The sequence below is a fragment of the Pinus tabuliformis genome, chromosome 8, assembly GCF_031772625.1.
Source record: "Pinus tabuliformis cultivar Carrire ecotype Pingquan chromosome 8, CPIR1, whole genome shotgun sequence".
Classification (NCBI taxonomy): Eukaryota; Viridiplantae; Streptophyta; class Pinopsida; order Pinales; family Pinaceae; genus Pinus; species Pinus tabuliformis.
This window is the reverse complement of record NC_142294.1, coordinates 1,477,294,314-1,477,366,402: the sequence shown is the minus strand read 5'-3', so window position 1 is coordinate 1,477,366,402 and position 72,089 is coordinate 1,477,294,314.

Genomic DNA, 72,089 nt, shown 5'->3' with positions numbered 1-72,089 from the left:
CACCTCATCCATTACCATCATCCCTGCACTCACCATTAAAAAAAAAGAGATTAGTTTCTGCCAGTTATGAAAAAAAAGGAAAAATAGAGGAGAGTAAGAGCATTTCCTGAATGTCCCTTGCTCCACACACACTCCTACTCCCTCTATCCATTCATTACACCATGCTCACAGTGCCATCCAGCAACATGATTAAGAAATTCTAAGGGAGAAGCAGCTATAGGACATCCTGTAGGAAATCCTGTAGAAGCCTATCCCACAGAATGTCAATCATCAGCTACAAGTCTTCACTGGGATGATACAAGAGCTCCACAGCAACAGAAGCATCAGATATTCAGTAACAGACACCTGCAAAAGCCAAGAAATGATCAACAGATAGCAAGAGGAGAAAGAAGAATGACCATGTAGTAAATAAACAATACAACACCTCTGATCTTCAACAACTACAGCATGGCATCAAGACCATAGGTAAGTATCCTGCTCACTCATTCATATGCATCATTTGATCAAAAGTTGTAAGGGTTATGAGATAGTTCATTTATGAGTGAAAAGGTGGCCAGTTAACTTGGCCACCTTCATTCAGTCATCACATGCAAAACTGGGTGTCCTCTCACACATGGTTGCAGTCAACTCAAAGACAGAGGAGGAGTAGGACAAGAGGTGGTTAACTACGGATCTATGAGGTGGGAGCTGATTACGAGGAGAGGAAATGATGAGGTGGTAGTGGGGACCAATGGTCCAAAAATGGCAATGTACCTCTGCTGCCAGCACACCACCTCACCCCGAAACACCATAAAGGGAAATAAAACATCGTTTGCATGCATTCATGCATTCCACCTCCTCGAAACTCCCTCACTCAAGTTGCTCTCATAACTCTAGCCACCCACCAGAAGCAAGGATCCATCATTCTGCAAGAGAATTTCTATAGGAGCATGCACAGGAATTCCTACGGGAACAATATATAGGATACAGTCTATAGGAGCAGTCTACAAGATACACAGAGGCAGTCTACAAGATAGGAAGAGAAGAGTTCAAGAGGGAATATCACGGGAATTGTCCACTGTCACTATTCTAAGGAGGTAGGATCTAAAAATCCATCCCCATTTACAAGCAAATGAACTAGAAATGCTCTAAAATCTAGTGGAGTTAGCAACTGTAGGAGGTGAATTACATACACAGTAAACTCTGTTTTCCTCCTGAATTTACATTTTTTTGTGTCAAACCTCTCATTTTCTCCTCAAGCCTCACAAGCAAGATGACAGGAGGGTTTAATAGGAGAGAACCCACAAACACTGTGAGGATGCAACAACACCCGCAGGTGCTTGAAATCTTTACAAGACACAACTGGATGGGGTTTTTTGGAAAATTCACAAGGTATGATGATGAGGTGGCTCAAGAATTTTCTCATTCCCTCACTCCACACAGCAGAATCCATGCCACTATTATAATTAAAGGGCTCACTATATATCTCACCCCATAACTCATCAGTAGGGTCACAACACTTCCCCTAGGAATTCCATGGAGAAAAGAAGACAAAGTAGACAGTCAGGTGGCAAAAAGGAAATTCTTTTTAGAAGGTGAAGAACCCACAAAGGATAAAAATGGAGTAAGGAGGGACAGTCTGCCATACCCATGGAGTGAGTTAGGCTACCAACTCATCAAATATATCTCATGTGAGGGTAGATACAGTGTTGTTTATGGCTACCACTTTAGGATCCTTGAAGAATTAAGATTTGGGGTAGAGACACCAGTTCACCAAAGACTCAGCATACCCTATTTCTTGATGCAATCACTCATAGACTTTCCAGTAGATGATGACATCAAAACCCTCACTTATGATGTTAGTCCTTCTATTAGTGAGGAGGAGGAAAAACAGGAAGAGGAAGATACAGAGTTAGATAAGGATGAGATGGATGAAGAAGAAGAAGCTAATACAGACGAACATGATGAAGCAGAAGAAGAAGAGGGAGAAGAGAAGGAGGATGATCCTAAAATAGAGGAGGAAACTAATGAAGAAACTGATGGAGATAAGGAAGAACAGCAAGAGGAATAAGATAAGAAAAACAGAGAAGAAGAAGGCATTGAAATAGAAGGGGAAGAACACAAGGATGAGTCACCTAAAGTGTCTCCAGAGGCCCCTGAGAGGGAGGCAGCAGCTGCCCTCACTGCTCTTAGCACCCCAGTCAAGCAAAAATGGAAAAGGAGGAGGCAAACCCCTCTATATTTCAGAACAAGAAAGAGCACAAGAATCAAACAAGGGAAGCCACAAATATCAACAAAAATCCCTATTGAGATTGAAGATTCCCCTACACCAAGAGACAAAATGCCTTCCCCTAAGTCACCAATCACCTATGTAAGGAGGCCTAGTATCAGATCAACTTCCTTAAAGGGTAAGGCCATCCTACAGGATCCATAGAAAAACCTACAGGAAGCAAAAATAGTCCTACAAGATACTCTGCAAAAACTACAGGAAGCACAGAAATTGGAAAGCAAGGTAGGGGAGCAGCAAGAAACAAAAGAGGAAGACCCTGAAACAAAGGAACCAAGTCCTCAACCTAACCTAGACTCATATTACCAATTTATTGAAGGAGGCAGGGTGATACCTCAAAAATTTTCCATCCCATTGTTTTTCGAACTTGAAAAGGAGAGGGCCAGAACCCACCAATGGATGCAAATCGCCAAGTCAAAAGAGTTGGAAGACATTGGGTACATGGAAGAGAAGCTTAAAGAAATGGGCAAAGAGCTAAGTGGCTTAAGGGACAGAGAAGCAATAATGAGAGATCAACTTGAGAGGGAAAATGCATGGCTGAGGGGACAGCTGTGGGAAAGGGAGAACCAACTAGCATGTATGTCCAGCCTCTCCTTGGAGGCCATCCAGTGTAGGATGCCAGCTAAATCCTATGCTCTTTACCTCAAAGAACAATGGTTGCAGTTTCAGATTAAAACAATAGCACAAATGGGAATCGTGCCATTTCAGGACTACAAGCAGTTTCTTGATCTTTGTGATCAAAGTATACTAGAGGATAGGGCCAAAATGGCTGAGTTCTACTTGAACAACATGGCCCTCATGGACATGAATGTTTAGGATCCTAATGCCAAGCTAGGAGACCTACAATTAATGGCTTTGGCATTGTGGATGAACAATGAGGAGTCAAGGGCTGAAGAGATGAAAAGAATATTGGCCAGAGAGCAAAATGAACCTTTTTCATCAGATCTGAACAATCAAATCCCATGGCCCTAATCAGCACCCACAATTTGATTTCAAATGATCCTCAGTTGGCACTTAGATATCTTGCTACCCAAGAGCAAGAAATTTCACATTTTGAGGATATGTCTAGGCTGCTAGGAGATGATAGTATACATGTCTTCCTAAGGAGATGGAACACATTGCCACACAACTTGAAGATCAGAGAATACCACTCCCCTCAAAGGTTGATAGAGGCACTCAACATGACACCTATGTATAACCAATCAATGCAAAGGTTGGAGGTCAATTAGATAGGCTTAAAACTTAGTCCACCACTATTCGTAGGGATGCTAGAAGGGAGAAAAGAAGAAGAGGAAAAGAGGCAGTAGAAAGAAGTAGAAAAGAAAGCAGACTTCTATGAACAAGAAGAAGAGACCACAACAGAGGCATGGGATGTTAGAGAGGCTACCAGAGTCATGAAGGACGTGGACATTGACTAAGTTACTCAGAGGATGAGCAACACTTTCAATAGGCAGTGATGATGATCCTCATCGTTGGGTAATTATATGGGCCTTAATTCACCTCCTAACTTAGTCAAACCAACTATTCTCACAACTTATTGCATACTTTTGATTATATTTTGTTTATGGGATGAGTTAGAGTTGGATATTTTGCTTTGTGGTCTAATGTGAATTTAATGCAAGATTAAAGGATAAAAGCAAGGAATTTTGGCAAAGACCTTGGTCAAAATTCGAATGGGACAAGGGAGAGGAATTATAGGAGGTAAATCCTCCTCATTTACTACCTCTCCATTCGAATATTCCTCCATCAGCTCGGAGTGCAAACAACCAAATCATGAGGACTAGAAGGCAGCCGAGCAAGTGAAAGACAAAGCACCAGTTTATCTCAAGTTTGGGAGCCGAGCCTCCCTAATTTTAAGGAAGTCGTTGGAGACTTCAGATGTATAAGTAGAGAGGCCTAGGACCTCAATAAGATTCAGATTTTTTATTGTAAAACTCTACTCTATTTTCGAGCTACAAGACTTATGATAGTTTTGATGTAACCCATGGTTTTGATAATAAAAATGAGTTTTGTTTTGAGCCAATACTGAGCTCACTCAGAGGGCTGAGGCTCTTGGGTTAGGGCCCAACCCTAGTAGCCAAGGCTCCTCTTTATTTTACATGTATGCCAGCATAGATTCATGGTTTAATTATTCATTTGCTTAAGTAGCTACATTTCCATTACAACAATGTAGAGTAGATTGGTTGTATTTTAGTTTGCTTCCATTTGTGCCTTCTTTCAATTAGCAGGTTAGCAAGGAGAAAAATATCACCATAAGGTTTTCAGCAAGTGTTTCAGCTTCAGCTCCTCCCTCTGGGACCATGACTTGAGGAAGAGACCCTTCATCAACCCCAAAAACACAGATTTCTAGTTCTTGCATGAGCTTTAGAGTTTGTTATCTTGATTCTATACTTGGTTCATTGCATTGTCATCTTTTTCCATCACTCTCTTGCAATAATATCTCACTCATGTTCTCATTCCCTTCAGCACTTTCTTCATGCATAATATGGGCAATTGATTCATGCTTTTCTAGTTTATGAGAATATATCTTGCTGTATAATTCTTGGAAGACACCCACATTTTAAGAATTGCAGGTACTTCAGAAGGAGGTCTAGACTTCATCACCGGCATCCATCTTCCACCTCATCCACCTCAAGCATCTCTTGTTCCACCATCACTCTCACTAGTTTTTTTGTCTTTTTTTATTAAAATTCCCCTAGACAGGTTGAGTGAATCTAGCCATCTATTCTCTTGGATATTGACTCATGAGTGTTCCTAGACCTTCTAACACCCTATCCCACTCATCACACACCCTTTCCAAGCTTCCCAACATCTCCAACACCTCACAATTATATCTCGGCTGTATCCTGTAGGTTTCCTGTGATTCCTACAGGATCATCCTGTAGGTTTCTAGTACATCCTATAGGTTTTCCTGAAACGGTATGTTTTGAGGCCGAATTGATGGGGAACCTCTAGGAAGTCACAAAAAGCCTCCTAGGACCCTTCCACACCATCCAACCACTCCCTAAGCCTTCTATCCATCCTCAACCACCTTCCATCCACCTGTCACATCCACAAGAACAATTAAATTGCATGCTTGATTTTACCAAAGAAAACCAAAAAAGTGAAAACAAATTTAGTTTAGTTCTCTTACTCACACATTAGTATGGTTTTACGTTCTTTACTTCTGTAACTTAGATAGCAACTTACTTCTGTAATTTAGATAGCAACATTAGATTAGTGTTGATTTAGAAATTCTGCTTAGCATAGCTGTTTAAATGGTTAATTAGGATATGGTGTGATTTAGCATTACATGTTGTTGTTTTCCTCATTACTGCAATATAGTAGCTCTCTTAAAATAAATTTGCTCTTCTTCCGTCAAAGAATCAAGCTTCTTTTGACTCTATAGAAGTTTAGCTTGGAACCCATGGGGTCTCTCACCGGATGAACAGTGACAACAGGCAGGACCTTTACTTTTACTTGTGCATATAGCACTGTCACCTCCAAGTTTGTACGAACGCTAGGTTGATAAGAAAAGCTGGTAGCCCAGGAGTTGCAACATCCTTGCTGCAATACTGGCACTCATCAATTGGTTAGGTCACTAGGCTTTGGCCCAATTACAATTCTATTTTAAAATGGATATGTATCAGTTGGGAAAATCCTAAATGTACTAGTACTTTATACTATGGAAATATTTAATTTTTCTTTTGTTTTGAAAGTCAAGGGGACAAGGACGTGATCTACAAATTTGGACCTTATTTCATTCGTTCTAATGGAATGTTTCTCACTCATTCATATACCCATCTAGATTGAATTGCCATATTTTCCCCTTTTTTTAACTACATTGATGTTATTTTCATAGTCATCAATGACTAATTGGGAAATTACATTTCTATTTCTAAGGGCAAGGACAATAACTTCTATGCCAAAATATGTGTTGAGATAGATTTTGGAAAATGACTCTCTGAGACGATGGTCCCCTATTCAAGTTATGGACTTCCTCCTTCCAATAATAGATATGAAACTTTTAAAACCTTAAAGGCAATAGTCACAATTGGAAAATATCATCCAAATCTAAATCAAATGCCTTAAAATATCAATTATCCCATTAAAAAAGACACTAGTTCTAAAAATATTGACAAAACCCCTCCTTTAAATAAAAAGGAGGAAGAGGTAAGTTCGAGGAAGAGAAAACAACCAATCCCTCTTTTTCTTCTTCTTCATATATATAAGTTTTAAAAAGTAATCAACAATATTTCACTCCTTTAACAAGTAGAAATATTAAAGTAAGAAATCTCTAAAATTTGATGTCCATCATGGTTGCAGTGGAAAGTCAATTTTGATTCAGTATTTTAAATGTGTTATTTTTGTACCATTTTGTGCAATCAATCTGTAAAAATCTATCCATATTCTCTAAAACCTCTAGAGATAATTTGGAATCTCCTTCAGCTTTTGAAAACCTTATTTTGGATCTCCTATTACTTGTTTGGCTATAAAGAAAATAGATAGTTTTGTCCATCTTCTTAGAATCATGAAAAAACGAATATTCTCACTATTCATCTTAGATCTATATGAATATTAAATTTTTATAATTACTACAAAATAAATCGAAAAGGCTCGCATATCTTCAATATTCCAGTTATAAAAATGGAAAGGGATAAATTAAAAGGCTCAAATCTATCTAAATATTCCATTTTTATAAAATATCACAAAATAAATTGAAAGGCTCACATCTATTGAATATCTTCAATATTCCAGTTATAAAAATGGAAAGGGATAAATTAAAAGGCTCAAATCTATCTAAATATTCCATTTTTATAAATATCACAAAATAAATTGAAAGGCTCACATCTATTCAATATTCAATTTGTAGGTTCAAATATTTAAAGATAAAATGATAAAATACATTAATCTGGAGAAGAAAAAGATAAATTAAAAGGTTGAAATCTACATGAGTATTCGATAATCAATAAAGGAAAAATTAAGGTGGTTAAATATTCAATTTCTAAGTTCAAATATTAAAAGATAAATTAGAAGGCTCAAATCACTCTATTCTCTTATGATAAATGAGTTAAAAATTGGCTCATATATTCCATGAATAAACGCTAAATTAAGGTGTTCAAATATCAATTTAATTAGAAGGCTCAAATCACTCCATTCTCATTAAAGGCTCATATATATTCCATAAAATAAGTTATAAAAAATAATTGAGTATCGAGTATGTCTTACAACTAAGTTAAAAATAAAATAAAAAATGATTTAAAAAAATAATTAAAGGTTTATTATATATTCTATAATGAATAAATAAGTTTAAAAAATTAATTGAATCTTGAGTTTGTTTTAAAATTATTTTTATTTAGTTAAGAGTATTTTTTTCGAGAGATTAATGATTTTAATATATTTTTTATTTAGTTAAGAGTTCATATTTTTCAGTGTTTTCCAGATAGCCCAAGACCTAAAGGCATTTAGCAAGTGTGGAATTGTGCCTCACACTTGGTAGTGACAACCTGCCCCTCACTCGGTAGTGACATGGTTTTCCTTGAATAACATTGTTGACTTAGCCTATACTTGTGGACAGACGCTAGTGATAACTTTCCCATTTTTAGTTTAACCACTTCTCAACTCAGTGTATTCATATTTATTAAAAGGCTCAAACATGATAAATAAATAAGTAAAAAAAAATTAATTAAAATAAATAAATATAATATTTTTTATTAAAAAAATTATCAAAATATACATAAATAAATAAAAATATGATTTTATGAAAAAAATTATAAATACTTCTTCTTTTTTGTAAGCTTAGGTAGGTCCTCCTTTTCTATTTATATAAAAACAAGCTAAATCCACATATTGTCCATAGGTGGCATCAACTTGCCTAGTGGGAAACCAAGTCTGTTGGCCACCTATGCATATTATACGCCATCCAAAATTGGTAAGTTAGCAGTGTTTCTACCCAAGCTATATATACATAATTATTTATAAACCAGTTTTTAATCACAGTTCCCATAAACATAAATATATAAAGAAAACCAGGGGCTAAAAAAGCAGTAACCTGAGATCATGAGCTCAGTTTATTCCTTGGGCTCGTCCTGATTTGGCTCAACGATTGTTGGATCTTCGGTTGAACCATCATTCGTTGGTGTCATTTCCACGATACAGGGGATGTGTCTCTGTATACGGTCAAGTCTCATATCATGTTTACAAAGCTACAACTATATGGTTTGCAGGTCTCTTTTGTAATCAAGCATATCTCTGGTTATCAATGCCATCCCCATGGAAACTTGCTCCACTGCTTTTCCAACCAGCCTCTTTATGAGCCAGTACAAATGTAAAGTCTGTTTATATTGAGACATCCAGCCTCTAGTACTGCCAGGATCAAGAATGAGGTCTCTCCACTCTTCCATCTCTTCCTCCGAGTCTTATTCCTTAACCCTATCTTCCATCTCCTTAATAATTTTTCTGATCCCTGCATCCGTGTCTTTCATGGTCTCATCCATGGGATGTCTTCCCGACCTTTTGCCTAAGGTACCACTGTCCTAAGAGCGTGAACCATTATTTGTCCTAGCTCTTCATCCACGACCTCTGGCTACCCGTGCCATGTCTTCACTCCCTTCTATCTGTTCACAATGTGCACAATACTTAGTCAGGATAAAACCATCGTTACCCACCCAAATTCCCATTGTTTTTGAGGGTTCCTTTCTGCCTACACTATCTCTCGTATGCCTGCACTCCTCTGCTCCCAAGTACCCCAATGAACTTGGGATAGTCCACCCATTCTCCCTACTCCCTCTTCCCTTTTTTACTTTCGGGTCTCTGGGTACTGTCCCTCCACCAATACCCCATTCCCCTTCCTTAGTTTCTGACAAACTAACCCTCTCTCAAAGCTGCCCCAAGATAGTGAACCCATGGGTCTACCTACTAAAATTCTCTCTCTTTCTACCTTGATGGCTGACACCACTCCCTCTCTTTTCAGTGTTCCCCCCCTGGGAGGCCATCTCCTTCTTTCTTTGGATCTTTCCCAATTTCCCCTCCCAAACACTCTCCCTTCTACTTCTCGGACTTCCCTCCCCTTCCCAGGCTCCCTTTCTAGAGAAATTTTCTAGACTATCGGACCTCCCAGCCTCCCTAGAACTCTCTATTTTAACCTTTGTATCCTTGGTTCTGAACTCAGCAGGCCCCTCCCTATTATTCTTTATACCCCTTCTCCTTTCCTGCCTCAAAGCCAAGCTACTAGGCCCTTCTCTCTCCCGATTCCTAGGTTGTTTATACAGCAGAACCTCAGCACAAGGTCATTCCTTCCCTTTGTTATAGCTCCAAATCTCACTCTTGATATTTGTGATGCTGCATTTATGGCCTAGGGCAACCCCTCCTTCCAAACTTGGTCCAAATACTTAAAAAACAGTGTGTTACTCCCTGTATGCGACATTTCCCTGAGCTAAATGCATGTGTACGCGGGTCTGTGTATACCCAACCCGCGTATATGTCTTAAAACACTTAAAAAAATTAAATCTCCTTAATTTCGGATGGAGACCATGGGTTTTACTTGTTGATTATCTATTAGTGTCCGTGGCCCAACTGTCCCCAGTGGATTTGCCAATTCTGTTGATGGATTAAATCCCCTAGGGTTTTAGGTCAACACCCTAGCAGAGCGGGGGTCATCTATAGTGAAAAAACAAGCATTCCACATAGCCATGATACTTAAATAAGCAAACTACACGAAGAGAGGTGCACCTGGAGGTCCTTTGTTCGAGTAGATCCAGCTAAGGTCCAAACCCTCTTAGAGTTCCTCTCGATCCTTGAACCTGCAAAACAGCGAATTCAAAGAAACATAGCAATATATGGAAAAAGCATCATATAAAAATTAACTTCATAACTTATGCAAAGATGGTTAATTATACATTGAAACAATTATTCATATGTAAACCATAACAATAACATCATATGCATAAAGAAGATTGATTTCGGGAACAAGACAAATGTTTCTTTATTACATATAACTAAAACAAAGCAAGGAATGATATCACCTAAATCTTCCTCTTGATGGCTCCAAGCGGAACCATCCTCTGAGTCTGTCCAATCCCAAGTCTTCAAAAGGCTCCTTCCATGACTCACACAAGGATATTTCAACTAGCGAAATGACATCATAACTCAAGGAAACAAGGATTTCCTGTAGTGGGGGAAGTGTTGGAAGCACAAGGATCTTCAGACTTGATCAGGGATAATCTCAAAGTAATTCTCTCTATTCTCTCCTCCTTTAGGCCTTCCCATTGAGGCCTTTTTATACTTCTCCCAAAGTAGTTTTTAGTTGGGAATTCATTGGAAACAATTGGACCATGGGCACTAATAGGTAATCAACAGGTAAAACCCGTGATCTCCACCGAAATTAAGGAGATTTAATTTTTTTAAGTATTTTAAGACATATATGCGGGTTGGGTATACACTGACCCGCATACACACGCGTTTAGCTCAGGGCAATGTCACGTACAGGGAGTAAAACATTGTTTTTTAAGTATTTGGACCAAGTCTGGAAGGAGGGGTTGCCCTAGGCCATAAATGCAGCATCACAAATATCAAGAGTGAGATTTGGAGCTATAACAGATGCCCCCTAATATATGAGGTCAAAAGGGGTACATGATGGCCGAAATGTATTAAGTACATGGAAAGGAAACCTGTCAAAAACTAAGAAGGACTTCACCAGATTTCAGCCTACCAAGCCACAAAAGAATATCAAAAGGAAACATTGTCTGAGGCGGGCATACCCGTGCTCAGAGAAAGTAAGGCATGTCCGCATATCAAGTACAAGCGGATCCACTAAGTATACAAGTATAGAAAACTGGAAATACATAATAGATCATCTGATCATGATCGAACAAGTACATGTCTAAATATCACATATAAGAATGTCAATGATGCTGAAGGATGAAGCTGATCACTGATATCAAAGACTGATCCCAATAGTACCAAATGAACATGATGGAATAAGATGGTACTACACTGCAAACTCAGGTGCCAGCATATAGAATGTCGCCATGAATGACTGCAACATATAAGGTGGAATGGTATCAACTAGCAGCAACAGGAGCAACTGTCAAGTGAACCAATGAATGCTGATGCAACTCGAGGTCTTCACCAACCACCGTGGTACATTTCTACACAATGGGAATGAATGAGCTAAAGTCGACCATGTGAGAAATCGTTTGATTACCGGTCATTGATGTATACCATTAACAAACGCGAGACTACTCACTGATAATGATAATGAGAGTCAAGGTACCCCAGTACAATCTAACAAGTGTGAATAAATGATCTGAAGTCGAACACCTGGAAGAATCTATCAATCAGGAGACAATGATGGTTTCTCATTGTCGATAGCGAAGGATCTGCCACTAATCACTGCAAACCCCAAGGTACTGCTAAATGGACTCTAGACATTTTCCCAAGAGCAATAAGTCGTAGTCAATGGGGAAAGATCTGCTAGAAAGAAGGCATTAAGGCATCCTTCATCAATCTAGCATGAATGCAACCCGCAGGCCAATAATGTGGAAAGAATCAGACGAAAAATATGTAGTAACCCAACTAAAGCACATTTCTAGCGTACATAAGATGTGGCTAGCACATGACATAAACCCTCTAAACCAACCAATAATGAAAGTTGATCCAAAGGCGAGGTATCCACCAATAGGGTCAAATGGAAACCAAGGTACTGCACGAACCCCAATGTGTGATAATGAAAGCTGATGTCGAACACAAGGTAAAACCATTCAGTCAAAGATCCATGATACTGATAGACGTTGAGCACAAGGTGACCTATCAATAATGAAAATAGGGCTAGGGTGTGGCTCTAGGCTTGTCCTCAGAGCAAGATGTCGTCTTCGATAAGGACAAGACCCTCCAACAAGAAGTCAATGGAAACTTTCTCAAACCGATACGAGTAAAGGACCAATATAATTGATGTGATGATAGACAAGACATTGACAACTAGGGATGGCCGACTGAAAACTGAGTTAAGAGATGCCGCAGAGAGGCCGACTCAGGCTAACTTCCCTTGAACAAAAGCACGACTCAAATGATGACTTTGTGGCAGCATATGATAACTTTGCATAAGCTCGTCACGTAGGAAGCATGAACAAACTCTCCATATGATTGGAAGAGATAACCAATCGGAGGAGCACTGACTCAATAACAAGGTTAAGGCATACCTAAGCCTAACTAGATCCCACCCAAACAGAGGAGACACTTTGTTTGAGTGCTTTGTTCAAGGGCAACACAACTCTAACTGCCAATAATAAATGGAAATATTGTCCCGTTCCCACCTTTTTTTTTTGGAATATATAATTTTCTTTTGTCTTTTTCATTAAGCTTGAAAAAGAATTAAAAAATGCTATAATATAGTGGAAAGAACGAGTGTCAGTGAAGCAGATGATCTAGTTCCTGGGATTGGAACAATCCTATGCTTAATGCAGGGAGGTGAAAATTGGTCAAAGACACTCAAAGGTGTTCCTTCCATGGGTCATAGTGTGTCGAGTTGCAGAAATCAAGAGGATGCAAGTTTGATTTTGCAGACGTCATGGTCAAAATTTGGCTTAAACACGAATCCAATGAAGCCGGATAAAGGCCAAAAGGTGCAAATAGTCAATATGCAATGCAGTAGCACAACTCAACATGAAGGAGCCTCTAGGGTCTAAGGCCAGAACGAAGTGAAAAAGCAAAGAGGAATGAGTCTTCAGTGCATAAGTCATGGCAGAACTAAAGAGGACTCCCAAGCCTACTCAAATGAAGCAACATGGGCAACAAATGTCAGTGAGGTGCTAACTATGATGCCCATGAAAAGGATGGCTCTACCATCGTGTCAAAGTTTAAAAATTGGCGAGTGAAGTTGGCTTACTAACGATGACACAATGGGATCGACCCTATGGCAAGTATATCGGTAGATGGAGGCTAGTTATGCAAAATGCAACAGAAGAATGGCTTCCCTAACCTATATGCCAATAAGTAAACGATACCTGCCATGACGGGTCAGCAGTCATGGAACCGACTTGAAATCTTCGAAGAAACGTCCAAAAAGTCCTAAAAAAACAACCTATCCTCGACAATTCAAGCTCCCAAGTTAAAAGATACATGAGAGAGAAAAAATCAAATTTTGAAAAAATTTTGACATTTTCAAAGTCTATAAAAGGATTTTTTGACTCACCATTGTTACCATTTGAGTTGAGAGCACAAGGAGTGGAGAAAAAGAAACAAGCTTGCCTTTTGCCGAATCCGACCGTTCAAATCTTCCCAAAATCATCAGGTAACCCCCAAATTTGTCTTGCATCAATTTGTGATTGTTTTTAAGAATTTTAATTAAGGTTTCACCATTGAATTTATGTCAAAAAAATTTGTCGCGGCATATACGCGGGTTGGCTATATGGAACCTACGTATATGTAGGCCCTAGACGTGAATGTGTATAAAACAGACCCGCGTATACGCCATTTTAATTTCAAAACAAAAAACTAATGGTCCAAACTTGTTTTTTTCTCAGGATGACAATCACCTGGAGGGAAAGGGAGCATGCCACTATTGATGATGAGGTTATGAATGATCAACAGGCCTTGAATGCCCTGAAAGGATATGGTTTGCTAAAAAAATTCAAAATGCCAAATATGAAGGAAAATACTCGCTTGCTCGAAATGCTCATTCACTATTGGAGTATCGAGGACGATTCATTCATGATTGATCAAATGCCACTAAGGATAGAGATTGAGGATATCTATTTTATCACGGGCCTTTCCTGGAGGGGAGAGGTAGTACATTCTACGGGCCGATCACGAGGTAGTATCTCTATCGAGGACTATGTGCATATATATTGCCCAGGCCATTCAGAAAAGACTTGAAGCCAAATTCCAATCAAGCATGTAGAGAGTTTGTCATTGAGGATCATCCTGTTCACTATAGCCAGAGTGAATGGATCAACATCCTTACACCAGGCTTCACGACTTGCCATGAGTTTGGTTGTAGACTATCTCACCACAGTATTTGATTGGTGTACTCCTCTTCTCACCAACTTGAAAAGCCAGCTATCATCTATCAAAAGGGCCAAACCAAAAACTTTGGGTATGGGACTATTCTATGCTCCTTCTTTTTCGAGAAGGTCCTAATGCTACACCCTAGAGTACTTTTTCCCATCATAAGCCCATGAGATCCACGGATGGGCAGGTGGGCCGATTTGATGAAATGTCTAGGAGGTGGGGACGTATCGCGGACAGCTTTTGAAAATGATTTCTTCTCTTGGTGGGAGTAGCAAATCATCACAGTGGATGATTACCCCTATGCCGGCTTGGACTTCTGGGGAATTCATGATCTGGCGTTACCACCAGGCACGGCATGGGGAGATATAGGTAACAAATATTTTTTGATTTTATGATTTTTTAAATATGAAAATGAACTTAAAAATATTTTTGATGGGATTCAAATGACTAATGTAATGATCATATTCCAGATATTGGGCCAGTATGACCAGATGGTTTCCCACGGCATGGACGTCATAGCCGAGGTGCCGAAGAGGCAGCTGCCAAAACAGAGCAGCTCCTATACACAGTTCAGCGGAAATTGGTGAGATTAACTCACCGAGTACCGATGGCAGCGGTAGAGGATTTCCCTATAGACATGCAGTGTCGCGTGGTTGGAATGCCATGAGATTGGGTTTGGACTCTTAGGCATGTAGCTAACGCTATAGTGACATGCTTAGCCGCTCATCCTCAGCCAAGTCACGGATAGTCTGGACATGATTATGGGCATTTGAGTCCCAATTTTTGTATATTATTTTGGACACACTTATGTACATTTTGGATGTTTTATGATATATATATATACAGTTTCGACTTTTTTATGCTTGAATTTATTTTTATGATGATGAATAAATGATGTGCCAATCTAAAGCTTGATTAGCAATAGAATCTGCTAACCAATTATGAGATCTTGGAATGTGCAAATAAGTAATATAAGTAAATGATCTTTGCAACAACCTCACTCTTAAATATTGGCAATATAAACATGGATCCCTAACCCAATAAATGTTATTTAATTGAGACACTATCAACTGTGAATCAAGATACACTACTAACGAATCAATTCCATAAGAAATAGCTTCAGATAGCAGATTAATAACGGCAGTATACTCAGCCATATTATTTGATGCAGGACCAATGCATACTCCCCTTGACACCATCAACTGACCAGTTGGATAGTAGATCACCCAAGCTGTGGAAGTGAGGTTCCGAGTGTGCCGACTAGCACCATTGGCAAATCCAAAATAGACCAGATCATCCATCAACACCTACCACAACAGATCAAAAAGTGTCGATATCATGAAAACTCCTAATAAGATATGTACAAAAATACAAAATATACAAAGAAGCCATTGCTCGACCGAAACCTAGGCAAAGTACTTCTTGAGGTAGAGCTCGTCAGGGGGCTTTGCCAGCCTGCTCCTAGAGATTTTTATAGGTACAATCATTGAGCCAATCAATATATTACCTTCGGCAGAAAAGTGTGTTGGAGCTAAAGGAACCGTACAAACATCGCTAGCAGGCAGATTGGAGGACCTAGACTCGACTTCATGCAAAGGAGGACGAAAATATGAACGATGATGTAAATCTTCTAATGGTCTATCTACAGGTTTCTTACCCCTCCCAATATACTGCAATTTGTTGTTCGAATTACAAAGCAGAGACAGTAGACATACCCGATATTACACTTCCTGTATGTTGGCTGTTTATCTAGCTTCCCCGACACGCTCCTTCTTCTTTTCTCTTTCACTCTAACCATCCTTCCTTCCTTACCCCCTCTTTCATACTCCCTCACATCAACCTAATGTCCCATCCTTCCTTCATCGCCGTCCTCACCACCTCTTCTCTTCGCGACATTCCTCACACCACTTCACTTGTCTGCTCTGCAGTACCTCTCCACATTCGGCCTTACCATCATGCGAGCTGCAGTAAGCAATCCTCGCACCTCCCATCTTCTGACATCGCCATTATGACTTCTTACCCACTCTGTCACCCCGATCGGGGGAAAATTTATAAATACTTTAATATAAATAAGTAAAATTAATTTTCTTTATTAAAAATAATAAATAACATTTATATTTTTTATTTAAATTTGTTTTCCAACCCCCGATGGGGTTGAGCCCCGAGAACAATCAAAAGATGGGGGAATAACTCCCAGCCCAGCAGCACCATAAATGCAAGTGGAAGGCGGTAGAGAGGCCTTGGGAATCGACCCACGAAAGCCTTCAGATAGAATTTTTGGCATAAAGGTTGGAATTCTGAGAGTGAAGGAAACACTTATAAGTTAAGGGATGAATTGTGTGTGTTATCACTCAAGTTGTTCCCAAAAGTTGTAAGAAAGGGAATACGGTCTAGGTAACCACAGACCAATCTTTTAAACACAGATTCTAGCCTATCTACATCCAAATAGGGCTCTCTCTTTATAATTTAGCTCTGTTTTAAGGTATATTAGGATAGTTATGAAATACAAGGGCTTGTTTGATTTTTGGATGGTGATATTCAATAGAACGGGGGCGTAAATCTGAGAAGTTCAGTCCATTGGGCTAATGGAGTCTATGAGGATGAACTACTGGATATGGTTTCTTTAACAGAGGGTGGTACTATAGAGCAAGCTAATCAATCATGGAACAATTTATAAGCTGGAATCAAAGGGGATGGAGCCAATGGGTGAAGGGCAATCAAGAATCCTTCATCATGTTGACAGAGGGAAAATGGTTGAGTACTGCTAAGGAGCAGTTAAGAATTCCTTAGCAAACATTCAAGATGTAAGAACCAGGGGAAACAGGAGCAGTTAAGAATTCTTGTTTATACTAATTCTGAAGAAAACATTAATAATAACAGATATTGAACTCAGAGTGAAAACAAACAAATTCTGAGTTTTTCTTTATCTCTATTATTCAAATCATGAAACATATATGATATAGTAAACACAGAAATTGAAAACACAGAAAGAGATACTTATTGATCCATAAAATGATTCAAGAATTCTGTAACAAGTCCTCTGCCATCAATTCCACATCCAGAGAGTTCAGCAACAATGGATTCCAGCAGCTTTTGTATTCAGAAGGTTTTCAGAGTTACAGCGCAGTCTGAGAAATGTATCACCAACCCCAAATACTTCGCTTGGAGAGGTATTTATACAAAAGTGTTTACAAAATATCTCAAAGAGATAATATCTAGTAATAACTCATTCTACCTACTCTACAAGAGAAGTAAATGATCTTGAAAATAGGGAGAAATAAATGAAGAAGTAAATGATGTTGTGTTGGCTGCTCAATTGGTGAGATGTGTTGACTGTAAGCTTAGTGAGTCGGCTAGTGGCTGTTTCCACTGATATTCCGCGTTGCTGCCTCAACTTTCTCGGGTGTATTTAATTTTGATTTGATATACTGTTGCCCCGCATGACTCTTATCCATTCCTATCCTCCACTTTATGGTATCTGTTGTATCCTGGGTAAAACAAAAGTCGAAACATGCCTATAAGATTTCCAACATGCTTTGCCACCACTGTTCTTCTGGTAAATTATTTCTTTATAGCTTTCTCAAAGTCTCATCAGCATCTGTGTACCTGAAGAAGTTAGGTTGGACTGTAAAAAGATGTTTCACTTCATGCTAAATATAAAATATATTTTCCAAGTTGTTGTAGAGAGTTTGGCCAGATGGAAGGGCCTTCTCTGCTAAAGTACTTGATGACGCATTTACTTAATCAGCAGCATGTTTTTTCAACTTGTGTGTGTACTTAGTTTGTCTCAACAGGTGCTCATTGCTTCCCACCAAACTTGGCAAGCCCCTTTCATGCAAAACTGCAAATCTTTCTATAAAAGATTCTATCTCCACTTGCATATCCTGGCACCTCCTTTCCAAATTCTGCATCAGGGTTCTCTTGGTCAGAACTCTTTTGATTGTTAGGATGGTGCTTGTCCTGTCTCTGATGTCCAGTGCTGCTAGTTCTTCACTGGTCTTAGTGTTCAAAAAATGGATTAGCCTGTTGGCATGTTCGGGCATATGTCCCAATAGAGTTCTGGCCTTTAGAATTTCCACCTGGGCTAATGCTATCAAGTAAATCTGGTCATAAATAGTTAGAATAGATCTCCACACATTACTAATGGATTTACTGATGTTAGCCCACAAAATGCCTTTGATTTCTCCCAGAAGCTTATCTAAAGAGAGGTCCTTTTCCAATGCTTTTACCTTGTTCTCTAATGCTTTCACCTCTCTTGTCTTTTTTGCCACAGTCATTTTTGATTTGTCATAACTCACTTCTAATTTTTCCAATTTCTGTTTGGCTTCCTGATACTTGGAGTTTTAATTCCTCCATGGCTTTTATTAACTCCTCTATAGTCATGGTAGTGTTGCTGCCTACTGCTGTTGTTGTTGTTGAAGTACCTGTTGCTGATGCTGGGACAGTGGGAGGCACTGTTGTTATAACTGTGGGAGGGGAAGTTGTGGCTGTTGGAGCTATTTGAGATGGCTGGGAGGTTGACTCTCCCTGCTTCTCTCTTATTGCTTTCTCCAATGCCTGCTCTGTCTCACTTAGTCTCTCATTCATTTTCATAAGCAGGTCCATCATGTCCTCCTCTTCTTTTTTTTGTACAACCTCTGTAGTTTGTGGATGCATAGTAGTAGGCAGCTTCAATTGTTTCCTAAGGGCAGCAATGTCCTCTTCCTTCTTTTTCATCCATGCTTTTATTCCTTTGGCATCCTTGGGATCATGTCCTAGCTCGATGATAATATCTTCCAAGGACTTTATTCTGTTGTCTTTGGCTAAAGAAGATGCTTTCTCCAAATCTAGTTGGGCAGATGTGTTGTTCAATGAGTTCTGCAATTTATAAGCTAACATTGCTTTGTCTGCCAATGTGGAGTAAACCATCTCTCCAGTTTGCTTATGCAGCTCAAATTGGTCCATAGGATGAATGTCTTTGGCAAGGACCTCCAGATTTGTTCTAATGTAGTCAGCTGCTGACTGTGGCTGCTGCACTTTAGGCTTAAAGTGGCTCAAGATCATTTTTCCTTCTTTAATGTCATATGCAGACATTAACCTTTGCTAGTTGGCGGGGGTCATCTTGAGAAGCTGATTATAAAGTTGCAGCCTCAGTGGATCATTCCGTTGTTTTATCGTTGTGAATATCTTTTTGATCTCATAGGCTTGCTTGCTTTGTGGCCTTGTGGAGGAAACTTCCACACTATGTTGCCTTTCTAGGTCTTGCCTATGAGAGTTGGTGGATGTTTCTATTACCAATGAGATGTGTGGGCTGGTTGCCCTCTCGCCTCTTAGGCTTTCTATGGTCTCCTCAGTAATTTCCTCTTCAGATAGAGGATTTATTCTTTTCCTTTTTGCCCCTGGTTGCTCTGCTGGTCCACTTATGGGTATAGCCTCTTCTCTGTCCCTTTTCTTGCCCATTTCCTCATTTAGAGGAGTTTGCAGTGCAGGAATCTCTGTTGCTTTGGTCTGTACTAGAGGGGTCTGCCTCTGCTGATCAGTCATTTCTTACTGCTCTGTATCTAGCACTTCTTTTCCCTTTGATGTCCCTGCAGCTGGTGTAGTGCTTTCTTGGGCAGGTTGCTGTGAAGTTCCAGCAGATGATGTACCCACTCCAGTTTGCTGAGGCAGTTTAAAAAATACCTATCCAAAAGAGTCTAGGTCAAGAGTCTTTTCTATATTTTTCATAGCTTGTTCCACTTTCTCTTGCTCAGTAAGCTCTTCTATCAATGTGCCCTCTACCCACTCATCTTGATTAGAAAATTGCTCTATTCCAGGGATCCTACAATGTTTATAGGCTGATAGCCTGTTTTTTATTTTTCTTTCACTGATAAAGCCATTTGGGTCATAGGGTACCCACCAAAAGCTCTTCTTTAATTTGAGTTGTTCCCTCAATATTTTATTAGCATCTTGCCATGCTTCCATTTTCTTAATGATAAAGGGGCCTAATTGGTTCCTTATCTTCAACTGAACTCTTTCTTCACATTGCAAAAATGAGTTAAATCTGCACTACTAAGTTGCCTGAAATATTCCAAAGCAAACAGTCTCATGGCCACATACTTGGGCAACTTATAAGGGCAAAGCTCACAGCCATATATCCTGATCTCAGTGTGATTCTAGTAGAAATACCAGTCACATATTCTGTAGTTCTTGGAGAGCTGTAAAATCTTCTGCATATCACCAGAGAGTCTAGGAGGAGGAGCTCTCATCAACAGAGAGGAAACCGGATGTATGAACAAGTCAATGAATTCACAGTAGGTATAAGGGGAGTCATGGACATTGTGGAAGACTGAGGTCCAAAAGATTAACAAACCTCCGCTCTCCTTTAGAATCCAATTTTATGATGGGAAACTAAAAATTGTCTATTTGGAAATACAGGAACAGATGATATGTATAAGAGGTATACTTGAAGACTCCTTCTCTATCTAAACTCAAGAATTGGTCATGGATCTTGTTGGCAATGAAAGTAGCATAGTCATATTTGACAGCAGGGGGCTATCCTGGAGTAAATATGGGCAACAAAACTAGGGTGGTCTCATCAACATATTCACTTGTCTTGAATCCCAGGACATAGGATATCATATCAATGATGAATCTTCCAGCTTTATTGAACTAGACATGTAGAAAGGGAGGTGGGAATTTGGGTTGACAATCCGGTCTCATAAATGTTTGAACAATGCGGGTTATCTCTGAGTTTGGCATTTTAGGGCCCTGCTCAAGCAAGAATCCCATAGAAAGAGGAGCCAGAGGCTGAATGGGTTTGAAGTGTAACATCTCATTTATGGACTTAGGAGTTATATAAAAGAGAACAGTTCCAGATGGGGTCTTGACTGCTTTTTGGGTAGGTTCATAATTGGCACAGCATAGGTGGATTATATCAAGGAAAATATTGACTGAGGGGAGGTAGTATATGGGCAGGTTGGATTCCCATATTCCATAGAGGTCAGAGTTACTTAAGTGACTGTTCCTGATTTCACAGAATGCATGGAGGAGGTTTTGGTCACCAGTTAAATCTTGGATTTGAAAATCTCTATCAGCCAGGGGTAATCACTCCAGGTCTTTATGAGGTGCATTGAGAGGCGCAACATTAAGGGCCACGAGAGCTTCCATTATTCAATTCTCTGTGTTTTTAACTGTAAGTTGAATTTCTGTGGGAAAAAGGGCTACAGAACAGTTATGGGTGCCTTGGTATAGCAATTATGGACTGTTTTTGGCTTGAATTTGGCTATTACAGATATAATTTGCAGAGGAAAAACCAAAAACATGGATTTGGAAGGTGGACCAGGGACAATACCTATGTTCTTGCAGCTAACGAGCGTAATTTACAGGTTGGATGATGAATTGTAGAGAGGGATGCCGGATTATGTTGGCCGAGTGGCCGACTGGAGCTTCTATAGTTTTCTGGACATAGTTTGCATTCACAGTCTCGGGAAGTAAACAAATGAAAATGAACGAAAATGACGGTATTTACAGGTTTTCTAACAAATATTGGCTTTGGCGGGCTTTTGGCGCTTTTTTCGAATGACGTCAGCACGACGTGATGTTTTGTTGCGACGAGGGGTATGGAGGAGTGACGTGGAGTTGACGTGGCAGATGACGTGGTGATGACGTCAACGGGGGGTGAGCAGGGGGTGGTAAGCGATATCGGCCCGCACCGCTTATCGGCCAAGATGGTATTAGGTAGATGGGCCGCAAGCATGCCAGGAGGGCGTCGCGTGTCTCACGGTACGGTGGGAATACCACCGTTCCCCGAGCGTTAATCTTCGGTGTGGAGGGGTGCCACGATATGATAGTGGGTCGTCCGATCGGCGGGCCTGGATCTAACAGCTGGCGCTAAATGGAGATGGCGCAGGGCTATGGCGCAGGGACCCACATATATAAACCATGAATTAAACATATCGGGCGAGTTTAAACTTTGTTAATTAACTAGGTGTTAATTAACCATAAATTTTTTGAGTGCGGGGAGGGTTTTTATATGGTTCTAGCTGAACCAATAATTCCCGATAAAACAATGACATATTGCTATAGTTAGCAGGGGCGAGATATTAAACTTCTTGGGGTTTTTCATATATCTATATAATACGGGGGGGTGATATTATATAGGAATTATATAATAAAGTTAAGGGTTAATATGGGTTTATGAAGGGTAGGCGCTAAGTTACAAAGTTCAATAACTTAGGCTTAGGAAAAACAGAGATGTTATACAAGAAATGTGGTTTATTTTCAAAAAACAAGAGTGTCATTTTCCTCTGGCTTTTTCATGAAATGGAGTGACTTAAGAGTATTGAGCAGATCTCAATATCTTTAGAGGGAGGTTAATAAATGTTTTTTAGGAGAAAAGTGAGGGGAAGTTAGTCATGCATCATTTGATCTGTCACCAAACAATTGCCATTGTACTTATGATAGTAATAAGATGAATCACCTTTGAAAGACAAAATTACTCATAAGCCTGCTTCTGCAACATCAAAATTGCCTACCCAAGCTATTATACCCAATATTTTTTCTTCCTTTTCCTTGGGTGCATTTGAACTAGCAAACCCTTACTTTTTCTTTTCTTTTTTGCTACAATACTATCTAAGTCTGCCCTTATTTCTTCCAGGGGCTCAGATTTAGTTGTTGAGCTCCTTTGCTTCTCTACCTAACTACTTATCTACCAAGCTTGAACTGTTTGGACAGATTTTATTCTCTATCTCTAAAACAAGAAATTTAAACATGAACCAGCCAAGATTAAGTTGTTTGGCCATCCATCAACTGTGGCAAGAGTCAACTGATTGCACACAATGAAATTCTTTGCAAAAACAGAATAGTAGTGGCATTTTGGACTAGCACACTTTCCTGGTCTTTTCTTGGGGTTCATTTCCTTTCTTTTTTTTTTTTTTTGCCCAATTCATTCTTTTGCCCTTTGATCTTTCTTTTAGGGCATACCCTCTTTTCATTTTTTGATTTTTTGATTTTTTTTTCAAAATATGGAACCTTTGCAGCATGGAAAGGATAAACATGTTTGGGATTTTACCAGTCAATCATGAAATATAACACCTATTGGTATAGGAGGATAACACTAGCTCCACTTGGGGATGGCTTTTCCTGGTGAAAATTCAAAAACAACAAGTCAGATAGCCTTATGTTCAATTCTTGCTGCATTTTGAAATTTTCCCTTTGCTGTAAGTAAACAAAACTGTACCTCTGCAACATATATACATTTCTCATGAGCTCATTCAAACAATTTCATATCTGTTTTGGATAGTTTTTCTGAATGTTTGTTCTCATATTTACATCTCCCAAGTCTTCCTCTTCAGCTTTTGTTTGAAGTAAAAAGGTAAGACAAAAAGATGGTAAATTTCCTTGACTGTTCCTCAAAATTTCCTACATATTCCTTCCTATCTTATTGTTGTAATAAACTGCAGAAAGTAAACATTTTTATGTACAAGTTAGAGTCCTGATATATCAACAAACTGGATCAAAATAATGCTTCAACATCCGACCATTAACCGGTCCATCTTCTGCTTTTGTACCATCCAGGCTTTTCAAAAAGTAGGTATTGTTTCCTTGTGAGGCCTAAATAGCAAAAGGTCCCTTCCATAGGAAGTCAAACTTCCCATGTTTTATTTTATCTTCCCTTATGGAATCCCATTTCAGTACCTTGTCTCCTATGAAAAAATATTCTGCCTTAGTCCTCTTGTCAAATATCTTCTTAAGTTTTTTTTGTAGAATTTGAGATCTTTAAGAAACCTTTTCTCTAGTCTGTTGTAAATGAATAGTCTGATTTATTCTTCTCTGAATGTCATTGAGTTCTGCCTGCACTTCTTGCAGCAACTTTATCACAGGGATTCCCAATTATGAAGGGAATACGACCTCCATGCTATAAACCAGTTCATAGGGGCTTGTTCCAATGGATCTCTTTGTAGTCAATCTGTCTACCCAAAGTGCATTGATAAGCTTCTTATGCCAGTTTTTCTTGTTTTCCTCCAATACTTTCTTAATGATATTGATCAGGATTTTATTGGATGACTCAGCTAGACCATTACCTTGAGGGTAATAGGCTGTGGAGTAGCCTATGGTAATGTGGTGCTTGTGAAAGAAATTAATCATTCTCTTGGATTTGAAAGCAACAACATTGTCAGTGATAATCTTTTCAGGACAGCCAAATCTGGATAGGATATTGGTTTCTAGGAATTGCATGATTACTAAATCATTAGCTTGTCTACAAGGGATGGCTTCTATCCACTTGGTGAAGTAGTATGTGGCAGTGAAAATCCATTTATGCTAACCAGAAGAGGGAGAGTGAATTTCCCCAATGAAATCTAAACCCCATTGTTGAAATGGTCTTTCAGTGGAAATTCGTCTGAGGAGTAGAGGTAGAAGCTTCCTCTTTCCTTCAAAGATTTGACATTTATGGCAAGTAGTAATAAAATTCTTTACATCAGGAAACAGGGTGGGCCAATAAAATCCTGCCCTTAGGATTTTATCAGCAGTTGATTTCCAATACAAATGTTCACCGCAATCCCCTGCATGAAATTCTTTCAGCACTTTATCAGTTTCATCCTTTGTTAAGCAACTCAGTAAAATGCCTTCATGAGTTTTCCAAAATAAAACATTATCTAAAATACAGAATTTTGAAGCTTTCATTTTCAGAAATCTCTTTTTAGTTCTGGATTACCCTAAAAGAGACTGCAAGTTAAGCAATACATAAGTTATATCAGCATACCAAGACGATTGTAAAAAGGCTTGATTGATCTGTGGAGTTGCCATCTCCTGTTCATTATCCAGTTCATTGATGTCAAGGGCTTGAAAGTTGGTTTCAGTGATAAGTTTAACTAATCCTTGTCCTTTTATCAGCTTTGTTGGTTTAATTTCAATGTCATATTCCAAAATGTTAGCTATCCACTTGCCCCGTTTGCTTTCAATTTCTTTCTGAGTTAGGATATCTTTGACAACAGTATTTGGCACATAAGATATAAACTCTAAATTCCTTAATAACTTTTACAAGTGCATAAGTGTGTTTTTCCATGATTTGATACTTAAGTGGTGCATCTCTAAGCGCTTTGCTGAAAAAAGCTATGGGTTTTTCACACCCCTGATCATCTTTTTGTAGTAAAACAGCAGCAATAGTATGTTCAGATGCAAACGAGAAGATTATGAAGTCTCTGTCAAATTTTGGGCTTGTAAGGACTGGTGTTTTGGTTAAAGCTATTTTGATTTCTTCAAAGGCTTGTTTAGCTTCTATTGTCCACTTGACCTTGGAATCCTTCTTTAACATGTTGTTCAGCAGTCTGATTAATTCAGCCATATTAGGTATGAATCTTTTTAGAAAGTTGATTTTCCCTAGGAAAGCTTGATGTTCTTTGATATTTCTAGGGTGAAGAACTTGCAGAATGGCTTGTATTATGTCTGGTTCTATTCTAATGCCTTCTTTGGAGACGATGTGACCTAACAGTTTGCCCTCTTCTAGGCCAAATAATGATTTCTTTGGGTTTAGTGATATCCCATATTTTTTGAAAATTAAAAACACTTGTCTGAGATGATCTAGGTGTTCCTGATCTAATTTGGAAAAGGCAGTGAGATCATCTAGGTATATGACTAGAAAATCATGAATTTCTTTAGCAAAAGCTATGTCCATTGCACGCTGGAAAGTTTCCCCTACGTTCTTGAGTCTGAATGGCATCTTTACATACTTGAAAGTTCCCCAAAGTGTTGTAAAAGCAGTCTTATCTTGGTCATCAGGGTGAACTAGGATCTGGTTGAAGCCTGAAAACCCATCTAACAGTGAGATCCTAGAGGCACCTACTACCCTTTGTAAAATATGGTCCATCTTAGGTAAGGGGTAGTGGTCTTTTAAAGAGACTTTATTTAGATTCCTCAAATCAACACATAGTCTGGTTTCTCCTGTTTTCTTCCTAGTGGGCACTAGATTGGATACCCATTCTGAAAATCTGATGGGTGCAATTATCCCAGCTTTATAAATTCTCTTGACTTCCTTTTCAATTAGAGGGAGAAGTACATGATTGACTCATCTAAGTTTTTTCTTGAAAGGCTTCTGATTTTCTTTTAGGGGTATTGTATGTTGAATCACAAAAGTTTCATAGGATTTGAGATCTTCATAGCTCCATGCAAAAACATCCTGAAATTATTTGAACAGTTCAACATATTTCAAATTTTGGTCAGGAGGCAAAGTTTTGGACAATTTTATCATTTTAGGATTCTGTTCAATCCCTATATTACAGTCCTCAATTTCTACGTTTAATGGCTGCATTTTGGGTTTTCTTGGGATATCATTAGAATCAAAAATGTCTTCCAGAGGAGTCAAGCCTGTGGGCAAAAAATTGTCCTTTAAATTAATAACTTCAGACTCTCCTTCAATAGTTTCATCAAAGTATATTCCTTTCAGCTCTTCCAACTCTTTGTTGGTAAAGTTTGTTGGATGTAATATTTGATTTGTTATTTCAGCTGAAATGTGTGTTTCAGCTTTATCTATTTGGTCAACTTCACAAATGGTGCTTGTGTCTATATTAGTGCTGAAAAATTCTTCTTTTAAGGTCAGGAAATTATTAATCTGAGTGTCATTGTCAAACACTTGCCAGTTTTTTACATTGTCAGGTACAGTTGGCCTGTGTTTAATCTCAGCTGTAAAATGATGATTAGGCTCAAATGGCAGCTTACAAGTGCTGGCAAATGTTGCCAAACTGTGAGCATGTAAATTATGTTTCCTTGGAATTTTGGCAAGCTGTGATTCTAGAAAGGTATTGAGTATTTCAATCGCTGCTCCTCTGTAAGATCTTAATCTGAGGTCATTTGTGAAGAAGTTTCCTTTCATTTGTTGAATAACCAAATCAGAGTCTCCCAAAATTGATATCCTAATTGCTCCTAAGCCTTTGATCAATTTAAGTCCTAGCAAGAGGGCTTCATATTCAACCATGTTATTTGTGCATCTAAAATTCAGCCTGTATGCATATCCTTCAGCATGATTATTTTCCATATTATGTATCCAAATACCTGCCCCTGCCCCTAGTTTATTGACTGATCCATCAAACTATAAATACCATAGGATTTCCTGATTACATCTAGTATCAAGGGTCTTAGAAATTTGTTTACTAGGGAAATTTGGAATTTGAGTTTCATGTAATTTCCCATAAGTGTATGTTATATCAATTATTTCAGAGATTTCTTGGCTTTGAGCACTAGGTTTTTCATTTATGCTTTTTTTTGTTCTAATGCTAAAACCTTGACATCAGTTGGGGGATAAATTTCAGCATTGTATTGGATGAAGAAATCCATGTCGAAATGTATGGAATAAATTGGAAAATTCTGGGGTTTCTCTTGGCTGATTACCACATATTTCATCAGAGTTTCTCGGTACAATCTCTTTGGTTGGCCAAATACTGAAATGGTGGCATAGGACATGTCCAATTGTAAAGATCCCTAGAGCTTTACACCCCAAGATCTAGACAGTAACATACCATATTTTGGTGGGATATCAGCTACCACTACATCCATTAAAATTGTCTTGCCAAGGTATTGAACTAGTGATACCATATATTTTATTAACCCTAGACATCTGACATGTCTAGAATCGAAAGAGAACAAGTCTTTGTATGGCCTGGTGATATCTAGGTCCAACTTTTCCATCACAGATTTGGGAATTAAATTATGGGAGGCTCCAGAATCAAACATTGCATTGTGAAGTACTTTGTCATGAATATTCAGACTTACATAGAAAGGAAGAACTCCTCCATCTATTGATTTACCATTTACTTCAGGGCCAAAAATTAATTCTGCCTGGTCATCAAGGAAATTTACTGCATCTCTGTTTTCTGAAATTTGAAGCGATCTGTTAATTTGTTCTCTATAGACGTTATGTTTAGCCAATTCTGACAGTGGAATGGCTATCTTTAATTTTCTTATTTCGGTTTCAAGGTTGAAGGGTTTTTCCATTGGAATTTTTGCATTTCGGGCAGCAAGATTTTCTTTTCCTGCTGTATTTTCTGTGTTATTTTCCTTTTCGGGAGTGCTGTTATGAGCTAAATCTGTTTCCAAGTCCATTTTTGGAGGCTCTTCCACAATTCCTTTGAGAGAAATGGAAGTTGAAGGTTGTTTTCTAGGTTGTTGATTGTCTGATATATCTTCAACTATTGGATTGTTTGGGTTAGAAATTGTTTTGGGAAGAGTTTGTACAAGAGGGTTCTTAGCCTTAGCTTTGGTAGGTTGCTTAGTTTCTTTCTGCTTACTGGTTTCAGGGACATCTATCTTTCTGCCCCTCAGGTTGTATTGCTTGTGAACCTCATAGACAGATATATCATATCCCCCCTAAAATCGAATAATTCCCCAGATTGGGTTTGGAATTGATTAAAAGTATGAGCTTTTTGGTCATCCTGAGTCAAAAAAATTTGTTGTTCACTACTGAAACCCATTAAGTTAATTTGAGAGTCTTATGTTGGCTCACTAGAAGTTGAAGCTTTGGCATAGTTCTCCTGGAATGGGGATCTAATATTTTGGTCAGGACCAACCTTTCCAGTATTGGAATTCTAATTTTTCCTGGAATTTTGGTTTCTCCCAGTTTTGCTCGGTTGACCATCCCAAGAGGATTTCCTCTCAATTGTTTCTACTTTATCATCCAGTATATCCATTCTTTTAATATTTGCATCTAGTTTTTGTTCAAATGTAGAGGATTCTTCTTTGAAAGACGTCCTCCTTTCAGCTTTAGCTCTAGCTCGTTTAGAAATCAAAATGGCCTCTACCCTGACAGCTATACTCTGCATGTCTTCTAAGCTTGGAGGAGCTTGTTGAGATTGCAACAAGATGATGGAGCTTAGTGAAAAGAGTCGTCTTCACTAAGTGGGCCCGCAAGCTATTTTTGGCGCAAGTCTATTTTTAGACATTTGGATCATGTCTATGGATTGCAGGTTGCTGTTTATGGATGATTGGTCAAGTTGGGAAAAATAGATGGACTTCTATTTTTAGATCACAGCGGAGTGACTGCTCAGTCTAAATATAGAACAGTCAAATATTATTAGCTCATAATAATATTTAGACTATAAACTTTGTCTTATTCTCTTGGAGCACTTCAGGATGAGCTACGGATGTGGTACATGCAGATCCCAGAAGGAAATACGTGGTTACCTATGGGATGAATGATATTTACATGCAGGACTTCAATTAGAACTCAAGTGAGTTGAGTTTAGTGGACTGAAGGCGCAGTTGATGGAGTTGTGTTCAGTTTAGCTTTGTTAAACTGGTTGTATTTAGTCTAACTGGCAAATAGACTAGAGATGAGTTGGGTGAATTAGTTATTAATTAATTCACAAGTTATTAACTCATAATGCAACTAAAGAATACATCAGTTAACTCAGTTTCATGTCAGTGCATGTTCAGTTCAGCAGGAACAGGTGTTAGAGGATCAGATTGCTATCAGTTGTGACTATAGTTGTGCATGATTATTTGCACAATCAGATGGATTGAGTATGCCAATGAATTGGCCAATACCAATAATTGTAGCCTATGCTCACGTCCAACATAGTGTGAGTGATTCTTTGCAGGTGAAAAACTAGTTTGGCAAACCATTCTCATCAATTCTTGAGCAGGTATTGAGCTGTGGAGGCAGGCAAGCAGTGGAATAGATTTGGAGATCAGATCTGAGCTGTATTGTGTGTAACAGGTGGAGCTGGTACTAGATTTCTTGTGATAAGCATTGTACTTTGTAATGTTACATGTTCTCAATCATTAATATACAGATAGTGTGGGGTTTTTAGCGAGATGCTTTCCCCGGGTTACATACTGTGTTAATGTGTGAATGCTCTTGATGTTTTATTATTATTGATGCTGCTATATTGATGATCAACGTAGAGGAGCTTATGTATTGTGTATGTATTCCGCAATAGTACATGATCAGGATAATCTATGTTGAATATGTGTTAAATTATTCAAAATTTCTACATGGTATCAGAGTGCTTTGATTTGTAGAAAAAGTTCTACATGGTATCAGAGCTGTTGATCATCAGATCTACTATTCAGGAAGTGTTTACATTCTATTTCTTCAGGCAGAGTCTGTAATTGGGCCAGGTAGCCTCTGGATTCATCCTTCTTTTGGAAGGTGAAATATCTGGTGAATTCCCATACAGTCGATCTCTGTACGAGAAATATTGTGTTCTCACGAATCTTAGATTCGAGGCGGTTGAGTTGGTTGCTGGTGGAATTCGAATTTGCAGTAGTGTTTTCTTGGTGTCAAAACTAAGATGTCTTTAACAGGATTGCGATTAGAGTATGCCCTTAAGGGTAGTATGAATTATATTGCATGGAAGGACAGGATGAAGGCAATGTTAGATAATAATGGGGTGAAGAAGTTCGTGGATGCGGATGTCCCAAAACCTACTGATGCTGCTGAAGCTGAAGCTTGGCAAAAGAAGATAGCCAAATGTTGAAGAATTCTGTTGGAGGGCGTGAGGGATCACATTGTGTCCAGCCTCCATGGAAAGGCTACTCCATATTTGATGTGGAAATCATTAACAGAATTACTCCAAAGCAAGAGCGATAAGAGGAAGCTGGCGCTCAAAGATAAACTCAGAAATATCAAATGCGAGAAGGGTGACAGTATGCCCAAGTATCTCACGAGGTTCACTCAGTGTAAAGATGAGCTGGGAAGTGTGGGGGTTACTGCCGATGATGAGGACTTGGTGAGCTTGGCTCTCCTTGGTCTTCCGAAGAGTTGGCATTCCTATCAGGACTCTGTCAATGGTCGAGAGAAATTGCCAGGATGGGAAAGACTATGGTCAGATCTTGTGCAGGAGGAGATCAGGCGGAGTACTAGAGACGGATCTTCATCAAAGGGAGCTGATGAAGAGAATTGCGCTTTGACTGCCAAAGCAAAGAAATGGAAGAGCAAGAAAGCATCTCAGTCTGTTGTGAAAGGCAAGAAGCAGGACATGTCCAAGGTGAAGTGTTTTCACTATCACCAGCACGAACACTATGCCACAAATTGTCCGCAAAAGAAGAAGAACAAGCAAGCTGCTGGATCTGCAGGGGGAGAGGTCTTAGCTTCTCAGTTTGAGCTTGATTTTTCATTGATCGCATGCTTGGTTTCAAGTGTGATGGGATCAGTGTGGTTCTTGGACAGTGGTGCGTCTTTTCACATGACGGGAGATAGAGATTTGTTTTCTGATTTGGAGGACAAAGATCTTGGAGTGCACATCGAGATGGGCGATGATGGTAGATATAGTGTGACCGGTATCGGTACCATTTCCTTTGAGAGGGAGTCTGGTAAACCCTTCGTATTGAAGGAAGTCATGCATGTTCCAGGATTGAAGAAGAATCTCATCTCTGTGGCGATGTTAGAAGACAAGGGGTATGATGTTGTTTTCAGCGAGGGAAAAGCTTTCCTGCGCAGCAAGACAACTGGAGAGACCCGGAAGATAGGGGTTCGAGTAAGGAACCTTTATCAGTTGCATGTAGATGGATGAGCAGCAATGGTACGCAAGGCAGAAGGATTGGTGAGCTGGGATGATGGCGAGTTGTGGCACAGAAGATTGGGTCACCTTCACCATGGAGCCTTGAAGATACTGCAGCAGATCACTATAGGGCTTCCTAAATGCACTCTTGCGCAGTCAGATCAGTGCAAGGGGTGCACTTTGGGGAAGCTTGTGAAAGCCACCTCTCACGAGAAGGATAGTCGCGCCACGACGATCCTTGAGAGAATTCACACAGACGTGTGTGGACCTTTCTCAGTTGCTTCGACAACAAAACACAGGTATTATGTGATTTTTGTTGATGATTTCTCTCGTAAGTGTTGGATCTTCTTCATGCAGAAGAAGAGTGAAACATATTCAAAGTTCTGTGAATTCAAAGCACTGGTCGAAAAGGAGTCGGGGAAGAAGGTGAAGGCTCTTAGGAGCGATAATGGTGGTGAATACATCTCGAACGAGTTCAAAGATTTCTGCAAGGCAGAAGGGATTCGTAGAGAGCTCATAGCTCCCCATAACCCACAGCAGAATGGGGTAGCTGAGCAAAAGAACAGAATGATCGTGGGTGTTGCACGGGCAATGTTGCATGATCAGGGCCTACCCCTTCACTTGTGGGCAGAAGCATGCAATACATCATTTTATGTGCAGAACCGTTGTCCTCATAGGATACTTGGCATGAGTACACCCGAGGAGGCTTATTCTAGTAAGAAGCCTGATCTTTCTCATTTGAGGATTTTTGGTGCTAACGTTTACAAGCATGTGACGAAGGATGCCAGGAAGAAGTTGGAGCCAACCGTAGAGGTTGGGATATTTGTGGGGTACACTGATACACCCCACAACTATTGTGTGTATTTGCCAGACAGTGGTAAAACTGTTGTGCGACGGGATATAAAATTTCAGGAGGAGAAAGCCATGAAGTGTTTGCTTGAGAGGGAGCTACACTTGCATGCAGATGAGGAGCTATTAGTTCCTAAGGATGAGCTTCAGGACGTGGATCAGCCATAGGATGAGGTTCATGGAGTGGAAGAGTCCACTCGTGCAGCGCCAACCATCAGAGGGCGAAAGCACTTGACAGAAGCTAAGCGACTGGCTCAAGATGCAGAGAAAGTTGTAGGACCACCTACAGCCCAATGCAGGCAGAGACAGTCACTGGATCGATACACTAGATACATGGCTCTTATGAGAAAGTGTGTTGTGATTGAGCCATCCTCTTTCGAGGAAGCTGTGGAGGATCCCGCATGGGTAGACGCCATGGTGGAAGAGTATGATTCTATTGTCAGAAACAGTGCATGGGAGATTGTTCCTAGACCGGAAGGGAAATTAGTGGTGGGTTCGAGATGGATCTACAAAGTTAAGCAGGCAGCTGATGGGAGTGTGGAGAAGTACAAGGCAAGATTTGTTGCCCGAGGCTTTTCACAGATAGAGGGGATCGATTATGAGGAGACCTTTGCACCTGTCGCAAGGTATTCTTCCATACGGACGATTCTTGCTCTCTCAGCGCAGATGGGATGGCACATTCATCAGATGGATGTGAATACTGCATTCCTCAACGGAGTCATTGAGGAGGAGGTGTACATTAAGCAGCCCGAAGGCTTTGAGGTCTTCAGCAGCGAGTCGCATGTGTGCAGGCTCAAGAGAGCGATGTATGGGTTGAAGCAAGCACCACGTGTTTGGTACACACGGATAGACAGCTATTTCACAGGACTTGGATTCTCCAAGAGCGAGCCGGATCCGAACCTATACCAGATTGTGGTGGAGGGTAAGTTGCTTATCATTGTACTGTATGTTGATGATTTGATTCTAACGGGTGATGCGCTATTGATACTGTCATGCAAGAAGGATCTTGCTACAGAGTTTGAGATGAAGGACTTGGGCCTCCTTCACTATTTCCTAGGATTGGAAATATGGCAGTGCAGTGGTGGACTGTTTGTTTCTTAGGGCAAGTATGCTCGGGAAATACTAGAGAAGTTCAACATGCATGGCTGCAAGCATGTTGATATTCCTCTTCCTGGAGGTTGGAGGAAGGAGGATGCCACTTCGGGAGAAGAAGTGGATGCCACTATTTATCGACAGTTGGTGGGATCGCTGATGTATTTGGTCAATACACAACCTGATACATGCTATGCAGTTAACCAGCTTTCACAAGCTATGGTTAAGCCTACCAAACTCTTCTGGAAGGCGGGCAAGCATGTATTGTGCTACTTGAGAGGCACATCGGGATATGTATTATGGTACAGACAGGAGGATGAGGTGAAGCTATGTGGCTTCACGGATGAAAATTGGGCAGGGAGCTCAATGGATGACATCAGGTACCATCATATCAGAGATTGTGTGCAACGGAGGATCATGTTACTTTCATACATTCCAACGGAGGATCAGGATGCTGATATTCTAACGAAGGCTCTCACCAGGAGCAAATTCGAATACCACCGAGGCAGGATAGGGTTGCTGATAATCCATATCTTGTCGAGATGGAGTGTTGAGATTGCAACAAGATGATGGATCTTAGTGAAAAGAGTCGCCTTCACTAAGTGGGCCCGCAGGCTATTTTTGGCGCAAGTCTATTTTTAGACTATGTCTATATTTAGACATATGGATCATGTCTATGGATTGCAGGTTGTTGTTTATGGATGATTGGTCAAGTTGGGAAAAATAGATGGACTTCTATTTTTATATCACAGTGGAGTGACTGCTCAGTCTAAATATAGAACAGTCAAATATTATTAGCTCATAATAATATTTAGACTATAAACTTTGTCTTATTCTCTTGGAGCACTTCAGGATGAGCTACGAATGTGGTACATGCAGATCCCAGAAGGAAATACATGGTTACCTATGGGATGACTGATATTTACATGCAGGACTTCAGTTAGAACTCAAGTGAGTTGAGTTTAGTGGACTGGAGGTGCAGTTGATGGAGTTGTGTTCAGTTTAGCTTTGTTAAACTGGTTGTATTTAGTCTAACTGGCAAATAGACTAGAGATGAGTTGGGTGAATTAGTTATTAATTAATTTACAAGTTATTAACTCATAATGCAACTATAGAATACATCAGTTAACTCAGTTGCATGTCAGTGCATGTTCAGTTCAGCAGGAACAGGGGTTAGAGGATCAGATTGCTATCAGTTGTGACTATAGTTGTGCATGATGATTTGCACAATTAGAGGGATTGAGTATGCCAATGAATTGGCCAATACCAAGAATTGTAGCCTGTGCTCATGTCCAACATAGTGTGAGTGATTCTTTGTAGGTGAAAAACAAGTTTGATAAACCATTCTCATCAATTCTTGAGCAGGTATTGAGCTGTGGAGGCAGGCAAGTAGTGGAATAGATTTGGAGATCAGATCTGAGTTGTATTGTGTGTAACAGGTGGAGCTGGTACTGGATTGCTTGTGATAAGCATTGTACTTTGTAATGTTACATGTTCTCAATCATTAATATACAGATAGTGTGGGGTTTTTAGCGAGATGCTTTCCCCGAGTTACATACTGTGTTAATGTGTGAATGCTCTTGATGTTTTATTGTTATTGATGCTGCTATATTGATGATCAACGTAGAGGAGCTTATGTATTGTGTATGTATTCCGCAATAGTACATGATCAAGATAATCTCTGTTGAATATGTGTTAAATTATTCAAAATTTCTATAGAGCTATTTCCCTAACCTGGTAAGCCATGTCAGTATCAAATCCATCAGGGAATTTAATTAAGGCTAAGTATGGTGGAGGTATGAGATTCTGAAGAATAGCATTTTATACATTATTATACATTTCAAGCTTTCATATTCCGATAGGATGTGCAAAGGGTCTTTCTTCTTTTCCCATCTGGCGCAATAATCTTGAACAGTTTCTTGTGGGCCTCTTTTCAAGCTTGCATATTCTGATAGGATGTGCAAAGGGTCTTTCTTCTTTTCCCATCTGTTCAAGAAAGTTTGATAAAGGGCTTCTAGATCAGCAATAGTGTTTACAGGGAGTGCCCTAAACTAGGTCCTTACATCACCAGTTAAACTCTAAACAAAGATCTTCATTTTCACATCTTCAGCATCAATCTCATAGTTTTCAAAATAATTTGTCATCTTCTTGGTATGTTGTTGAGCAATATAGGTGCCAGTACCATCAAAATAGGGAATTTTTCTTTGATAATCTTGAGGCATAGCCCCTGGGTTTACGGGTAATTGCAGGGGAGCATATCAGTTTGCCATATTTGCAGGGATAAATGTAATAGTCGGAAGAACAGGGATAACAGTGGAAATATGTGTTGTGGATGGGGGAGTGGAAAAGATGGTTTGAAATGCTAACGGTGAATTAGGAGAAGCAGCAGTAATGGCAGAATGGATTTGTGATTTTGCAGAAGTAAGCTCAGCTTGGATAGGGTTCTACTAAGGTGTGTCAAGGTGTGAACTAGCAGAATGTTCTTAACTTTCTTGGCTTCTAAGGTTCTTAGGAATCAAATTAGGATTTTCAAAGATAGGTGGAGGATTTGGATCTGGATTTGATCTGGTGTAACGGATTTTCTTCTTTGGAGCCAGCTTCTGAATATATTTTTTGGTTTTTCTTGAAATATTTGAAGGATACAACTTTTGACAGTATCTTTCTAGGAAGTCTAAAATATGGGAGTTTTGAATTTTCCTTTAGATATAAGGAACTGATCGAATATTTGAGACAGCTATTCAACACCTAAAACTAGACTGGAGATAGACTGAAACAACTTTTATTTACTCCTGTAATTGCAGAGCGAAAGCGGTTTCAAAGGCTAACTAGCTAACTTCAGGCTCCATCTGCAGCTTTTAAAAATAAACAGCAGTAACAAACAATTATTCTAGTCTGTGAAACCAGAGATTCTGGGTTCGATTCCCCAGTGGAGTCGCCAATGATGTTATCACTCAGGTTGTTCCCAAAAGTTGTAAGAAAGGAAATACAACCGAGCTAACCATAGACCAATCTTTTAGACACAGATTCTAGCCTATCTCCATCCAGAGAGGGCTCTCTCTTTATAATTTAGCTTTGTTTTAAGGTATATTAGGCTAGTTATGAAATACAAGGGTTTGTTTGATTTTTGAATGGTGATATTCAATAGAAAAGGGGTGTAAATCTGAGAAGTTCAATCCATTGGGCTAATGGAGTCTATGAGGATGAACTATTGGATATGGTTTCTTTGACAGAGGGCGGTACTACAGAGTAAGGTAATCAATCGTGGAACAATTTATAAGCTGAAATCAGATGGGATGGAGCCAATGGGTGAAGGGCAATCAAGAATCCTTCATCATGTTGACAGAGGGAAAATGGCTAAGTACTCCTAAGGAGCACTTAAGAATTCCTTAGCAAATATTCAAGATGTAAGAACCAAGGGAAACAGGAGTAGTTAAGAATTCATGTTTATGCTAATTCTGAAATAAACATTAATAATAACAGAGATTGAACTCAGAGTGCAAACAAACAAATTCTGAGTTATTCTTTTTTCTATTATTCAGATCATGAAACATATATGATATAGTAAACACAGAAATTGAAAACACAAGTAAGAGAGACTTATTGATCCATAAAATGATTCAAGAATTCTGTAACAAGTCCTCTGCCATCAATTCCACATCTAGAGAGTTCAGCAACAATGGATTCCAGTAACTTTTGTATTCAGAAGGTTTTCAGAGTTACAGCGCAGTCCGAGAAATGTATCACCAACCCCAAATACTTCGCTTGGGGAGGTATTTATACAAAAGTGTTTACAAAATATCTCAAAGAGATAATATCTAGTAATAACTCATTTTACCTACTCTACAGGAGAAGTAAATGATCTTGAAAACAGGGAGAAATAAATAAAAAAGTAAATGATGTTGTGCTGGATGCTCAGTTGGTGAGACGTGTTGACTGTAAGCTCGGTGAGTCGGCTGGTGGCTGTTTCCACTGATATTCTGCACTGTTGCCTCAGCTTTGTCGAGCGTATTTAATTTTGATTTGATAGACTGTTGCCCTGCATGACTCTTATCCATTCCTATCCTCAGCTTTATGGTATCTGTTGTACCCTGGGTAAAACAAAAGTCGAAACATGCCTATAGGATTTCCAACATGCTTTGCCACCACTGTTCTTCTAGTAAATTATGTCTTTGTAGCTTTCTCAAAGTCTCATCAGCATCTGTGTACCTGAAGAAGTTAGGCTGGACTGTAAAAAGATGTTTCACTTCATGCTCAATATAAAATAGATTTTCCAAGTTGTTGTAAAGAGTTTGGCCAGATAGAAGGGCCTTCTCTGCTGAAGTACTTGATGACGCATTTACTTGATCAGCAACATGTTTGTTCAACTTGTGCGTGTACTCAGCTTGTCTCAATAGGCGTTCATTGCTTCCCACCACACTTGGCAAGCCCCTTTCATGCAAAACTGAAAATCTTTCTATAAAAGAGTCTATCTCCACTTGCATATCCTGGCACTTCCTAGATTCTGCATCAGGGTTCTCTTGGTCATAAATCTTTTGATTGTTAGGATGGCCCCTGTCCTATATCTAATGTCCAGTGCTGCTAGTTCTTCACTGGTCTTAGTGTTCAAAAAATGGATTAGCCTGTTAGCCTGTTCGGGCATATGTCCCAATACAGTTCTGGCCTTTTGAATTTCCACCTGGGCTACTGCTATCAAGTCAATCTGCTCATAAATAGTTTGAATAGATCTCCACACATTACTAATGGATTGACTGATATTAGCCCACAAAATGCCTTTGATTTCTCCCAGAGGCTTATCTAAAGAGAGGTCATTTTCCAATGCTTTTACCTTGTCCTCTAATGCTTTCACCTCTCATCTTTTCTGCCACAGTCATTTTGGATTTGTCATAGCTCACTTCTAATTTTTCCAATTTCTCTTTGGTTTTTTTCAATTCTGATACTTGGAGTTTTAATTCCTCCATAGCTTTTATAAACTCCTTTGTGGTCATGGTAGTGTTGCTACCTGCTGCTGTTGTTGCTACTGAAGTACCTGCTGCTGATGCTAGGACAGTGGGAGGCACTATTGTTGTAACTGTGGGAGGGGCAGTTGTGGCTATTGGAGCTATTTGATGGCTGGGAGGTTGACTCTCCCTGCTTCTATCTTATTGCTTTCTCCAATGCCTGCTCTGTCTCACTTAGTCTCTCATTCATTTTCATAAGCAAGTCCATCATGTCCTCCTCTGCTTTTTGTTGTACAACCTCTGTAGTTTGTGGATGCATAGTAGTAGGCAGCTTCAATTGTTTCTTAAGGGCAGCAATGTCCTCTTCCTTCTTTTTCATCAATTCTTTTATTCCTTTGGCATCCTTGGGATCATGTCCCAGCTCGATGATAATATCTTCCAAGGACTTTATTCTGTTGTCTTTGGCTAAAGAAGATGCCTTCTCCAAATCTAATTGGGCAGATGTGTTGTTCAATGAGTTCTGCAATTTATAAGCCAACATTGCCTTATCTGCCAATGTGGAGTAGACCATCTCTCCAGTTTGCTTATGCAGCTCAATCTAGTCCATAGGATGAATGTTTTTGGCAAGGACGTCCAGATTTGTTCTAATGTAATCAGCTGCTAACTGTGGCTGCTACAATTTAGGCTTAAAGTGGCTCAAGATCATTTTTCCTTCTTTAATGTCATATGCAGACATTAACCTTTATTGGCTGGCGGGGGTCATCTTGAGAAGCTGATTATAAAGTTGCAGCCTCAGTGGATCATTCTGGGCTTTTATCTCTGTGAATATCTTTTTGATCTCAGAGGCCTGCTTTCTTTGTGGCCTTGTGGAGGAAACTTCCACACTATGACGTCTTTCTACGTCCTACTTATGAGAGCTGGGGGATGTTTCTATTACCGAGGAGATGTGCGGGCTGGTTGCCCTCTCGCCTCTTAGGATTTCTATGGTTTCCTCAATAATTTCCTCTTCAGATAGAGGATTTATTCTTTGCCTTTTTGCCCCTAGTTGCTCTACTGGTCCACTCATGGGTGTAGCCTCTTCTCTGTCCCTTTTCTTGCCCTTTTCCTCATTTAGAGGAGTCTGCAGTGCAGGAACCTCTGTTGCTTTGGTATGTACTGGAGGGGTTTGCCCCTGCTGATCAGTCATTTCTTGCTGCTCTATTTCTAGCACTTCTTTGCCTTTTGATGTCCCTACAGCTGGTGTAGTGCTTTCTTGGGCATGTTGCTGTGAAGTTCCAACAGATGATGTGCCCACTCCGATTTGCTGAGGCAGTTTAAAAAATACCTGTCCAAAAGAGTCCAGGGTAAGAGTCTTTTCTAGATTGTTCATAACTTGTTCCATTTTCTCTTGCTCACAAAGCTCTTCTATCAATGTGCCTTCTACCCACTCATCTTGATTAGAAAATTGCTCTATCCAGGGATCCTACAATGTTTATAGGCTGATAGCCTGTTTTTTACTTTTCTTTCACTGATAAAGCCATTTGAGTCATAGGGTACCCACCAAAAGCTCTTTTTTAATTTGAGTTGTTCCCCCAATATTTTATCAGCATCTTCCCATGCTTCCCTTTTGTTAATGATAAATGGGCCTAATTGGTTCATTATCCTGAGCTGAGCTTTTTTCTTCACATTGCAAAAATGAGTTAAATATGCACTACTAAGTTTCCTGAAATATTCCAGAGCAAACAATCTCATGGCCGCATACTTGGGCAGCTTATAAGGGCACAACTCACAACCATATATCCTGATCTCAGTGTGATTCTAGTAGAAATACCAATCACCTATTCTGTAGTTCTTGGAGAGCTGTAAAATCTTCTGCATATCACCAGAGAGTCTAGTTGGAGGAGCTCTCATCAGTAGAGAGGAAACCGAATGTATGAACAAGTCAATGAATTCACAGTAGGTATAAGGGGAGTCATGGACATTGTGGAAGACTGAGGTCCAAAATATTACAGACCTCCGCTCTCCTTTAGAATCCAATTTTCTGATGGGAAACTGAAAATTGTCCGTTTGGAAATACAGGAACAGATTATATATATAAGAGGTATACTTGAAAACTCCTTCTCTGTCTAGACTCAAAAATTGGTCATGGATCTTGTTGGAAATGAAAGTAGCATAGTCATATTTGACAGCAAGGAGCTGTCCTGGAGTAAATATGGACAACAAAACTAGGGTGGTCTCATCAACATATTCACTTGTCTTGAATCCCAGGACATAGGATATCATATTAATGATGAATCTTCCAGCTTTATTGAACCAGACATGTAGAAAGGGAGGTGGGAATTTGGGCTGACAATCCGGTCTCATTAATGTTTGAGCAATGCGGGTTATCTCTGAGTTTGTCATTTTAGGGCCCTGCTCAAGCAAAAATCCCATAGAAAGAGGAGCCAGAGGCTGAATGGGTTTGAAGTGTAACATCTCATTTATGGACCTAGGAGTTATATAAAAGAGAACAGTTCCAGATGGAGTCTTGACTGCTCTTTGGGTAGGTTCGTAATTGGCACAACATAGGCAGATTATATCAGGGAAAATATTGACTGAGGGGAGGTAGTATATGGGCAGGTTGGATTCCCATATTCCATAGAGGTCAGAGTCACTTAGGTGACTGTTCCTAATTTCACAGAATGCTTGGAGGTGGTTTTGGTCACCAGTTAAATCTTGGATTTGAAAATATCTATCAGCCAGGGGTAACCACTCCAGGTCTTTATGAGGTGCATTGAGAAGCGCAACATTAAGGGCCACGAGAGCTTCCATTATTCAATTCTCTGTGTTTTTAACTATAAGTTGAATTTCTATGGGAAAAAGGGCTACAAAACAGTTATTGGTGCCTTGGTATAGCAACTATGGACTGTTTTTGGCTTGAATTTGGCTATTACAGATATAATTTGCAGAGGAAAAACCAAAAACATGGATTTGGGAGGTGGACAGGGGTAAATACCTGTGTACTTGCAGTGAATGATCGTAATTTGCAGGTTGGATGATGAATTGTAAAGTGGGATGCCGGATTATGCTAGCCGGGTGGCGAACTGGAGCTTCTGTAGTTTTCTAGACGTAGTTTGCATGCACAGTCTCGAGAAGTAAATGAATGAAAATGAACGAAAATGATGATTTTTACTGGTTTTAACAAATATTGGCTTTGGCAGGCTTTTGGCGCTTTTTTCGGATGACGTCAGCATGACGTGATGTTTTGTCGTGACGCGGGGTATGGAGGAGTGACGTGGAGCTGACGTGGCAGATGACGTGGTGATGACGTCAGCGGGAGGGTGAGCGAGGGGGGCGGTAAGCGGTATCGGCCCGCACCGCTTATCGGCCAAAGTGGTATCGGGTGGATGGGCCACGAGCATGCCGAGAGGGCGCCACGTGTCCCACAGTACGGCAGGAATACCACCGTTCCCTGGGCGTTAATCTTCGGTGTGGAGGGGTGCCGCGATATGATCGTGGGCTGTCTGATCGACGGGCCTGGATCTAACCGCTGGCACTAAATGGAGATGGCGGAGGGCTATGGCGCAGGGACCCACATATATAAACGATGAATTAAATATATTGGGTGGGTTTAAACTTTTTTAATTAACCAGGTGTTAATTAATTGTAAATTTTTTTAGCGCGGGGAGGGTTTTTATATGGTTCCAGCTAAACCAATAATTCCCGATAAAACAATGACATATTTCTATAGTTAGCAGGGGCGGGATATTAATTTTTTTTGGGTTTTTCATATATTTATATAATACGGGGGGGGGGGGGATATTTTATAGGAATTATATAATAAAATTAAGGGTTAATATGGGTTTATGAAGGGTAGGCACTAAGTTACAAAGTTCAATAACTTAGGCTTAGGAAAAACAGTGATGTTACACAAGAAATGTGGTTTCTTTTCAAAAAACAAGAGTGTCATTTTCCTCTGGCTTTTTCATGAAATGGAGTGACTTACGAGTATTGAGCAAATCTTAATATCCTTAAGGGGAGGTTAACAAATGTTTTTAGGAGAAAAATGAGGGGAAGTAAGTCATGCATCATTTGATCTGTCACCAAACAATTGCCATTGTACTTATGATAGTAATAAGGTGAATCACCTTTGAAAGACAAAATTACTCATAAGACTGCTTCTGTAACATCAAAATTGCCTACCCAGCGTATTATACCCAACATTTTTTCTTTCTTTTCCTTGGGTGCATTTGAACTAGTAAACCCTTACTTTTTCTTTTATTTTTTGCTACAATCCTATCTAAGTCTGCCCTTATTTCTTCCAGGGGCTCAGATTTAGCTGTTGAGCTTCTTTGCTTCTCTACCTAACTACCTATCTGCCAAGCTTGAACTGTTTGGACAGATTTTATTCTCTATCTCTAAAACAAGAAATTTAAACATGAACCGGCCAAGATTAAGCTGTTTGGCCATCCATCAACTGTGGCAAGAGTCAACTGATTGCACACAACGAAATTCTTTGCAAAAACATAATAGTAGTGGCATTTTGGACTAGCACACTTTCTTGGTCTTTTCTTTGGGGTTCATTTCTTTTCTTCTTCGTCTTCTTTTTCTTTGACCAATTCATTCTTTTTGACCTTTGATCTTTCTTTTAGGGCATACCTTCTTCTCATTTTTAATTTTTTGATTTTTTTTTCAAAATATGGAACCTTTGCAACATGGAAATGATGAACATATTTGGGATTTTACCAGTCAATCATGAAATATGACACCTATTGGTATAGGAGCATAATAACGTGAGAACCAAGAACTGGCTAGAACTCTTAGAGAGTCTCCTCGAAACCGATGTCTGGTGAATAGGAGGCTCATAACATTAGCAATTGTAGTTTGACACCTTTTAATGATTCATACACTCGATTTGTATGTGTAACCTGGGACCCTTGATTGAAAATTGCCCTGTTGTTATGCATCCTTTGTCTATGGCGTAGGTGGTGGTGGATGTTCAAGGTGGGAGGTGGCAAATTGTATGCCAAGTTGTCTTAGAAGGTTCTGTGGTTGATAACGACCACCTCTTTCTTCTTGTCTACTAGTACAAGTGGGATTCTTTTTAATGTTATCGATTCCTCTCCCCGCTCTCTCTATTTCTAGAAGAGTGGGGCGCTCGAGCCAGTGCATGTTGTTTGTCCTAGATAAACGAGACAGGGGTACAAAGCTGTGTGGAATGTCTATGCTATTTTAAATAGTGTTCAATCTCTGAAACCAAATCAAGTTGCAAGGCATGGAAGGAATTTGACTCTTGAGGCCTATAGGAGTTTCCTTAGTCACTACAGGGGTAGTGTTGAGAAATCTAGGGCATAACAATTATGAGATTTCTCTTTTATTAGTAATTGCCTGTGAGTTATTTTTACTTATTTAGATTATGATCTTATTTTACTTAGTTTATTAGTGTTCTTCTTCAGCAAACAACTACCAATGCATAAACCATGAAGATATAAGAGACACAAAATATAGGCTATCATCCAGGGCCAAAACCTCTCACTCTTTGAGAGAAAAACCCATACAAATTCTTCTTCTTATAGAGATTCCAATTGACGAATACCAAGACCAAGACCCTTGACCTATTTCCCACTCTAATACCAAGCCACAAAGCTTCCTCTTCCTTCAACGCAAGTCAAATTTCATCCTCCTTTATTACTGCCTTCCAGATCTCGTTGCGGATATATACTACTAATCTAGCTACGGGAGTGAGGTCTTTGATGTTGGGTCTACTGCTGAAGCTAGAAGCAAGCACCATAGAAGTGAAGGATGTAAAAGTGTAGTGAAGCAATATATTCTCTATAGAAGCCCTATAACATGAGGTCTTCCAAGTTAGAATTTCTTGCCACCTAACTTTGAAATCCCTTGCGACCGACCTGATGATGAACTTGACGGATTTCTTGCTCAAACAACCAGTGGAATTATTAATTTCAACAACAAAACATGATTTTCCACATGCTCATAAGTAATATGCTAGGGTAGGCATGCATGGCAGTAGTGTCTAGTCGCTTACCTAATATTGAGAATGAATGGCTAAAAAGAGTGTTCATTTTTGTAGGTTATCCCAACTATCTCATTTGAATTGACCCTGATAAGTAAGTTGAATAAGTAAGGTAAGGATATACACACACGTATTTCAAGCCGCCTTACACTGAAATCAATACAAGACCATTCCTAGAAAGTCACAACAATCATAGTATGATTCCAATAGTATAGTTAAAGCTTCCACTCCATCCTGCATGCATGAAATGTAGAATGGAAGTAGCCCCATCAACAAGCATTAGTCCTAACAGGATGGGAACCCAACAAGTAGGGCACATCCATCTTGCTTGTGGGGATAGATCAGAGTCCAACTTCACCAAATTGGCCACACAAAAAGAACTTAACTTAATAGGGCATCTTTTATTACTTCATTTACCCCCACAATTGGCGAAGAAAGCATTAGCGTTAGTAGCTTGATTCCATAGTAGTTTGGTTCCAACAGTAGCGCTTGGTTCCGACTAGGCTTGATGAATGTCACCGATGAAGACATCGTAAATCTATTCGCGGGCATAGCGATAAGTCACATGTCCCACCATAGGTGCTGCGACAACCTTTATCAAGTCCGAACAATTGTCGACTACCAAATCTGCCAAGCTCAAATAAGTTGTGTCGATCCTTCCATCCAATCTCAAGGGGTAAAGCATTGTCAATCTTTCCAAGAAGCCTCATCCAGATCTCTTTCATAAGAAATCTTTTATCCTAATATATGCAAGCAAGCATGGATCTTTAGTAGTGGGTTCACACACTTATGTAGAATTACGAATGTTAGTTCCAACTCCAATCTCCAAATCACTATACAGATTCATAGTCGTTATACAAGGCTCCTCCTCCCACAGAGACAAAGATCCAATAGTCACCTTGGCATCTGACCAAGTTTCTCCCATTAGATTCAGTTGAAACATAACCTAGAAATAGAGTCATAGGCCAAAGTAAAGACAAAGGTAGGAGCACCAATCGTAGGTGAATATGGAATTGGAACTAGATATGGAACCACATGAAGGTTCGAATAAATAGCTCGGTAGGTTTACTTATGAATTCCGGTAGGACCCTGCTAAAAATCCGCTTAATTCATTATGGTATGCCCATGAAAAGGTGATAGTTTGGTTGTTGGAAATATCTCCTTGTATGGCTGGTTCATATGCTTCTTAAACCCCTGCCTTTTTCCTAGTCCTTTACTCAGAGCTTCCTATTCTCTGTTTCAGATTTGCAACTTCTTGGCTTCCTTCAGAAATCCTAGCACATGTGAAGTGTCACCTTTGATCTCTTGAGAACCTTCACTTTAGGTGGAGATTGCTTGCTTGAAAACTCGGCTTGATGTAACCCTTGTTCTTCACCCAAACTACTCTCCTTATAGTGATTGTGATATTTCATCCTTCTTCCTGCAATAGACAACAAAGATCTCTCGCACCTATGGAGGTTTACAACCCTTAAAACAGACCCAAATATGACTCTAAGGACTTCACCCTTCCTTCTCTTCACTTCATTGGTTGGGAGGCTTCTTCCTTGACCTTTTTTGCACCTTCTGATTTCAGACTTGCTTGACTAAAATTGTTGCTCTGAAATAAGGGTGAGCTGCCCTATTTATAGTTGTTTCCCAGCATAATGAACTGACATGAGTGAAAGTGAGCCAACATGTCCTTTGGAGAGTTTACATTATTCCTTTTTGAATCTGACTTGAGAAGGAAACTTTTATTGGCCTTGGAGGACTATTTATACTTATCTAATGACTCACAAAATGTAATATGCCCAAGAAAGGTCCTTCATACATGACATAGGCTCAAATTGACTTTTATGACCTCTCAATGGGAGTCATCACTAAAAATAAAATTCCTTACTCATGAAACCCATGAGACAAGAATTACAATAATAATTTTAGTTTTCTTCTTTTCATCAATTACATAAAATCACAATTACATGTGTCATTATGAAGACCGAACCTAGTTACACTTTTCAACACTCTCTCTTAACTAGGGAGGTATTCATAATGGTACTTGGGCATTCTCAATCTAAAAAATTTCTCATAAGAAGAGTTAGATTGGTAACCCATTTCTATATCATCATATCGACCAATATTGTTACATAGCAAGGCCTTGACTAACATCTCTATCTATCCACAAGATCTGAGCACAATGTTGGTGATACCAATGATGTATAGAAACCCTCTTCATTGTCTCTTTCGGAATGTACCCCACCTGGGTTCTCAGGGTGTGTTGCACTAGGACTATTCTTATCTTAGATTCCTAGTCCTCAAAGAATATTGATCCTAAATGACTACTCTTACCTTGAATGCCCTAATACATCCTCAAAGAGCATCAGATGCCAGATGTTTACCCAATCCTCCATTTTGTCTTCCCAAGTGAAGACAAGAATGATGTGTCTATCTCTCCTTCTTAATTAGGGAAGAAATACTTATTCCAATAAAGGAATGTACATAAGCTCCCTCTTGGCTTACGAATATCCAAGTTTCTTCCAAGTAAGAAATTGTTTTTGGACTCCCTCTTAATTAGGGACCCATAACAGCGCCTCAGGTGGAGATGATGGGACAACCAGTTTCTTGAATAAATCCTCACTATGTCATGAACTTATTTTCGTTATCTAGGAGTATTCATGTGTGGGACTTCTACATAGGAAACCAACCACCCATTACTTTCATCCATGAGTCAACCATGTCATCATCAGAAAATGATCCATCAGTCCATATTTGGTCTTTCTTCATACTATGTTTCTTTCTTCATGCCATGTTTACTTAAGGATCTTTCATCCTACTACATGTGCATCGATGGTGGAATACATCCATAGATCTTCCCTCGACATCCCTCATTTTTCCTTTGGGTCTTCTAGACTTCCTGCAACAAATTCCTTGATTGAAAGAGCTTCAATCCCTTGATTTGCTTCACTTTTATGTCATCATACCATCATCACATGAATTCCATAGGTTTGGAATTCTTGATGAAACACTTTCTTCCCCTCATGATTGGTGAACCTTTCAAAGAAGATTCCATTAGAGAATCTTGAGGATCTAAAGTGTCTCCATTGGCAGACATTTCCTTTTGACAGATGTATGATGAACCTTGTACTAGATGACCTTGTCACTTGAGATTCCCAAGAGCCATATCCTTGACTTCCATATATTCTAACCATCTTTCATGCTTTACTATGATGATGTCCCGAGCTCTTGCTTTTAATGCTTTTATGATGCCTTGATGCATCCCAATATTTTACTTAGTGAATCATGATAGCCATATCTTACAACAGAGGACTTAGGAATTTGAAAAGAACTTAGGTGAGTAAGGCTATATAGAGATATCTTACTTCCTCTATCTTGGACTTCTTCTTTTCAACGTCCTCCACTTCTTTGCTGATATGAGCTTCTTCTCTTCCTTTTTTATTATTGTCCCTTTTATCTTAGGGCAATCTCTTTTGTAGTGTCCATATTTTTGACACCCATAGCATTGGATCTTATCCATGTTCCTTTTCTTTTTCCAAGAACCAAACTTCACAAATTTTCCTTTTCTTCTTGTCATTGTAGCATAAGTTTGATTTTGCTCACTTGCTCCCACATCAGATTTGGCCTTTAGTCTAGATTCTTCAATCTTGCATAGTGACCATAGATCTTAGAATGGAGTAGCTTCTTTCTTCCCAAAAATACTTGAAGTAAAGTTACCCCACTCCTTCGATAGTGCATTTAATATAACTGTAGTCATTTCTCCATCAGACATGACTTCTCCTAGATCTTGTAGTTGATCCCGGATCTCATATATCCTCATAAATTATGCAGCTATTCCGTCTTCCCTTGACATATTCATCTTGTAGAGTTCTTGCCTTAATGAGATGACTTCTCCAGTAGTGCTTATGGAATATAACTCTACCAGTTTGTCATAGATTTATTTAGAAGTTTCAAGTTTAGATACATATGGGATGAGGGGATCCTTGATGGATTCTATGAGAATCCTATGAGCCCTAACTTCTATCTTCATGTACTTGGCAAGAGCTTGAGCATCTTCCTTTCTTGGTTTGGTGATAGAGCCTTCAATATGTTCCATAACCTCATTTTCAATGAGATTCAGATCTGTCATTTTCTTCCATGCAAGATAGTTTGAAGCGCTAAATAATTTGTTGCTTTCCTTGCAAAAAGACATTTTGACATATTCAAATGTGGACATAAATATACTTACTTGATAGGATGCTCCTTCTTGTTGCTTCCTTGATGTTGATGCTGATATAGAGGATGGAAAAATTCTCCTTGATGAAGGTAGTTTTCTTCAATAATGATCCTTGATTCCACAGAGTGAGATGACACCGCCTTTTGACCTAGCTTCCTTTGGATGATTAGTCTTCAAAACACTTTAACTTGAGTAGATGTAGGGTTTTGGCCTTCCTCTTGATGATGATCCCAATACTTCTTTGTAGACTTATTTGATCTAGGGTTATGATGCTTGCTTGAGATTTGATCCTTGAGTGTCTCTTAATAAGATGCCCTTCCTTGACTTAGTCACCTTAGCTTTGAAACTATGTTGAAAAAAATAGGGCATAACAATTTTGAGATTTCTCTTCTATTAGTTATTGTTTGTGAGTGATTTTTACTTCTTTAGATTAGGATTTTTTTTACTTAGGTTATTAGCGTTATTCTTCATCAAACAACTACTAATGCATAAACCATAAAGAGACAAGAGAGGCAAAATGTATGCTATCAGCGAGGACCAAAACCCATCACTCTTTGAGAGGAAAACCCAAACAAATTATTTTTCTTATAGAGATTCTAATTGATGAATACCAAGATCAAGACCCTTGACCTATTTGTCACTCCAAGAACAAGTCACAAATCTTCTTCTTCCTTCAATGAAAGTTAAAATTTGTCCTCCTTTATTGTTGCCTTTCAGATCTCGACTTCCTCTTCTCTATTTCAGATCATCAACTTTTTGGCTTCCTTCAAAAATCCTAGCACGTGTGAAGTGTCACCTTTGAGCCCTTGATACCCTTCGCTTTAGGTGGAGATTGCTTGCTTGACAACTCGGGTTGATGTCACCCTTATTCTTCACCCAAAATACTCTCCTTATAATGACCGTGATATTTCGTCCTTCTTCCTGCAATAGACAACAGAGATATCTCACACATGTGGAGGTTTACAGCCCTTAAAACATACCCAAATATGACCCTAAGGACTTCGCTCTTCCTTCTCTTCACTTTTCTAGTTGGGAGGCTTCTTCCTTGACCTTTTTCGCTCCTTCTAATTTCATACTTGCTTCAGCGAAATTGTTGCTCTGAAATTAAACGCTGAGATGCCCTATTTATAGTTGTTTCGTAGCATAATGAACCGACATGAGTGTGGTGAGCCAACATGTCCTTTGGAGAGTTTACATTATTCATTTTTGAAGCCGACTTAAGGAGAAGACTTTGCTTGGTCCTGGAGGGCTATTTATACTTATCTAATGACTCATAAAAAATATAATATGCCCAAGAAGGGTCTTTCATACATAACATAGACTCAAATTTACTTTTATGACTAGATGACAAATCCTAAAGGCTCTCAATGGGAACTGTTAGCACTCCAGGAAACTCTCCTAGGTTGTAGCTTAGAGATGCCTGGTAACATATAAATCTTCAATATCGTTCTCTGACTATTGGAATGGATTGGGGTTTGGATCATGTCAGATGACTGTTTCAACTCTGTTTTCACTCAAGACATGCATGAACACCCTTAGATTGACAAGGCTTTCAACCACTAATGCTCAATAGTTTATAGATTCAATGAATAGATAGAGAATCCTGAATGTACCAACAGATGCATACATAAACACATATGAATGGCTAGCTATAGAAAGTAAATGAAGCTTGCAAATCTAATTTATCAATGTAGAGATAAGATGACCATTATCTGGCATTAGACACAGAAGAAAACATGAATAACCTATTCAAGTGCAAGCTTAGAACAGAGGAGAAGATGGCAATTGAACATGTAACAACAAAAGAAGCTTGTATTACTGGAATGAAGATGAGACACTGGAAGGAATAGAGTATCCACAGTCTCCAAAAGTTGAACATGTCTTCCTTCAAATTTTCAACCATTTATAGGCTTTTTACAATACTCTCAAACTCTCTGAGGCTCGAGATGTCTTAATCTATCCCCTATGTCTTCTAACTACTTGATGTCGTAACTAGACAAACATCAGCTCAGAGAGCTTTATCTCTAACAAACACAGTAATCAAATTCTGGTAATTTCGTCGCGTTATCAGGTGATTCACTCGTGCCAGCCATGTTCCATGATCATTTATGTTGGTTCGGCTGCATCGTGCTATTGTTTTTCCTTGTTCGGTCATGCATCAAATTTCCTCCCGAGGTGACTAGTGGGAAGTGGGTACGGGGGCCGTTGGATGGTGTGGATCAACGGTCAGGATGTTGGTCAGGCAGCGGAGATCAATCTAATCGAAGATCGGAGAATGGAGAGCGTAGTGGAAAGGAGATGAACCGAGAGTGACCCGCTGATATTTATGAGCGCAGGGGTATAATTTTTTGAAGTCCAGCTTATGGTTCGACTGTGGGTTTTCCCGTGTTTTCCTTTGTATTGCGATAATTGTATGGTCCCTGGTTTTTAAAGGCTTATGGCCAAAGTAGAGTAAGAGGAGACACAGATCATCAGAGCTAAAACAGGGTACATTTCCATTAAAATAACAGCACTGCACCTCAGGGCCAACACTGGCTCCTTCTGGGGATGAAAGCCTCCCTGTGAGGTTTCAAGAACTGCAGACTACTACCTTTCCAGTAACAACCAAAACAAACTTAGCTCCTAGTGTTGCATTAGGCATGGAGTTTATTTGCATAGAAAAAAAAAAAAAAAAAAACTATTATAATATTAAGGCCTTAAAGCCTCATATGAAGTAAAGTTTCAAAATTGCCCATTGACTGGGCCATCAAAAACACCTTCCCACTCCAAATTGTGCAAAATGAAAGTATTGTTTATCTGAACTTGAGCAATGACAAACAGTCCCGTCCATAAGGCATCAAATTTACCATGGTTGCCCTTCTTTTCCTTCAATGCACCCCATTTGAGAATCCAGTCACTAACCTGAAAACTGTCCATTTTTGCCTTTCTATCAAAGGTTTCTTTGATCTTCTTCCGATGAATTCTTGACTTCTCAACCAGTTGTTCTCTGATCTGCTATAATTCAACCAAGTTACTCATTCTCCTCGCCATGTCATTCTCTTCATCATGTTCTTCTTGAAAGAATTTGACCACAGGGAGAATCAGTTGGATAGGAAAAACAACATCAGTGCCATAAACCAACTTAAATGGAGAATTTCCTATGGACTTCTTGTTGGTAACTCTATTAGCCCATAGTGCAAAATTCAACTTGGAATCCCAGTTCTTTTTGTTGTCCTCCAACAGTTTTTTGATTATCCTTACAAGACTTTTGTTAGATGATTCTGCCAGGCCATTGCCTTGAGTATAATATGAGGTAGGATGCACCAATTGAATGCCCCTGGATTCACACATGTCCAACAAATCTTCTACCGTGAAAGCTACTGCATTATCAGTGACTAGTTTGGTTGGGCAACCAAATCTAGTGAAAATATTCTCATTTAAGAACTTTATGATAACCTGATGATTAGCATTTTTAGTGGGTATAGCCTTAATCCATTTGGTGAAATAATCAGTGGCTACCAAGATCCATTTGTGATGGCCACTGGAATGTGGATTGATCTCACCTATGAAGTCCAAGCCCCATTGCTAGAAGGGACCATTAGCGTGTACTAGCTTCAAGGGCAAAAATTTTAGCTGCTGTCTTCCTGAAAACCTCTGACATTTGTCACAAAACTTCACAAAAGAAAAAACATCAGAGAATAGACTAGGCCAATAATACCCAGCTCTCAGGATCTTGTGGATTATGGTTTTCCAATAATGATGCCCTCCACAGATGCTATAATGGAACTGGTGCATGACTTCCACAGATTGTCCTTTGTCTAGACATCTCAAGAGGATCCTTGATGGGTCTCTCCAATAGAGCGGGTTTTTATTAATGCAGAATTTGGCTGATCTGAGCTTAATAGGTCGAGCTTGAATTGAGCTATGCCCTGGAGGGACTTTTAGCTTCTGCAAAAAATCAACTACACTAGAATACCATTCACAGGTGGCTATATTTTCAGCCAAAGACTGATTCTACTCTTGCTCTTCTACTGCTTTCTTTGTCTGCTCACCACCTAAATTTGAACCCATGCAATTGATGTCTAACAAACTACAATTTTCCTCAGCCATAAGCTTAGCCAAGCCCTGGCCTTTGGCAAGCTTGGTGGTATTCACCTCTATGTTGAACTCTATGAATTTTGCAATCAATTTATCTCTTTCCATCAATATCTGGCTGAGTTAGGACATCTTTTACTGAGACTGAAGGTACATATGCAACCACTTTGGAATGCAAAATATAAATTCTAAATGCCTTTAAAAATTTTATGAGAGCATAAGCTTGTTTTTCAATAAGTTCATACCTTAGTTCAGCATCCCTCAGAGTTTTGTTGAAAAAGGCCACAGGGTGCTCTACACCTTCATCATTTTTCTGTAATAGAACTGCTACAAGTGTATCATAAGAGGCAAAAGAGAAGATATAAAACTCCCTAGTATAATCTAGACTGATTAGAGTGGGAGCTTCCATGATAGCTTGTTTGATGGCTTCAAAAGAGCTTCTTGCACCATCTGCCCATTTTATTTCTGATTCTTTCTTCAGCATGGAAGTGATGTGCTTCACTAGCTTTAAAAAGTTTGGAATAAACCTCCTAACAAAGTTAATCTTACCCAGGAAAGATTGAATGTCCCTTTTTGACCTTGGGATGGACAATGTCTGGATTGCTTGAACTCTTTCTAGATCAATCTTCACACCTTCAGCAGAAACAATATGTCCCAAAAGTTTGCCTTCTTCTAGAGAAAACTGTGACTTCTTTGGGTTCACCAAAATTCCAAACCGTCTGCACTTTAGTAAAACCTTCTTCAAATGCTGCAAATGGTCCTTGTGACTGCTAGAAAAAATTGTTATGTCATCAAGGTAAATAAAGACAAACATGTCCTTCTCTCCCACAAAGGCTATGTCCATGGCCCTCTGAAAAGTAGCCCCAACGTTCATCAGTCCAAAAGGCATCTTGGAGTGCATGAAAGAGCCCCAAGGAGTAATGAAGGCAGTGTTTTCCTGATCTTCTGGATGTACAGCAATCTGATTGTAACCTGAAAATCCATCTAAGAAAGACATGACTCTAGCCCCTAAAATTTTTTGCAGCAAGTGTTCCATCTTAGGTAGGGGATAGTTGTATTTTTTAGAGCATTTGTTCAAATTCCAGAAGTCAACACGAAGCCTGATTTCTCCATTCTTATTTCTTACTACCACAAGGTTAGCTATCCACTTTGAATACCTTAAGGGAACTATGATCTTGGCATCCAACAGCTTCTTAATTTCCTTTTCAATCAAAGGCAATAAGAGAGGGTTGATAGGTCTTAATTTCTGCTTAAAAGGGATGGTATTCTTCTCCAGTGGAATCTTATGCTGAATGATGTTGGTGTCATAGGTCTTAAGATCACTGTAATCCCAAGAAAAAATATCAGCAAATTGTTTCATTAGGGTGAAATACTTGGAACTTTGGGCAGAAGACAAGTGAGTGGATAGATTTATGTACATTGGATGGGCTAGACTCCCTATATTATGTCTATGAACTGCAAACTCATTTTCTTTTTTGACAGTGTTATAAGGTACATCATTATGATCAAACAACTTCTCTAGGGGCACCAATCCTTTGGGTATATGGTTACTAGGCCGTTGAACAATGCTATCTTGACCGATCTCGTCCTTTAGCTTGGACAGGTTGCATTTTTCAATGGTTTCGTTTCTTGGTCAATGTGCATTTCAAAAAATTCATCAATGACTTGTAAAAACCTATTAATTCCATCATCATCTTCAAAAAATTTCTAGTATTTGACATTGGCAGGAAAAGATGGTCTATATTTCACCTTAATTTCATAAGTCAATTTAGGAGGCAAAGGAGGAATAAAAGTGCTAGCAGACACAGCAAGGGAATCAGTAAGCTGGTTCTTCATTCTAGGGATGTAAGAAATGTTGAAACTATTAAAAGAACCCTTGAGCTTCCATGCCTCATCTCTGTATGCTTTCAGCCTTAGATGCTTTGCTTGGAAAGTTTTGTTGACCTGTTGAATGATAAGGTTGCATCTCCAAACACCTTCAGACCTTTGATGCCCATTTCTTTAGTAGCATTTAAGCCCAATATCAAGACTTTATACTCTGCTATGTTATTTGTGACCTAAACAGTTAACTTGAAAGATAAATGAATGAATTCTTTTGTGGGGGACACAAGGACTACACCTGCCCTTGCAGCTTCCTTAAAGCAAACTCTATCAAAAAACATGTCCCAAATTTGTGGGCCTTCTTTCTCTGTGATCTAGCAAACCGGTTTCCTAAGCTGCATGGAGGCCAACTGGGATTCTTCAATCTGATGAATATAGGCTCCAAAATCAGTGTCGACAACATAGATGGGATAATTATTGGGATTCATTTCATCACTGATGATATAAGCCAACTGAGATTCTCTGTATAATCTCCTACTCTCACCTCCAAAAACTGGGACAGTAGCATAGGATAGATCATTCTGCAATGTTCCACCTAATCTATTGATCCAACCTCTGGAAAGTAACATGCCAAACTTGGGGGGTACATCTACTACCACAATATCCAACACCATGCTCTTCATGGGCAGCTAAGACAAGGTGACGGGTAGGTCTTTGATTAACCCCAAACATTTCACTTTTCTAGAGTCAAAAGAAAACAAGTCATGATAAGACTTGGTAATGTCAAGACCCAACTCATCCATGACAACCTTGCACATTAGATTATGGCTGGCTCTTGTGTCCAGAAGACAGTTGTGAAGTATTTTGTCATTAATAGTCAAAGAGACATAGAATGATGGGGAGCTGTTATCACAATTTTCAATCATTGGGCTGAGAACAACAGCTGGGTTGTCATCTTGCAAATTTACATAGTCAATGGAGGCTTGGATGGCTTTAGGCTCAAGGGCCTCGAGGATAGATCTCTTGAAGGACTCATTCTTCACTATTTCAAACAGAGGTATAGGTATGCTTAGCTTCTGACTTTCTGATTCAAAACTGAAAGGAGAAGGAGACTTGTCAAGGCCTCTTACCTCGTGAGCTAGATATTTGAGGATGTTGGGATCAACTTCCAGTCGTTTCTGCTTATTAGCTTGTTGTATTGCAGGGACAACAGCTCTCTGAACAGGAATTTCCTTGGCATTATTCATCTTTGACCTCAAATCATATATGTGTTGAGCATCAGTTTGCAGAACAGCTCCACCATCCCACTCTTGGCTGATCTGGTCACTAAACAATGACTTTTCATAGGAAGCTAAGGTCAAAAATGAGGCACTGCGTTTGTCTTCCAGATAATGGATCTCATCATTTTCTTCAAACTACTCTTCTTCCATGACTACATTATGGAAAGGGGTCTTCACCCTTTGGTTTTCATTGGCATCTTTGCTTCTTTGCAGAATCTGCAACTGCTCATTAGTTCCTCTATATGGGTTTGGATTTCTAGGAGCAAAGGTATTGGGAACTCTTCCTTTCCCAGGGTGCTACTCAACCTTTAATTTGGATATTTCAGAGGCTAATGACTCTATCGTCTTGGTCATTTTATCTATCTTGGGATCTGAAGATGATGAATATTCGCCCCTCTGTCTCCTTCTGTCATCATTCCCCTTGAGATTCTTTACAGCCATGATGTTTGATTCTACTTCCAAGGCTGCATCCTGCATATCAGCCAAGGTAGCACATCTTCTCTCCCTCAACAGTAGACAAAAGTCAGAATCAAAGGCACTGGCATAGGTGATTTTAACAGAGGTAGTGGTGGGTTTTACTTCAGCTAGTATCTTGTTATACATGTGGTTAAACCTCTTATTAAAATCAAACAACAACTCACCATTTTCCCTCTTTAAGTTCCCAAACTCGGTGTGATAGTAGAGTAGATCTTTCTTATCCCCCCAATGCTTTAGGAATGCATCATCTAAAGCCTCAATATCTGCTATAGACTTTGGGGTCAATTTTCTAGCCTCTCCATCTAGACTTTGGACAAAGACTCTCATCCATACATCATCTTCACTAATGTCCAAGTTATCAGCATAGCTATAGAATGATTCAAGATGTTCCTCGGCGTTAACCTTCAATCCCAATGAACTTAGGCATATACTTCTGATATTTCCTAGTAAGCATGGCATTCAAAGGAGTGGCCAGTACTAGAGGTCCATACCTAGCAACGATGATTCTTTCCATTTTGGAAGGTGCTGCCATAGTTGTGGAGACTATAAGGGTACTGGAAGTCTGAATGACAGAGGGTTGAAGAGTGACTGATAGGACTAAAGGAGTATGATGGATAGGAGGAGAGGCTTCCTTTGGGCTTACAACGAAAGAAGAACCTAAAGAATAAGGAGCTCCATGAATCTCTAAGATTTTTTCTTCACTGCTAGTATTAGATGCTATACTCTCAACATGTATTTGTTCTATTATATGATTTTCTTGAAGAGATATAGAATATTGTTTAGAGCTACCTGAACTTGATGCTCCTTTCTGCAACTCCTTTCTTTCTTTGATGATTTTTCAGGGTCAAGTATTGGGTCAACTCATGGCTTCTTAGGATTTCTCCTAGTATGCCTCACAAACTGAGCCAGAACTATGGAGTAGAGTCGCTAAGAGGTTTGTCCTCCAGTAGAGTTGCCAGATAGATGACTATAACCCAAATAGTGTCCAGAATTTGTCTATCATCAAAGCTAGATCTGTGTCGTCCCCCAGGAAAGCTAAGCTTCAATCTCCTCTTCCCAGCAACGACGCCAATTATGTTAGCACTCCAGGAAACTCTCCTAGGTTGTAGCTTGGAGATGCTTGGTAACATATAAATCTTCAATATCGTTCTCTGACTATTGCAATGTATTGGGATTTAGATCAAATCAGATGACTATTTCAACTCTGTTTTCACTCAAGACATGCATGAACACTCTCAGATTGACAAGGCTTTCAACCACTAATGCTCAATAGTATATAGATTCAATGAATAGATGGAAAATCCTGACTGTACTAGTAGATGCATACATAAACACACATGAATGGCTAGCTACAGAAAGTAAATAAAGCTTGCAAATCTAATTTATCAACTTAGAGATAAGATAACAATTATCTGGCATTAGACACAAAAGAAAAAATGAATAACCTATTCAAGTGCAAGCTTAGAACATAGGAGAAGATGGCAATTGAACATGTAACAACAAAAGAAGCTTGTATTACTGGAATGACAATGAAACGCTGGGAATAACAGAGTATCCACAGTCTCCAAATGTTGAACCCATCTTCCTTCGAACTTTCAACGATTTATAGGGCTTTTACAATACTCTCGAATTCTCTGAGGCTCGAGATGTCTTAATCTATCCCTCTATCTTCTAACTACTTGATGTCATAACTAGACAAACATGAGTTCATAGAGCTCTGTTTCTAACAAACACGGTAATCAAATTCTGGTAATTTCATCGCGTTGTCTGGTGGTTCAGTCGTGCCAGCGATGTTCCATGATCATTTATGTTGGTTTCGTTGCATTTGATGTTGTTTTTTCCCTTTTCGGCCATGCATTTTGTTATTTCAGTTCACTGTCCGACTGTCAAAAACACTAACAAAGCCAACAAATTTCCTCCCCGGGTGACAAGTGGGAAGTGGGGTACGGGGCCGTTGGATGGTGTGGATCAATAGTCAGGATGTTGGTCAGGCAACAGAGATCGATCTGATCGGAAATCGGAGAATGGAGAGTGCGGCAAAAAGGAGATGAACCGAGAGCAGACCCGCCGATATTTATGAGCACGGGTCTATAATTTTTTGAAGTCAGGCTTATGGTTCGGCTACGGGTTTTCCCGTGTTTTCCTTTGTATTGCGATAATTGTATGGTCCTAGGCTTTTAAAGGCTTATGGCCAAAGCGGAGCAAGAGGAGACGTGGACCATCAGAATTAAAACAGGGGACATTTCCGTTAAAATAACAGCATTGCACCTCAGGGCTGACAGGAACCATCACTAAAAATAAAATTTCTTGCTCATGAAACCTATGAGACAAGCATTACAATAATAATTTTATTTTTCTTCTTTTCATCAATTACATAAAATCACAATTACACGTCATTATGAAGACCAAACCTACTTACACTTTTCAACAAGTAGAAGCATATATAAAATAAAGGCTTCACGGTGGTGGTTTTGTGCTTGGCCCCTGGGCGCAGTGTTTGTAAGGGTACGAGGTTGGACGACTAACACTGATAAAATGCTCCAACTCTGAGTTCATCCATGACGAGGGGGAGGAAACCCCTGACAAAACAACAGGGATGAGAAAGGCGAGGTAGTGGTGCCACGGGGGGATTCTCATGGGAATGCCATTTTTCCGACCTCATTGGACTTGATTGAGGCCCAGATCTACCTCCTTCAACACTCCATTGACCAATTGTCACAAGCACATCATTTGGACCATGCAAACCATGTTAGTTTCTTCGCAAACATCCTACACAATAAATGACATCTGAGAACATCAAGCTTCTATCAAGTGGAACCAATAGCATCTCCAAGCTCGTATGGATGAATTCAAGACTCATATGGCGCACATGAAATCCCACATTCATGATGCATTCTACAAGCCAGTGACTCGATAAAGTAAGGTAGTTGATCCCATTGCAAGAAATGCACCATAATGAAAGTAAGCTTTGTTCAGTTTTTTGATAAATTGTGTGCCTGGTGAACAATGAACCACAAAAAATCTAATAAAAAATCTAGTTTTTTAAGTTATTATCATCTTTATTCTGCATGTATTTAGAGACCAACAAATCCAGTTAAAGTGAAAATATTTTTATTTATTTAAAAACTAAAAACATTTTTGTTTATTTGAAAAACTCCCCACAATATAATCTTATTATGAATTAATAGAAATTTATACCCTTCGATAAAAGCAAATTGTTTTCCAAATTATTAAAAAATATATATAATTTTATGAGAACTTAACCACAAAAACTCTATCCGCCCTTTTCACCACAAAACTCTAAGATTAGGTCATCCAAACAAAAAAATATAGATATGAAAACTTTAACCGCAGGACTCGACCCTGTATCTGAGGTCATCAAAACTTCGCATCATAATCTCATTTTAGTAATGCAAACTCCAATGACAAAACTTACAGGGAAATTTAAAAATGGTAAAAACTCCTTTTTTCCAGAACCAAAAATACAAACTCTGGCTGTATTAAGTGTATTTATAATTCTCCGTAGGGCATATTCATGTATGCAAATAGTAAAACAGAGCATAGAAATTAAAAATGTAAACTTCTCTTCAGAAAAAAGCTATTTAGATATTTTGTATTAATCAAAAAAAACAGAAACATGTACATCATTATAGTTATGGCATCTGTTTTGGTAGGAGAAAAATAAAGTCATAGACCTCATGTTGACGGATATGTATCCAGATCAAAAAACTGGAACATAGAGTGTGAAATATAACATCGGACTTATCTTCGAATAGATTCAATGGGCCAATGTAAACAAAAATTTTATCTGATTGGCATCACAAAATAGTGAATTGTGTTCCCATCATTGAGAAATCTTGGATCTGACAGGGGTAGTTGTCCACACTAATCCGCAACCTCCATATGCTCTACGGCCATGTAAGTCCCTGCTTAGACAAAATGTCTGCTCTTCCATTTTTTCCTCTGGCAATGTGGGAGATGGTGTAGTCCTTCCTACTGAGCCACCAATCCTCAATCCTGTTTAACCAGCCTATAAGGTGTATATTTCTGATTGACTTTTGGACAGAACATGATCGATGGTGACTTTGGAGTCTCCAAAAATGTGTAGGTTTTTTATGCCAAAGAAGTCAGAAAAAGCAATGAGACCAGCCAGGCCCATAATTTCAGTTTTTCTGTTTGTACTGGGACCTCCATTCCAATGGATATCATAAGATTGTCCTTCTTATGGAGTAATGTGAATCCCACAGGCACATATGTTTCGTTGGGCAGCGCCATCAAAAAGGCATAAGGATAATAATAGCAATCATTGGGCAGCAGGTTCCTTAGCTATTTGACAGCTGGTAGATGTGGCCGAGCAATAGCTTCAAATAGCAAAAGGATGGATTCATAGACTGTATAAATCGGGTCCTTTTTGGATTCAAATATTATATGGTTGCGCCATTTCTAGATGGCCCAAATTGTAATCAAAGGAATTGGCCTCCACATGCAGCATACGCTGCTCCATGAATAAAAGGCTTGGCAGATGGAAGAGGCGTTGACTATATCGAAGCCAAAATGTGTAGACAAGAGTTGCCAGATCATTATGGATTGAAGACATTGTAGGAATATGTGTAAGTTATTTTCAGTCTTTAATCCACAAAGTGAACAGATAGCAGGGCCATATCATTGTCGCTTCTGAAGATTCTCTCAGGTGAGATTCCTATCATAAAAAACCAACCAAGAAAAAATATTGATTTTTAAAGGGCAACCCAATTTCCAAGTACAAATAAAGTAAGTTAAAACAGCTCGGCTGAAAACATATAACATAAGTTAAAAGTAGTTTAATTTTTCTAAATTTGGTATAGATTTATTTTAAGTACAAATTTAACATAAGTCAAGAGGGATCAAATTTTTTCGAGTGTAAATTTTTTTTAAATGCAAAATATAATATGTTATTTTTCATTGTTTAAATTGTATTTTTGAAAGCAAAATATAACATCTTATTTTTCATTGTTTAAATTATATTTTTTGAATGTTAAATAAAATATATATAAGACCAATTAAAAGGTTTAACCATAATTTTTTTCTATGTATAAATATATATGAAGTTGATATCTACATAAATTAATTAGTATAGATCTTCAAATAGTTCATTAAAAAAAAAAAAAATTGTTAAAATATTTTTGAAAAGTACAAGATTTAAACATATTATTTACACTTTTTTTTACTTCTAATTACTTTATAGCATACTCAATTTTTTTAATTATAGCTGACATTATTTTTTTTACTTCTAATTACTTTATAGCATATTCATTTTTTTAATTATAGCCGACATTATTTTTTTTCTTCTAATTATTTTATACCATACTCATTTTTTTCATTATAACTGACATTATTTTTTATTTAGAAAATATTTTTTATTTTCATTTTAAAGGGCACGTATGGACAGAGAAACTTACACATCTCCTCATAGTGGGCTATAGAATGAAGCAAACTTACACATCGTCTCATACTGTGTTGTAGAATGAGCCTCTCTGCTCAACAAAAATATAAACCCCACCACATTGATCTCTGCTCAACAAGAATATAAACCCCACCACGTTGAAACTTCTGAGAAATTTAATGTAAAATTATTTACTTGGTATCAATAGGTCGCCGGATGCAATTTTCTGAAAGCAGCAAGCAACCACATAACTCCACTTGTGGCCTGAAATGCAAATATTCAAACAAAAGGAACGCACAAAGAAAAAGAAAAGCAGAGCAAATAGAAATAACGAGTTCCTCTGAACATACTTATAACTGGATTCATAAAATTGAAAATTTGCTCGCAATATCCGGGTGAGAAACTACACAATGAAACACCGGAGACAAAAAGAGTTTATGCTGGTTCCAGGATTCCCTATTTATAACTATGGTGGGAATCATGATTCCGGATTGTTCCAGGAGCTTCTTTGCATAGTTACAAACTTGTTTTCCCTCCTTATAACTTCGGTGGAAATCATGATTTGACTGGTCTTCAAAGATTCAAATGTAAGAAAAACCTAAAACAAGTTCTATCATATGGATCTAATCTTTGTTGCATTCTGATGTATTGCAAGCGTAAATCATATTTCTTAAAAGTTTTCTTAAAATTTTTACTTAGAAGTTTTTGTTTACCATAACTTTTAGATCTTTCTATTTGTGCAAAACATGACAGCAGATTTTTTAAAAGTTTTCTAAAAAATTTTACTTACAAGTTTTTGTTTGGCACAATCTTTAGATGTTTTTATATATTTGAAACATTGGATTTATTAAGAGTTTTCTTCACTCCAACAAAGCACAAAAAATTCCTTTGCTCATGAAATTGTTTATTGCATGGAAGGAGTTTTTGTCATGACATGTAGTATCACATTAAAAGTTATGTTTTCATGACACATCTCGTGACATTGCGTAAAGTTTCTATTTGTGTAATACATTACATTTCTTCAAATTTTCTTTCATTGTGACACAGTATTTATTTCATTGCACCAAAAGTGTTAGTGCACATAGATAGTCTTGATTGAATCTATAATTGTTTAAGGCCTCCGATCATATGATATGGGGATTTTGCTTTATTGCTTTGCACCTTTCAAAGGTAACCTTCCTTCATTGTATCATTCGAATGTTGCTTTGCTTGTGTTGTTCCACACTCAAATCAAACTCATATCTATTTTTATCAATGCACAATATGATAGTACTGTCTTTCTTCTTCACAAACAATACAGGTACGCCCCATGGTGATACACTTGGCCTAATGTGTCCATTGTCCAACATTACCTTCAATTGTAACTTCAACTCTACAAACTCCAGTGTGATCATCCTGTAAGGTGTTTTTTATGCCAGAGCTGCCCCTAGCACCACTCAATAGAAAATTCTACCTGCCTGTGAAGTGGAAACTTTGAATTATCCTCAGGAAATACAACCTTGAACTACTATCAAACTGGGTACCTGTTCAAAACATCTGCATTCTCAACTTCCTTACCTTTATCACTAGAAATGTGCACTGCAAATAACACACACCATTTTTTGTGATTGTGATTTTCTTACATAGCTGTCACTATCCTAACTAATGTGTCTTTCCCCTTTCCTTGTAAAAATTTTGGTTCCTCATTGTCATCCAAACACTCAATAGATTTGTCATAACAATCCACCTTGGTTCTATGAAGATATAACAAATCCATGCCCAACAACATATTGTATGATCTCAATGGTAATACATTCAAATGTGTTGTGATATGCATACCATTCAATTCAACTTCACAAGCTCTTACCCAATGATGAACTCCCTTCTTCGTATATGTAGCCAACAACACTAATCAAGATTTTGCATGCAATTCCTTACTCAAACCACACTTATCCACAAAGTCAAGACTAACATAGTTATAATTAGATCCAAGATCAATCAAAATAGAAATAAATTGACCACAAAGCTTACCATCCATCCCAATGATAAATTTCTAATGGTTTTCCTGTTTGTTATCCAATGCTGCATAAATATAAGGAACGCTCTGACCAACATTCCCAACAGTCTGTGCATCTTGTGCGCTATATATCTGAGACCTACCACCTTGATTCTGCAGACAATCTCTCTTGCAATGACTTTTGCCACAAGTCCAACACTCTATAAGTTTCCAGCTTGCATCCTTGTTATGATCCTCAAATCGATGTCCCTGTCCTCTATCAAATGCATTAAACCTCTTAGGTGGTGTAACATTCTCCTTATTACCTAAATCTTGCGGTCTTACTCGTTTATTGTCTCATTTTCCTTTGTTCTTTCCATTGTCTTTCCAGTCTGGCTTAGTCTCAGATCTGCGATTCGATTGTTCATAGCAATGATTTAGCTTTCGAATGACCTCCTCCAATGATCTAAACTCATCGAACTCAATCTTATTTTTGAATGTCATTGTAACTCACTAGTGAATCTCATAATCTTGGCCTTCTCCTCCTTGAGGTAAGGCACATACCTCAATAGCTCCAAAAACTTTTTAGTGTACTCATCATCTATCATAGATCCCATCATTAGTTCATAGAATTCATTTGCTCTGTCATCAAAGTATCTCTCTAACAAATAAGTATTCTTCAATAACCGCTCAAACTCACTCCAAGTTAAGTCTTCCTCATGAATACATCTGTCATTCTTCATGTCTTCCCACCAAATGTCTGCTTTACCTTTAAAACTAAATGTAGCTACTCTGTCCTTCATGTTCTCTAAATAGTCATGCAACTTGAAGAACTTCCTCATGCCAAGTAACCACGCCTTTGCATCTTGCGATTTCTTCATCTCTCCATCAAAATTAGGTGGCTTTACTTTCTTAAACTCATATGGAAAGAATCCCCTATCACTCTTCCTGTAAGGACGATAATGATATTGATCATCATGTTTGTCACAACCAAAACTAGAATGGTACATATGTCTATCCCTCCTCTTATCTAGAGTCTCGAACAATCTGCCATCTCTAACTGTGTCATCACTATCTGACATGTGACCACCGTGCAACCTACTATCATATGCCCTATTAAGTTTTTCCTCCTACTCATGGTTGATCCGAAGTGGTCCCTATCGCTGCAAATCTATCAAACTATGAAGTATCACTGCATTTACCTCTGTTAGCTTCACCTGTGCATGTATGAGTTTGTCCTTATATGTCTTACAACTCCTTATTTCTTCCTTTAAGCTTCTCTGCGTATCTGCCAAATCGAAAGAGTTATCAACACCATAGTTCCTCTGATTGATAAGGAGAGTCCTTATAATCTACCATCTTGCTAGCCATTTGATATTTCTTCTTACAAGATCTATCATGTCAGCTAAACCAAATCACAATAAACCAACATACCTTAGTATAGCTTGAGGAGGATACCTTGTCTGCAAGATCAAAAATCAACATAATACATGTATAACATAATCATGACAGTGTATAGAAACATAACACATAAGCATATAGCCATGCAACCATCATTCTAGCTAGAGTCCAGTCATCAATGCAAGACCTTATCAACAACTCATACCATTACCTCGTGCATGACAATAACCACTACATCACTGTATAATTAGCCACATGTAAAAATTAACATACATAAGCAATGCGTAACCAACCATGCACATGCATAAGCACATGTAATCAAGCATAAACGAACAATACTTGTAACCAAACCTACAAGAATGGTACATGCAACCAAGAATACAAGAATGAAACCAAACATACAAGAATGTAACCAAGCGACATATAACATGTAACCATTCCTACACTCATGACGATGCATCCCACAATAACATCAACTTCCACATGACGACATCACTACAACCATGATCAACATCATGCAAATTCAACAAGCACATGGAACGCAAGTGTAAGAAACACACATGCCACTGACATGCATGTATGACCAACACATAGCCCATCTAGTCTAAGGTGTGAACTATGCTTTAATATCACTTTGTAACACCCTCCTCCCACATTTACCCAAGCAACCAACCAATTAGGGTAAACATGTGACGAGAGTCCACTATGATATGATTCAACCTCCTAAATCACGTTAAGGAAATGGAACCTAAGGAAACACACCATACTGACATTCAAAATCAACATTAGGACCCTCAGGGACTAATCCAACCTTTCTACCAACTAGCCCCTAGGTCCCACTAAGATTTTGGACTACCTGACCTATGGACAGTCTCATGCTATGGGCATGTCAGCATCTAAGGACCCCTAGATGCTCTCACAGGCTTGCAAGCCAATGTCCAGGGACCTTTTTGCGTAGTGTTGTGCCAGCATCCTCGGGATTTGAGCCACTTTTTCAGGCCCAAAGCCCAGGTCACTGCCTATAATGGAATAACATCTTCAAAATAGTAAGATAATAGGGAAATGACATTGCAAAAACAATTACTTGAATAAGACCTTAACTAGATCCATACTAGCCATGACAGTCATTTCGTCAAACATATCACGAATATGTAATCTACAGGTGTAAATAACAAATCTGAGCATAGGGGTCTCATACTTAGCTGAGAATCGCTAAGAGACATTGATGCCTCAACATATTAACTGTCATTTAATCCATTAGGTCATAGATACATTGTTCATTCATTTACAAGTAAAAACATGATGAGAGTCATACATAGCTATTGTCATAAAATACATATATAGCTAGCATAATAGCAACATAAATACTAATGAAATCACATCCATGTGATCCACATATAAACCAATATAATGCCCATAGAAATACAAGAAAAAATAACCTCTTTTTGATGCAAAGTCCAAACCTATGATGGGACTTTCATGTTCCACCCGACCGTAGAATGGTTGAGCCAAATCTCTCTTCAACCATTCAACCTCATGCCAGATTCCCAGCATGAATGTGGGATCTTATAGAAAACATCAATCCAAAACCATCTAGAGCTTCCAGAGGCTGTCCACCTCAACCCATCAAACAGTGATTCCACCTCACAGATGAACATCACAAAACCATCATTTCCAGGGCTTCCATAGTGTTTGTTCCAACCAAGGCTTCTAAGAACTAATAACTCAACCTAAGCTAAGGAAACATGAGAAACAAACAAAACAAGGAAATAAATCCGCAATCTCCATGGTTATCCAAGAAATGGCAAGGCCAGGAAATCCACTTTCAATCCAGGCTATCCTCCATGCCCGTGACAGATCATGACCAAAAATACACATCCGTATGCGATGCATTCCAAAACTAGTGAGGAAAACATACATGCAACTCGGTACCTACAAGAAAATCTCATTGTAGTTGTTGATCCCGATGTCCTCTTGCACTTTCCTGCTCTTCCTTTGCCTTCTTTCTCCAAGAATCCAAGTATGCCACACCCTCTAAGAGTGCTCCAAGAAAACTCTAAGTATCCAAGAGTATGAGAGAGAGAGAGAGAGAATAATGAGAAAGATTCAAAACTGAACTAACAAAGGGTTACCAATTAATCCTCATAAGCCTTTTTATGAATGAGGCCTCTAATTTCTTCATTTTCCATTATTTTCCTTCATTTTCCTTCTCACATGCGACATATGACCTTTCACCTCCCTTTTCTCCTAATTTCCATTATTTTCGTAAATAAATTTGTCAAAAATGTCATTCATCTTTCCAAAGCCTTAGCCATTTCATTTTCCAATTTTCTTAGCCATTAATCAATCACAAGTGATCCCCATCACTAAGATTTTGCCCAACATTCAGCTTGGAATAAGTGTCCCATCAACCATAGTTATTATTTTTCCTTTATTGACTTTCATTACATGGAATTTTCACCAAGGCTATTATAGGGTCACTGATTCTATCAATTCTTACAACTTGAAAAAGGAACTCCTCTAACTACTTATGCTCAATTTGGAGAGCTTGAGCTCCTCGCTTCTTTTCTCTCTCACCTCAAAGTTTGCACTATGAGGCAAGTTTTTTTATAGTTGAAACCCCTAGTCTGACCACAAACTGAGTCTTTACGAGAAAACAATGACAAGGAAGGTGCAACAAATAATATTAACCACTTTATAGGCTCAATCTTCCCAATTATTCGCTAGACAACATTTCCACTGAGCGTTTCAACTTAAGCAAAGATCACACTCTTTGTTCTCACTTGATCATGGAAAAACTTCTTAAGGAATTCTTGCCCAATCATCATCATCATCGTTTCTCTGGCCCTCACTAACATGATCATAACAATGGTATATATGTCCTAAGTATTTAGAAAATGCAAAAGACGAGAACAAAAAAAGATCATGTTCTATTGTGTGTTCACCATCCAATAGATGGGTAAGTATAAACAACCATTAATTTACAGAATTGCATGAATAAATCAGCACCCATAATGCATAGAAGACTTTTAGCAATTTCCTTATTCAAGTCTTCTGACTTGTGACTTTTGAAATCATCATCAAGCCCTGAACCTTAAACATGTAGAAATGGGAAGGAATCTATGTGCTCAGCGATGTGCAACTAGCAAAAAGAGCCAGATAAATGACGATTTCCCATTTCTCACAATGTGAGAAGAGAAACCATCATCGATATTTATTGTGGTGCGTGAGAACGTCAGGCAAAGAAAAGCACAAAATGGGCAAAGAAATTGGTAGATGCATAATTTAAAGAAACATGCTTGAGGTAGATAAATTGCAAAGGGATGTTAAGTTTATGACTTATGGAATCCCAAAGGAGGGTAACACAAAGCGACAAGGCTTGGTGCAAGTTTATGTCCTACCAAGCAAGGTTGGAAGAGCGCCCAGGTGTAGAGACCATGGAAGTAGGCCTAATATTATCATAAATGACAACTCTTAATGGCTTAGAATGACAAAGCTCCAATTTGTAGAGTTGTGCTTCTGTAAGGGAAGAGATTGTTTCCTTATTCTCCGAGATATATTTTAGACCTGTTAACACACTATTGAGTAGACTTTGTGCAAACTTATGATAGAAATGAAGGTGATCCCTATGGAGGAGTTACAAGGCTAACCTTTAGGAGGGCATGTTCATTCATTTATTACGATAATAATACTAACATGATGTATGCTAAGAATAACTTGAATAATACCAGTACAGATCTATCTTAATTCCAGATCTATCAAACATCAAGAGAAATCATATCTCTCAATATGCAAACCTTTTTTAGTACAAAAATTGAAGAAATGTTTGCAACTTTGAAGATTTGATTACTCTCGAGTCTTGGTAGATCTGGAGTTAAGATGAATCTATGATAGTTTTAAAAAAATAAATATAAAATGTTTTAACTAAAAACAAAAATCTTATTTTATATAATATATACATAGTTGACATTGAAAATTCTCATTTATTATTCACATTCTTTATATTAAAATGTTAATACATGCCCCCTCATTTTAAGAAGTAAAAAGCATATATCCATAGGATATAATATTTGTGTGTATGCGTAATTAATATTTTTTTTAAATGTTACATGTGAACTTCATATTAAACATTGAAGGACTTACAAATCTTCATCATACCTTGAATTAAAAAAAGCATATTAATGAAATAAAATATCTCTCTCTCTCTGTTTATATATATATATATATATATATATAATGTTAAATTTAAAATACTTTATTTCTCTTCATGTAAAATTGGTAAAAAAAAATATGTCATTTAATATGAATATTGAAATATTTTATTTATTGTTATTTTTTTATTATTATTTATTTTTATTTTAAATATTACGTGTCAACTGAACGTAGAATGATTTGCACATCATATAATATCAATAATATTATTTTTACATCACATCTATTAACTCCATATTAAGTAGTGAAAGAATTCCATATCTCCTTCATATTAAAAAGTTATTTTTTTATTTTTTTTAACTTTCAATTAATTTATCTCTATATATAAAGTTGATGTAAAACTAAAGTGGAAATTGAAATTTATTTATGGCCAAAATTGGTTCTTTTATTATTAATATTTTTAATTTATTAATATAAGTATTATTTTATTATTTTTAAATGTAGAATTATATGACAACAGCGCCCTCATATTGGATTGTAGAGCGCCTCTCGACACAATAAAAAAAGAATACCACAAAGTCCAATGAATCATTAGAGCATGCAATAGCAACAACACCTTTAGAGACTACACAAAATTTCTACTTACTTTGATAGGCAAAAAACAATCCTGAGCTCATTCACAATTTTTTTCTTCTACAATCCATATTGAACAGAGAGATGACCACAAAAGGCATGGTCGAGGAACGCCACACAATTGTGTCTCACAAGTTGCTCTAACACAATCAAGCAGAGAGACACCTACTTTGATACCACATTTGAACACATAAAAATAATAGACAAATTTATATAAATCTCGTGTTGCATGTTATTTACAAGATATGCATATTAATACACAATTTTAGGACCCTTGGTTTTTCATCTTCCAAGGGGTCTCTTAGACTTCTCATGATTGTTGGAGTTTGTGTAAGGCTTTTCACCTTCCTCTCAAGTGAATAAGCCAAGTTCACATAACCCCAAGGATTATGTTTCCAACATTTTTTAATGGAAATTTAAAATAATCTTCCCTAGTTCATTTTCAATAAAACTTAAAAGAGGTAAGAAAATGTAGCTTCTAATTGAGTAAGGCATAAAAATGTTAAAAAAAATTAGGGTTCTTGAAGTAGCTTGAAAGCCTTGGAGGTGCACTACAATAAGAAGGCTTTGGTTTTATAATGAAGAATATAAAATCAAAAGAAAGGTACTGGAAGATAAAAAGTGGCACATTCTTATAGAAAAAGAAAAAGAACGAAGACTCGAGAGAAAAGCATTATGCCAGTTATAAGCTATGAATGAGAATGAAAATCCTTTTATAAGCTTTCCAACTATAGAAATAATATAAACTTTATTTAGAAATTTGATAAAGGAGATGGTACCTAGGCTACAAATTACGAGACATTATTTTCAAAGGAGTAAATCACTTTTCCTCCCTTGAAACACATGTGCTACCATAGTAGAATTGATTAGGCTAAAATACTTTAGGTTCATCAATGGGAAACATAATTAAACCCTGGTAAAAGAGGTTCCACAAGAGGAACCCCGACTGCAACAAACTTATGTTACTTCTCAAGACATTATTTTCAAAGGCGTAAATCACTTTTCCTCCCTTGAAACACACGTGCTACCATAGTAGAAGTGATTAGGCTAAAATATTTTAGCTTCATCAATGGGAAAGATAATTAAACCTTGGTAAAAGAGGTTCCACAAGAGGAACCCCGACTGCAACAAAATTATGTTACTTCTCTTACTTGTTAATCCATACAGATATTTAATGTGTTCTATGGTAAATATCGAAGTAAATACTACTACAGACTTCGCTTAATTAAATTATAACCGAAAACAAGATTCTAAGCAAGAGAGAAAATACAACACAATAGAGACTGTTATTTTTGGACAAAAGTCCCCGAAAAAACCCAATGCAAGAAAATTGGTGCAACAGCGCTGAGGGTTTATTATTATTAAGTAGTAGTTTTGAATACAACTCTGGATGCCCTTTCGACAAGCCAGTTGCGGAGAAAAAGACACTGGCAGAAAACTTAGTGAGATTACCTCACTTCACAAGGAAAATCCCTCTGATCTGGCAGTTGAACTGACTATCCCATCTCCTTGCCTCCTGGAGCTTTAACGTCAACCCTCCTGGCCGATCCAACAACTCCCTCACAAATTTTGGACTTTTGTTGCAAGGCAGCTCTGCCTCTGTGTTGGCCCTTCTGCGTCTGTGTCAAGCACTGTGTGGACCCTCCTAGCCCAGCGTCAATCCTTTCTGGGTTTACGCTTCCTCCATTGGTTCTTCTCTGCCTCTCTGCTGAGTATTCAGGGTTCCGGAGAAGATCCTCCAACCCAACTATCCCTGCCCCTCAACTACAAGAAATCTCCTCAATTGAATTCCCTCCTGAGAACTTCTCACTTCAGAAATTAGATCTCTTGATCTCTCTCGGTGTGTTTTCCAAATGACCCTCAAGCCCCTTCTTATATCTTCATGTTGGAAATCCAACAACCTAGATTAACTCCTAATCAAAGGCTCAGATCGTTTTGACTTTATCTCCATCTTTTTCTAAAAGTTTCACCCACAATTAGATTAATACTCATTAATATTTTAATTTTCCTAAGTTTTGACTTAGGAACTCCATTAGAAATATTAATTATTTTAATAAAATCGTTTCTCGGTGG